Genomic DNA, 71,835 nt, shown 5'->3' on the forward strand with positions numbered 1-71,835 from the left:
GATGAATGGAAGACGGCTTTCAATACCCGTGATGGGCATTATGAGTACCTCGTGATGCCCTTCGGCCTCTGCAACGCTCCAGCCGTCTTTCAGGAGTTCGTTAACGATATTTTTCGGGACCTCCTGGGGAAGTCTGTTGTCGTGTATCTGGATGACATCCTTATCTTCTCTCAAGATTTGGAAACCCATCGCTCCCAAGTCAAAGAAGCTCTTTCTCGCCTTAGAGAAAATTCTCTTTTCGCCAAGTTGGAGAAATGCAGATTCGAAGTACCAAAGATCTCCTTTCTGGGCTACATTATCTCGTCTAGGGGCTTCGAAATGGATCCTGCCAAGGTATCTGCTATCCAGAAGTGGCCACTTCCCCAGAGTACTAAAGCAATCCAGAGGTTTATAGGATTTGCGAACTATTACCGCCAATTCATTAAAGGCTTTTCTTCCAGCATTTCTCCTATCCTTTCCCTCATCCGCAAAGGAGGGAGACCCAATTGTTGGCCTCCTGTGGCCCTTGAAGCCTTCCAGTCCCTGAAGGATGCCTTTATTTCTGCCTCTGTTCTTCGGCACCCCGAGCCTCACCTACCCTTCTTTATTGAAGTCGATGCCTCTGATGTAGGGGCAGGTGCTATCCTTTCCCAGAGACATTCTGCAGATGGTAAGCTCCATCCATGTGCATACTTCTCCAAGAAGTTTTCCTCCGCTGAGCAGAATTACGACATTGGGAATCGGGAACTCCTGGCTGTCAAACTCGCCCTCGCAGAATGGCAACACCTCTTAGAGGGAGCATCTCATCCGGTCACGATCTACACTGATCACAAGAACTTAGAATTTCTACAATCTCTCAAGAGACAAAATCCCCGTCAGGCGAGATGGTCTCTTTTCTTCTCCCGTTTCAATTTTGTCCTGACGTATCGTCCTGGGACCAAGAACCGGAAGGCAGACGCCCTGTCTCGAAGTTTCTCCCCAGAGGATCGTCTGCCTATAGAGCAAGAGCCTATCATTTCCCCTTCCAGGATCATTGCCACTGTATTGCCCCAATTCGCTGAACAAATTTTGCTTTGCCAGTCTGCCGCTCCTCCAGATACTCCCATAGGAATGTCATTTGTACCTCCTGAATTACGCCTTCCCATTCTCCAGCAGACTCATATTTCCAAACAAGCCGGCCACCCTGGTTCTGAAAAAACTCTTGAGCTTCTTCGACGCCTAGTTTGGTGGCCGACCATCCGCAAGGATGTCCGAGACTTTGTCGCAGTTTGTACTGTATGTGCCACCACTAAGGCCAGCCACTCTCGACCCTGCAGTCTTCTGCATCCATTGCCAATACCCTCTTGCCCATGGACACATTTGGGTATGGACTTTATTGTGGAGTTGCCGCCCTCCTGTGGTAACACTGTCATTTGGGTAGTGATAGACCGCTTCAGCAAGATGGCACACTTCATACCCTTGAGGAAACTCCCCTCGGCTGTAGAACTGGCTCATCTCTTCGTACAGCATATCTTTCGTTTACATGGTTTTCCTGTGGAAATTGTCTCCGATAGAGGGTCCCAGTTTGTTTCCAGATTTTGGCGCTCCTTGTGCAAGTCTCTGGGAGTATCTCTTCAGTTCTCCTCGGCCTATCACCCTCAGACCAATGGGGCAGCAGAGCGTGTAAACCAAGCTCTTGAACAATTCCTGCGAAACCATGTTTCCCTTTGCCAAGACGACTGGTCGGATTTACTCCCGTGGACGGAATTCGCTCACAACAATGCCAGTCACTCCTCCACTGGAAGATCTCCTTTCTTATCGGTGTATGGTAAACATCCTTTGGCCTTCCCTCAAGATGTTCTCCTCTCCGAAGTTCCCGCTGCCGATGACCTGGCGGCTCACATGTCTGTTATCTGGGCTGCCACCAAGTCTAATTTGGAGAAGAGTTCCCTGGTACACAAGACCTTCGCTGATCGTCTGAAGTGATCAATCCAGTGGCTGTCCGTCTACAACTTCCCCCAGAGATGCGGATTCCTAACGTGTTCCACGTTTCCTTGTTGAAGCCAGTAGTGTTCAATCACTTCTCCTCTGCTCAGTCCCCTCCTTCTGCCGTCCTCGTGGATGGTCAGCAAGAGTACGAAGTTGAGAAAATTCTAGATTCTAGGCTCTCCAGGGGATCACTCCAATACCTCGTCCAATGGAAGGGATTCGGCCCTGAGGAATGCTCCTGGGAGAAAGATTCTGATGTACATGCTCCTCGTCTTGTGAAGGCGTTCCATGGTCAATTTCCTCAGAAGCCTCGGCCTGGTGGTCCAGTGGCCCCCCGTGGGGGGGGGGGTACTGTCATGAATCGCCGCTTCCTACCTGCTCCTGGTGTGCGGCGGCGTCTTCCTTCTCAGCGTGGCGAATCCAAGATGGCGGTGCCCAGGGCTCCACGTGGGCGCAAGGACGCCAGCGCGATGACGTCACGCGCTATGGCGCCAAATTCAAACTTAAAAGGACGCCAGAGACCCAGGTTCAATGCCCGAGTATAGCTCAATATTCCTATTGTGTTTCTGGGTCTCTAATTGTCTGCTCTGCTTTTCCTGTTGCTGTTCCATTGCCTGTTCCTGACCTTGAACCTTGCTGCCTGCCTCAAGTGACCTTTGCCTGAAACCTGACCTCTCTATTGGATTACCCCGCATCTGTACTTCGCTCGGACTCGCTGGAAGCGGCCTTCCTCCTTGATCCTGACTACACCCGGAGGCCCCCGCTGACAATGCACCTCAAAATAGTTGAATAAAAAAGGCTGAAGGAAGAGGAAAATGTAGGAACTGACAGTGTGAGGACAGAGGGGTTTGAGGAAAGTGCAGTGAAAAGGTGGAATAATCTAGGCATAAGAATAGGGGTTGGCTGGTAAAAAAAAAGGGGGTGCATATTACACTATGTAATTCACCTTTTTTCCCAGCTCCTCCCTCAGTTCCTGTCAGCTCTATAGGCACAAGCATTTCCAAGTAAATTGTGGATTCACGAACAAGCTAAAAGGGTTGAGGAGACCGCCTCATACGTATGCAAATAAGGATCCTGGGAAGAAATTCCTTAAGGCTCCTAGAAAAGTCCCATTTACATGGGCTTGTCCCATTTACATGGGTTTATCCTATAGGCTAAAGCTCACCCATTGGGTTTAACTAAATTGTGCAAACAGGAGGAAGGCTTCTGTTCTGCAGGGTATAAAACCTGTTGAGCAGCACAGACAAACTACTCTCACAGAAATAGATGCAAAGAACAATTCTCTGATTCAGTCTGAGTACATACAGTAACAGGTATCTATACTTTATCATCCCATTCTAGATATTAACTGCTTCTCTGGGTTGACACTGATTAGATTTCCTTTAAATCAGAAAGAACAATGGAAGCCATCCCAATGAGTACTGATTTCTTCAAAGGCACTTTTAGGGAACATGCGGAGGACTGGTACACGGGCTGCACATACAGTATGAAGGTAAATGTCATTATGCTATTATATATGTGTTTAAGTAAATTTAACCAGATATTCTTGCAACATGGAAAAATGGAACATTTGACAAAAGAGCAACCTCCCCACTGTAGATGAAGTGGACTACAGCACCCAGCACCCTCTGAAGGGGCCCATGGTTAAGTGTTATGGGATACTGCTGTCAGTACAGGCTTTTTTTCTCACCTTAAAACATTCTAGTACATAGCTTAGAGTAAAATAATTTGCAGAACTCCTACATTGGCATTTTCATGTAAGGGAGCAGGGATTGGAGGTGATTTGGAACACTTCAATGTGCCATCACTGTATAGCAGGGGTCCCCAACTTTTCTTACTCGTGAGCCACAGTCAAATGTAAAAAGACTTGGAGAGCAAAACAAGAACCATAAAAGTTCATAGAGAAGCCAAATAAGGGCTAAGATTGGCTATTAGGGGCCTCTATGCACACTATCAGCTTACAGGGGCTTTATTTGGTAGTAAATCTTGTTTTTATTCAACCAAAACTTGCCCCCAAGCCAGGAATTCAAAAATAACTCCCCGGTTTGGGGGCACTGAGAGCAACATCCAAGGGGTTGGTGAGCAACATGTTGATCACGAGCCACTGGTTGGGGATCACTGCTGTATAGGATACTGAGGGGCTGATTTACTAACCCACGAATCCGACCCGAATTGGAAAAGTTCCGACTTGAAAACGAACATTTTGCGACTTTTTCGTATGTTTTGCGATTTTTTCGGCGTCTTTACGAATTTTTCGTTACCAATACGATTTTTGCGTAAAAACGCGAGTTTTTCGTAGCCATTACGAAAGTTGCGTAAAATCTTGCGATTTTTTGTAGCGTTAAAACTTGCGCACAAAGTTGCGCTTTTTTCGTAGCGTTAAAACTTACGCGAAACTTCGCACCTTTTAAGTTTTAACGCTACGAAAAAGGCGCAACTTTTCGCGTAAGTTTTAACGCTACAAAAAATCGCAAGATTTTACGCAACTTTCGTAATGGCTACGAAAAACTCGCGTTTTTATGCAAAAATCGTATTGGTAACGAAAAATTCGTAAAGACGCCGAAAAAATACGAAAAAATCGCAAAATACCGATCTTTACGAAAAAAACGCAAAATACCGATCTTTACGAAAAAAACGCAATCGGACTCATTTCGACCCGTTCGTGGGTTAGTAAATCAGCCCCTAAATATGAATTGTTTTTTTTTATGCACCAGGATCTCCCCCCTGCAGCTTTGATTTCAAACAGGAATAGAACTCTGTGGAAGAAACCCTTCAGGAAGCAAGTGGCTCTTAATCTGACAGCAGCAAGAAACATAAAGAGTAAGCTATACCATTTTATCATAAACACCAATTAACAGTTAGGCTGGTTAAGCTTGATGGCCACATGTCTTTTTTTTTTACCTCATTACTGTGTAATATGTATTAAATGGCAAGGAAGCGCAGTCAGTTGGAAAAAGTTAAGTAAAGTGCATTAATTATCAAGTCACATCTGAAAGTCAAGTCAAGACCCTTAAAGGAGAAGGAAAAGCTAAGTCACTTGGGGGTGCCAAAATGTTAGGCACCCCCAAGTGACTTTAATCGCTTACCTTTTACCCCGGGCTGGTGCCCCTGTACGGAGAGAACAGCACCAGTCCGGGGTACCTGCAGCGCTTCTTCCTTCCTTCTTCACTGTGCGCGCATGCGCAATAGAGTGAAAAGCCAAACTTTAACAGAGAAGTCGGCCTTTTCACTCTACTGCGCATGCGCCGGACTCACAGTAAAGGCTTAACGAAGCTGGAAGGAGGAAGCGCATCGCCCCAGGTGCCCCGGGCTGGTGCAGTTTTCTCCTAATAGGGGCACCAGCCCGGGGTACCTGCAGCGCTTCTTCCTTCCTTCTTCGCCGCGTGCGCATGCGCAGTAGAGTGAAAAGCCGAACGTTAACAGAGAAGTCGGCCTTTTCACTCAACTGCGCATGCGCCGGACTCACAGTCAAGGTTTAACGAAGCCGGAAGGAGGAAGCGCATCACCCCAGGTACCCCGGGCTGGTGCAGTTTTCTCCTAATAGGGGCACCAGCCGGGGGTACGAGGTAAGCGATTCAAGTCACTTGGGGATGCCTAACATTTTAGCACCCCCAAGTGACTTAGCCTTTCCTTCCTCTTTAAGGTGTGAAAATAATAGAAATATCAAATTTTTGCGCATTGTTTTAAGATTAACAAAATATTTTTCATTTAGTAGCTATATATATATAATTGGCCAGGCTTTTCTCTATTGTTTAGACCAGTGCTGTCAAACTGGTGGCCCACGGCCCCCCTCTGTGCGGTCCCCCACCTGTCTGGTTGCTGTGACTGCTTACCTTTGTGTTAGTTTTAAATAGTATCAGTACTGAGATTAACTGGCCCCCTAAGGCGATTAATCACAGCCACTTTTTAAAAAACTGGCACATGCGCAATTGGCCATGGCAATGCATATATTAACCTACCCCCATTAAATCCCTGCGATTAGTAACCGCAACAGAATTTTGTTGGGGTGACTAATCACCCTGTGTGTCTTCACCCTTATGCCTCAGATTCAGGCTGTAAATGCTTGCATTGTTTACACCTGTAAGCCCCTGTTTTGTTTACACCTCAGATCTATCCTGCCTGTGTGTGCCATACTCTGCCTGCCCTATGCTGCCTGTGCGTGCCATACTCTGCTTGTCCTATCCTGCCTGTGCGTGCCATACTCTGCTTGTCCTATCCTGCCTGTGTGTGCCATACTCTGCCTGCCCTATGCTGCCTGTGTGTGCCATACTCTGCCTGCCCTAAGCTTCCTGTATGTGCCATATTCTGCCTGCCCTATGCTGCCTGTGTGTGCCATACTCTGCCTGCCCTATGCTGCCTGTGTGTGACATACAGTGCCTGCCCAACCCTGCCTGTGTGTGCCATACTCTGCCTGCCCTATGCTGCCTGTGCGTGTCATACTCTGCCTGCCCTATGCTGCTTGTGTGTGCCATACTCTGCCTTCCCTATGCTGCCTGTATGTGCCATACTCTGCCTGCCCTACCCTGCCTATGTGTGCCATATTCTGCCTGCCCTATGCTGCCTGTGGGAGGTGAACCTGGCAGGGGTTTTGTTAGAATTTGGAAATATGCTATTATATGGTCCCTAAGGTGTATTAATATTTGCTGGGGGTTGATAAACTATCAACACTAAAGGAGATAGTATATGGATTTAGGGGAAATGGCTTAATATGACTTAATTAACTTTTTCACATATGAGTGATGGGTGAAATCCTTTCTACCACTATTAATGTGGATATGTTCTTAAAAATGTTTGCGCCGATATGGGTGTGGTTTAAAGTGCATGTGGCCCGTGTGCCATTGTGCCCTTTGCCAATATATTCTAACTCTGCTAATTTATTCTAGTCTCAAATGACCTTACCTTCAGCACATCCAAAATCTGCTGCACGGCTACAACAGCATACACATACGGCAGGTTCCCTGAATTCAGAACTGTGAATGATACAGAGGACAATGTAGAGAGTGTCAGGACGACAGGTAAAGAACATATTACTATTATTTCAACTTTGACAAAGGCTGATGTTGCAGCCGAAACATCAGTTGTCTGTTCACTCCAATAAACAAAAGTCCTCTAAGTCCTGTGTGAGCGGTACCTGCATATTGGATTTTATTCATCTTATTGCACCCAGGCAAAGTATTCCAAAGTAGTGTGAGTGCTGGCTCCCTATGTTTGTTATATATTATTTATACGGGTGATTCTATCTTAAACGCCGCCTGAGACAGCTTTCCCAATTCCGCCCCCCTCAGCTCCACCACATTAGTGCCAGTGGGGGTCTAGGGGGGGCCACATTGGTAGTACAGGGAACACAATTGCGCTCCATGTACTAGAAAAGTCAAATTTCCAGTTTAAAATAGAGATTCCTAAAGGTTACTAGGGGGAGCTTTTTTTTGCCTCCTCGGTTACGAAAACTCACCTAATGGCAGCAGTGCCATTTGCCTCCTCGGTTACGAAAACTCACCTAATGGCAGCAGTGCCCCTGCTTTTTCATTAGAAATGGTGGGCTGTTCAAGTATAACAGGGTAGAAAGCAATTGCCTGCAACTGGGGTGGAAGTTGGGGGCTATGCGTGTGTGTGGAAGTAGAAGATGGAATATTCTAAAAAATGGATAAAGAACAGAAATATTTGAAAAGGTGAGGAAGGTAGAGAATGGGAGACTATAGCCTGCCTTTGGGCTAGTGTGCATGCCAAATACAAGGTGTTAATGGTGATGTTTTCATTATTAAACCATATTGCAAAATATTATTTTGCTGCTTTATCTGACCCCAGTCCCTGGGTAAATGACCTCCTTCCTTTAAGTTGCTATACAAATAAACTGCCTGTTAAATATGCTAAAAAAAATGGTGGGCTGTTGCACTGCAGCCTTTAGGGTGCCAGAGGCCACAAATATTGTGGGCCAATATTAGTTGCTGATGTGGCCACTCCAGTCCAAGTGTACGGGATCGAATGGCAACATATTTGGGATTTATTTTAGCAGTGAGATGATGCAGTCCTTTGCAGATGGGTTTGCTTGAGCTACTATTATGATCTGATTACATGGCCTGAGGGCCAGACAATCGAATCAGCCCAACATCTAGATGGCAAAACTGAGCAGAGATCCACTTGTCTGGCAACCTTACCACAGATCATTACAGTGCATGTCTAGCTTATTTTATAGTTCAATGACCAAAGTATCACAGGGAGGACAGTTTTTCTACTTCACTACCTAAAACTCCTTTGTAAAAGTTAACTGCTGTGTCTTTGCTTTTGTTGTGTTTTAAATGCTTATGAGCAAAAAGGCCCTTTTCAGTCTAATATCTACAGTATATATGTTAAATTTACCAATTCTTTAAAAAAAATAATTCCTGTTATGTTTTTCTCACCTCAGAAGCCACGCTTACTGATGAACCAACGTTTCACCTTATAAATTCCGTTACATACAGCATAAAGGACACAGACAACAAGCATTTTGTGTTACAAAGATCTGGTGACAATGTACAACTCATAGGCAAGCAATTACAGGGGGATAACATTAAGTTAGCAGGTAAGTACCTTATTAAGCCTTTTTATTGTTTTTTGTTTGGAGAAGTAAGCTACAGCACCACAGATGCTTTTAAGTAGGTATAAATAGCAGGTAACTGCCCAGGCAGAACCCAGTGCTCACTACCCCAATAACTACCAACAAAATGAGCAGCTGACTGGGCAGGCACCACTTCGGGTGTGATGGGAAGGCTGAGACCCTACAGTTGTTGTTAATTACACTACATTACACTGGGGGTAGCCCTTAAAGCTCAGATGTAAGAAACACCTATATACACAAGGAATTAACTAACAAAATATTTTTTTTTTTGTTTTTTTCACAAAGTCCCTTGTTTACTTTACCAAACAGCCAAGTTTTAAGTTAACTTTTAGTTTGTTATAGAATGAACAATTCTAAGCAACTTTTCAACTGGTCTTTATTATTTATTTGTTATAGTTTTTTAATTATTTGCCTTCTTCTTCTTTAAGCTCTTGTTAGCTTTCAAATGGGGATCACTGACCCCGGCAGCCAAAAAAACTATTGCTCTGTGAGGCTACAATTGTTTCTATTCATGCCTCTCCTACTCATATATCAGTCTTTCATTCAAACCACACGCTGGTTGCTAAGGCTATTTGGATCCAAGTAACCAAATAGCTGCTGAAACTGAAACTGAAGCTGGAGAGCTGCAGAACAAAAGTTGAAATAATTAAAAAACTACAAATAATAAAACATGCAAACCAATTAAATCTGTCTCAGAATATTACTATCTACATCATACTAAAAGTTAACTCAAAGGTGAACAATCTCTTTACGTAGAAAAAGCCTCCAATTAACATTTGACCATAACTGCCCTTATGTCCTTAGCCACTTGTAAGTAAAACTGTAAAATCTCTGGTGCCCGCTGTTGGTAGTTAAATTAAAAAAATCAACTTTGGCCCTAATTAAATCTAATTAAACCTGTAAATGTCTAGAAAATACATATGATTTTCAAGCGGGCCACATTGTTTTGCTTTGTTTTTCCAGAGAAGATAGAAATAGATCAATTCATTTCAAGACCAGTTCCAGCCAACAAGATTCCTGTCGCTTTAAGCCTGTTGGGGAGGAACCTGTACCTGTGTTGTAAAGAAAAAGAACTACATTTGAAGGTTTGTATGAACATGACCATTTCTAAATGTATACAGCACCATGTTCTATGCCACATTTACCAATGATTATACTTACACACACTTTTCTTGGGTTCCCGGCTCTTAGGAAGTCAGCAACATCAAAGACCTCAACCAGAAGGATTTGAAACCTTTTATTTTCCTAAAAGCCCAAAATTCTGCAGAGTCCACAGTTACTTTTGAATCTGCTGATGCTCCTGGGTATTACATCAGCACTGCGACTAAAGAGGAAACAGTCAAGCTGTCTGAAAGTGAATCAAGAATAAAACATTTTCAACTCTTCGGCATCTAGGTTCCTGTTTTCCAGCCCTTTTATTGCTGAACTGCAATTCTTAGATTCATATAAGTACTGCTAGATGTTTTAGTTTAGTAGTACTAATGGGTAACAAATACATATGTTTTTTCCACTATCTTTTCCAGGCTGAAAACAAGTTTCCTTTGGCTAGCTGGCCAATAGACTCCCTGCACTGTTATGATCTCCTAAAATAAACAGGCAATGAGGGCAAGGCCTAGTGGCCAAAGGCACATAGTACAGTTCAGTTGGTAGCATGGCCAGGGAAAACCAGTCGAAAAGGAAATTATACATGCACAGATGCAGCAAAAATAGTTCTCTAAATTTGCTCATAGCTCTGCATTTGGCTGGTAGATATGGTGGGACAGTGTTGTTCTCATCAGTTGCTTTTGTGCAGTTTGGAAGAACCAGGGGAGAGCTGTACAGGGGTCCCACTGTTTTAAAGTGATAAGCAGGTTTATTTATCGTTGAAATTTTAACCTGGATTTGTGTAATTATAATGTAGTATATATCATTTCTATTTGCATTTTTTATATGTTATTTATAATTTTATGTTATAAATATTTATGTCTGAACAAAACAAAAAATATTTTTATGAAATATTAGCTTACATTAGCTTGGATTACATATGAATGATATCCAAATTTATCAACCCCTCCATTAACTGAGACTCAGTTCCCTACTGCCTCCTTGCAATCTGCAACTGGATGACCCAACGGTGCCTCAAACTGAACCTAACAAAAAATGAACTGATCATCTTGTCACCTAAGCTTGGTCATACTTCCACCTTTACTATCTCGATTGATGGCATGCTCATTAACCCTGTCAACCTTGTTGTCTGGCGGTGATCTTTGACTCCTCTCTCTTCTCTGACCATATTAAAACCACTGTAAAAACATTAAATGCTGGTGCCAGAATTCTCCTCCTCTCATTCAAGAGGGTACAGGCCCCTTCACTGCCCTTCATTTCTCTGCTCCTCACTACATCTCTCGTGCCTCCATAGGTTCCTGGCCGACTCCTCTGCTCTTCTCAGAACAACTTCTTGGTTGCACCCCCCACCACTACTGCTATTTCCCATCTTAATCCCTTCTGCCTTGCTGCTCCTTACGTTTGCAATGCCATCCCTGAATTCCTCCATCAGTCTCTTCAGAACTAAATTCAAGGACTACCTATTGGAGCACTCGTATAGCACCTGAACTGGGAACTGGCACTTATATTTTAGTGTCACCCACTGTAACCTGCAGCACTAAATACCCTTCTATGAGTGTCTGTAAGTTACCCTCCCACTTAGATTGTAAGCTTGACTGTACTTTGTATTTATTAATTTGTATTTATAATTGTACTGTGTATTTATTGATCTATTATTGTACTGACCCCCTATTTATTTATTTATTTATTGTTGTGTTGTACAGAGCTGTGTACATAAATAACGCTATTTAAATAAAATTATATATACATACATATAGTATCTTTGATTACTTGAATGTGTACTATTGGTAAATAAAATGTAATTCATATTTTGACAATATTATGAGGTCATTCTATTGGACAATCACATTTTCATATAGTCATTTAACCCTCTCACTGAGTTTGGATGTCGGGTTTTGCAGCCAGCATAGGTTAACAACCTGTGTTGTCTGTGCCAATCAGGGAAGGTGGGAAACTTTCCCCAAGCAGCAATGAGAATGTTAGTGCTGACACCCTACCAACAAACCTTTCCAGCACTCTCCAGCCAGCTAGGGCTGTTGGGTCCAACCACATCTAGTTTTACTGAGAGCTTCATGCAGAAGGGCCCACATTTGGTTGGGGCAGTGACATGACCAGGCGGAAATACGAGGCTCAAACCATTCCTTTCTATCAACAGAGGCATTTACATTTCTCCCATTACCTTGCATAACATCAGGGGGCTAACTTTAGAGGCTAGGGAACCTGCGACTTCTATGGGGACAGAAGGCATCATGTGAGGGGCATAGTGGGGCACTAACTGACTACTAAATGTCATTAAAGGGGACATATAGGATAAATGGGTAAACCCTAATTTTGTAGGCAATTATGAATAATATAAGGTGCTGGTTTCACTTTGGGCTAAAAATGAATCCTATCTGTAACAATGGCCCCTTTATTGGGGCTCCCTATAGATCCTATCAGTTCTCTGTCCGAGTTTGAAATGGAGAGTGGGCGTGTCCTAACAGTCCCTGCCAGAAGCACAGTAGGAGGGGGAGAGCCAATCACAGCCCTGCACTCACACAAGCACAGACTGGCTTCAGTTCCCTATCAGGTCAGCCTAGCTGCCGATTGGTTCCTATCCTACAGTGCAGTGTACGGAGGGTCGCCGGCTCCCCAGCACATCCAGAGTATTCAGCCAGCAGGAAGTGGAACAGATGGGCAGGACTAGTGGGGTTATAGTGGAATTTCTCAATAAATCAGTCTGAAATACAACTTTTTTAAGCACATTTCTTCTATATCTAGAGGAGTATAATTCTCTGGTACATTCTTAATTTTTATAGGATATGTCTCCTTTAAAAACGGTCTCCCCAGTTTATTGGCGTTACTAAGCCCGATCTAGGCCAAGGCATATCACTACCCATTAGTTTCAAATAAACAGTATTCTACCAATATCACCTCATGCACCGACCCACCGCGTCCGTACTTCATTATTTGTCATGTAATAACCTTCACTATATTATCACATAAAAAAAATTTAACCTGCTTGCCAATTCCTATACCACAGACTACTAATCTGACTAACTAACTGACCGCAACAACTGCCCTCCCTTCTTTACTAAGGCAAAAGAAAACTGAAATCAGAGTTGCCAGATATATTTTTCCAAACCAGCCAAAGTCAGTTCTAACACAAGCCCACAACCAGCCAAAAGCCACTTTAAAAATAGCCCAAAATAGCCTAATATGCTCAATGAAAAAAAGTGTTCTAAAAAAAAACATGCCATTTTAAAGCATATAATAACTATCCATGCCCTGCGCCCCCCAGTTAATGGGACAACTGTTTCCTTGCCGCACAGTCCATGCAGGTTATAGTAGTTTTGCTGCCTCAGGTTCAGTACAGAGGAATAAAAAAGGGAGCTTCTGTCTATAATTGCATGCTGGGTATTGTAGTTTCATATTAATCTTAGTTGTAGGCTAATAGTAAGATACAAACTACATTACCCAGCATGCGCTGGGATAGGCATGTCAGAAGAAAAAAACTTTGGCTTGTTTCAAAACTACAAACCCGGCAAGGCTCCAAAGACCAGCCCAAATGTGTACCTTGGCGGGTTTATACTTTGGAAACCAGCCTGGCCTTTAAATTAGTAGCCCAATTTGGCGGAAAACCCACCAACCCTGACTGAATTAAATCTTTCCCCAAGCGATTGATCTGTTTCTTTAAGACGCCACACCTGTTACAGCCCGGTGTCCAATCATACACATCGAGAGTTGCTAAAACATCCAAACATATCTCTGAAGACAAAACTAGTTTGACGGCTGTAAACCAATCATTGCGCAGCTCTTACCGGTGATGACAATGAGGGGAAGCGAGAACGCTGATTGGTTAGTTCGAAAAGGGCGCCTATCACTGCGAGCAAAGCAGGGAGCTGGTGGAACTGACATGGAAAAGCAAAAATCTTTAAACGCAGTAGGTGAGTTAACGCAGTAGGACTTTGCTGTCAGGGGCGGAACTAGGTGTAGTCAGGCGCAGGACTTCGCTGCTATCGGCAGGACACACGGGTTAAATCCATGTATGCATTCGGTATAAACTTGTTGCGACACCAGAGCATTCCCGAATTGTATAAAGGGGGAAGAATGCGACAGAGTGCGAATGGAGGAGGGGGGGGGGGATACATGGGGAGAGGATAAAAGACCCGAAACTCTCCATTAAACCACCTTGGCTTAGATGATTTCTAACCTATCATATCCTTCGTTTTTGAAACGATTGAGCCGATTGGTTAGGAATACCATAACATTCAATGTACAGGGTGGGCCATTTATATGGATACACCTTAACATATTGGGAATGGATTCCCATTATGTTAAGGTGTGTCCATATAAATGGCCCACCCTGTACAATTCAGAGGTATCCCGGTATAATAGCGTTCCCTTCTCCCTTCCTTCCCTGATCCTGCCTGGGCACACCTGTTTAGATGGGATATCCCTCCTGTCATCTGGGGCTTCCACAATTATTATATATAACTTTGAGGGTAATGAACCTGTTCTCCTGTATAGCTACACAGTCCTATACCTTTAAGGTTCACACAAGTAAAGCTGGCCATACACGCACCAATATCGTATGAAACCTCGTTTCGTACAATGTGTGTGTATGGCAAGTCGGCGAGTCGACCGATATCGCAGGAACCTGCTGATATTGGTTGACTCACCGATCGGGCGCCATAGAAGGCGCCTGACCAAAATCTGCCTTCAGCGCTGAATCGGCAGAAGGCGGTAGAAATCCTATTGTTTCTGCCTCCTTATCTGCCGTTTTGGCCCTGAACGGTTTGTGGCTGATTGTACAATCTTTCGTGCGACCAATGGTCGCAAGATCGCAAATCGCCACGTGTGTGGCCACCTTTAGCCAAGACTGGGGGGCCATAGCCAGGCTGTGCACATTTTGGACAGAGCAGACAAATGGTTTGAAAGAGGTGTAAAGGTGGCCGCTTATGATATCCTTACACAACAATTCAGATATCCAGTCATGTACATTGAAAAATGAACCCCACCAGCCCAATAAATAGTGTCTGTCTATGCCTATGGCACCTTACAGTAGCCCCTGTGGCATTTGCCAGAACCCACAGATTGCCAACACCTAACTGAATAAGATAAAGGGGTTGTTCACCTTTAAATTCATTTTTAGTATGATGTAGAGACTGCTACTCTGAGATAATTTGCAATTGCTCTTCATCTTTTATTTGTTTTTATTTCACTTTTTAATTATTTTACTTTTTGTTCTGCAGCTCTCCAGTCTGGAATTTCAACTGTTGCTAAGGTCCAGTTTACCTTAGTAACCAGGGAGTGATTTGAGAGTGACTAATATAAATAGTAGAGGGGCTGAATAGAAAGATAAGTAATAAAAAGTAACAATACATTTGTAGCCTCACCGAACAATAGTTTTTTGGCAGCTGGGGTCAGTGACCCCTATTTTAAAGCTGCAAAGAGTTTGAAGAAGAAGGCAAATAATAATAATAATAAAAAAAACTATTAGAAATAAACAATGAAGACCAATTGAAAAGTTGATTAGAATTGGCCATTCTATAACTTACTAAAAGTCAACGTAATGGTGAACCACCCCTTTAAATGGAACCACTGTGATTGGATTTACATTTCTTACCACTTAGTTGAACTGAAGAAGCTGCTGAGAAGAGCAGACGTTTTCATGAATAACTCTACTAGGTATTGTAAATTTCTATAGGTTTTTATGTTATGTTACTTTGCCTCCTACAGATGAACGGCGGAGACAGTTGCAGGAGTATCTGGCAGCCAAAGGAAAACTGAAACCTCTAACGAACACAAAGTGAGTTTCTTTTATTGATGACCAATGGGATGTGCCTTAGTCAAAAAATTAACTGAAATGTCTGGATTCCCTCAGGCATATTGGCCTATTTGTTGTAGCAGCCAAAATAGGGGGTAGCCAAATCCTTCAGTAGGCTTGGAATACCTAGCATGACCTATGGAGGTGGCCCTTCTCTGCCTCAGTATTGGTTGGGTTAAGTAGGGATTGGGCGGTGGATTGATTTGAGCGTGTGCGGGAGGTGTGGGCCGGTGGGGGAGTACTGGAGTTGTAGGACGAGACAATGCTAGGCAGGGATAGTGCGAGCAAACGAACCGGAACCTACATATTGATCTACAGTCCTCTGACACCGTCCTACACGCTGAGCAAACCACGAGATCTGCTTACACCGTTCTTAACCCTGTGTAGATTAAGTGAGCCTTTGGGGTATATTTGTTTGAATTTTTAAGTAGATCGGGTTGGTTTTATTATAAAAAAATTTTGTGCTACATGTCTAGTAATACTGACACATTCATTATAGTTATTGGAACTTTTTTTTTTTTTTACATAGGCCCTACCTGAAAGACTGTACAAACAGTCAGAAACCATCCTGTCGCCCTAAGCTACCAGTGGTAAGCACATGGGAAACACTTTCACTTATAATTGTCTGCTTTTGTATATATTCTATAGTTTTGTCTCTGTTTTTATGCAACTGAAAGTTTCCAGAATAAGTTCTGTATAAACCTGCCCTGTCCGTCATTGCCCAATGCTGTTGAGTAAAAAGCCAACTACTGGATGAATGTGGAGCAATGGCAGGCAAACCTTGGTGCTGAAGCTCTATGTATGTCAGAGATGGTACTTTCTATTACTAGTATTAGGAGCAATGACTAGTGGAAAGGGCATGTTTAAAGGAGAAGGAAAGGCTAAGTCACTTGGGGGTGCCAAAATGTTAGGCACCCCCAAGTGACTTAGATCGCTTACCCCTGTTAGGAGAAAAAAGCACCAGCCCAGGGTACTTGTAGTGAGCGCTTCCTTTTTCTTCTGCTGGCGAAATCCGTGGGCCGACGCATGCGCAGTAGAGTAAAAAGCCGACTTTCTTGTTTAAGTTCCACTATTCACTCTACTGCGCATGTGCGCGCATGCGAATAGGAAGTAGGAAGCGTTCGCTGCTACCCCGGGCTGGTGCTGTTCTCTTCGTACAGGGGCACCAGCCCGGGGTAAAAGGTAAGCGATCTAAGTCACTTGGGGGTGCCTAACATTTTGGTACCCCCAAGTGACTTAGCGTTTCCTTCTCCTTTAAAGAGACAGTAACACTGCAAATTTATGTCTATGAAGATTTTCATTCATCCAGGTCATGGTATATCTAGTATAAATAAATTTAAAGCAACTGGACTTGTTTGGTAATCATTGAAGACGTTTCACTACTCATCCGAGCAGCTTCTTCAGTTGAACAAACAAGTCCAGTTGCTTTAAATTTATTTATGCTAGATACTGCAAATTTAGTTGCAATAACAGTACAGCATATTTCTTTAATTTGTGCTTTTATGTCGGGTATGACATTTTAAATGATAGATGTGTATATCTGGCATTATCTTCTACATCTAGGTGTGCAAGCGAGGGAAGAATGTTACAAATGCTAAAGCAGTTTCCCAAGAAAACAAGCCCAGGGCCCCAAGCCATTTCTTTGTACAGCAGAGATCCAGCAGCGCACAACCAAGAGTGCACAACAGGGCGACTGTGTCTGTTACTGCCAAACCCAGGAATGCTTCAGGGATTAACAACAACCCACTGCAAGAGAGAGAGCCTGACACACAGACTGACAATATAAATGTATCTTGCTTTGGCCCAAATCAAACAACCCAGGAAACTGGTCAGGAAAAAGCTGCTTCTTGTGCTCAGGGTTGCGTGAATAATGGAGCCGAGCCAAATGGCAGAAGAGACCTAGGAAGTGAAGCAGAAGGCCAAGAGAATGGTATTGACTGTGAGAAGATAAAGGAGGATGTATTTCATGAGGGAGAGGTGGCTGGAGATAAACAGATAGAAACACAGCAGCTACAAGGGGTTATTAATAATACTGATGTGGGACCTACAGCTGGCAACAAAGAGAGATGGAGAACTCAAGCAGGAACTTGCGACATGTCTGTAAAATTACAAGAAAGCACAACTCGGATACATCATCCTACAGTTATCCATAAAACTGCCCCTTGTGGATCAGTTACGCAAAGGCCATTGGGAAAAACTCTTTATTGTACTAGGAAAACACATTTGTATTCTAAGGCAAAGCAGCCAGTGTCTCACTGCAGAAATTCTGCAGTGCAACATGGACTAAGGAGGTCCTTAACCTCGAGGGCTAGTGTTTCCCAAAATAGCGCTATTTGCCTAAAGCAAAAACAAGATGTCAAAAGCCAAAACATGCCAACTGCTTCTGTTGTAACTAAGAATGAAAAACCCATGCATAGTGGGCTTAAACAAGCCACATGTAAGTATGGAGCGTCATCTGCAATGCCAAACGGGCAACAGCAGCCTAAGCACGTGAAGGATATTGTATCCAGTACAGCATTTAGCAGAGTACAGTCATCAGGACATCAGACTGCAGAGTTTTCTGCCTGTAGCACAAAGCCACCACAGCACCAGGACAGAGACATTGCAACTTCCAATAACCCTAATGTAAAACAACAGAATAGGGCAATGGCAGATACTTCCACAGAGTACAGGAAGCCAGTAGAAAAAACAAAGGAACTAACTGCTGCCAGTTCTATGAATGCACAGTTGGGTGTAAACAGCAATGGCATAAACGGGCAGCATGGAACACCACACATGGCTACTGAGGATCGCAAGTAAGTTGTTTTTTTCTCTATTATCTTATCTAACTGTATTGAACTTTAACACCTAAGAAATTAAGGTGAATTAAAGACAAGGCCCACAGGGCTGCTCCATGTGAATTGGGAGGGGAGGTTATTTTAAAAATAAAAAAGGGGGGGTGGCATATTTATGATTTCAGTATTTATGTGGCGCTGTCCCCAGTATTGAATCCACTATTATTGATCTATTCATTCAGTGCTGTCAGATTTTTTTTTTTGTGTTGTGGTTTGTCATCTACCAGGCCCATGTCTGAAACCTTAATTCCATCAAAATGTTTTAAACAGTGGTTAATGGAGCCCATAGACAGGGAGGGGCCGAAAAAAAAATTCCTTGGAGAGTTAAACGTGACTCGGGGGGGGGCGTCTAGACTTTTTAGGACTTTAACGTCACTGTGACACAATAGGATTATTTTCCCATCCTTGCACCAAAATTGCAAAGATGTTTCCTTTCAACTTATTAGGAAAAAGCTGGAAGAGTGGCTAAGCTCCAAGGGGAAGACCTACAAGCGCCCACCAATGATTTTGCCAACAAAAAAGCCAATGAAAAGAAAAACAACTGCAACTTGTTCCCAGTGGGATGGAATAGAGGAAGAGGAGGACATAATTTTTCTGTCCAAGAAAATCAATGGCACGCTTAATGAGTGCCTGGAGCTCATTGATAAGGTATGAGTCCCGGCTATGAGGGTACAAACATGGCATTTATGGTTGGTACAGAATTACCAGTGAGCACAGATGATACTTTTGGGTTTTTGATACAGGGTATGGAGCCTAGATCTCTAAACTACAGTTTTTTTTTCACCTATTAAAGGGGGCTGCATCAGAAGCAGTTAATGCTATTCTTTCCATGGTGCCCAAGGCAGAGAAGTTTGCCAAATTCTGGGTGTGTAAAGCCAAGCTGTTGGAACGGGAGGGTACCTTTGATGTTGTTGGACTGTATGAGCAAGCTGTACAATCCGGAGCTAAGGTGAGTCTAACATCATTTTTAGTTTGTAAGCTCTTTTTTGAAGGCCCACTTCACCAGTTGTTTTTTTTTTTTTTTTTTTTTTTTAAATGAAATCTGCAGACGGTTATTTATTGTACAAAGCTACAGAATTTATTGGCACTTTGTAAATTCATGCTAATAGTAACTGGAATAGTGAGCTTGGTCTTGGACATGATTTATGGATTAGTAGCATTTACTTATTAGTGCAGGGGTCAGGAACTATTTTGGCTGAGAGAGCCATAAACACCACATATTTTAAAATATAATTCCGTGAGAGCCATACAATATGCTTGGCTGTGGATGCTATGGGGCAAGGTAGGGTGGGTCCCAAGGATGTCGGATGCGATGCAGAGGAGGGTGTGGCCTGCGCTTGGCGGATAGAAGCAGTGTTCTAAGATTGTAAGCTCTTTTGGGCAGGGCCCTATTCACCTCTTGTATCGGTTATTGATTGCTTTATATGTTACTCTGTATGTCCAATGTATGAAACCCACTTATTGTACAGCGCTGCGGGATATGTTGGCGCTTTATAAATAAATGTTAATAAAGGCTTAGTACACGTCTTTTATCCGCCAAGCGCAGAGGCAAGGTAGGGTGGGGGCCAAGGATGCCTGATGTGGAGGAGGGCGTGGCCTGCGCTCAGTGGATAGAAGACGTGTTCTAAGGCTTAGAACACTGCTTCTATCCACCGAGCTCCAGCCACACCCCCGTTAATTTTTTTTATTAAAATTTGGCAGCAAGCCAGATGCAGCCATCAAAAGAGCCACATCTGGCTCCCGAGCCATAGGTTCCCTACCCCTGTATAAGTGGATGCTCATGAGGTCCTTGTCAGATTGCTGAAACCCAGGGTGGGGTACATTATATTTTTGTCTGTTTTCTTGCACATGATTGTTCCAATCAAAAAAATGCATTTATGTAATATAACAAGTTGTTTTGCAGCCAATTGCAGAGCTGAGAGAGCTTATATTTGAACTTATGAGGAACACATCGAAGAAAAGAAAAGGTACTTTGAGAAGTTTTGGTACATTGGGATGTTTAAAGGAGAAGGAAAGGCAAAGTCACATGGGGGTGCCAAAATGTTAGGCACCCCCAAGTGACTTTAATCGCTTACCTCGTGCCCCTGTGCGGAGAAAACAGCACCTACCTGGAGTGCATCGCTTCCTTCTTCCTGCTTCCCTTTCCGAAAATGCCAGCGGTCGGTGCATGCGCAGTATAGTGAAAAGCCGACTTTTCTGTTAAATTTTAGCTTTTCACTCTACTGCACATGAACGCCGCAGGGAACCAGGAAGGAGGAAGCGCTGCAGGAACCCCGGGCTGGTGCTGTTCTCTCTGTACAGGGGCACCAGCCGGGGTAAAAGGTAGGCAATTAAAATCACTTTGGGGGTGCCTAACATTTTGGCACCCCCAAGTGACTTTGTCTTTCCTTCTCCTTTAAAACAATCCTGCTTTTTAATTCATTTTGCACTGTGCCTAAAATGTATTATTTTTCATATATAGACGAGCCCTTGCAGAGCCAGAACCCTGTTTCTGGTTACCTGAGTAGCCCAGCCAGTCCAGTATGGAATGCAGTGAAATCTCTGAGGATGCCCTGTGCAGAGCGGTGCAGAAGTTGCCAAGGTTCTGCAGTCAAGTTCCAGGTTGCAACTCTATCCAGGTAATGCTAATGTGCCAACCTTGACATTCTCTGTATGTTTAGGAGGTACTTTTTGTAAGTGGATTTTTTAAGGCTTTAAGAAAGCTTATAGTTTCTGTAGCAATACACTTTGTAAGAACAAACAATATGCAGTTATAAAATCTTTATATTAGTTTGACTTCCTGTTTGGTTGCACAGCAAAAAGGAAGGAGGACCAGAGTGGAAAACTTTAACTCCAGTAAGAAGGTCATTGAGGATCAACCAGGCTACATCTCGCCGCTCTTTTGTCCTGCAGGAGCACAATACAGTGGTGGCATCTTTAGGGGAACTTTTGGAAATGGCGGACACAGAGTGCTTCCTCTATGCTGGAAATGAAGCCTTCCCAGAGAAGACACATATGGACATTCTGGACATGATAAAACAAAGTACCACAAATAAACCTGAAGGTGGTCCTTCATAGCCAGTAGCACATTAATTATCATGCAGAAAAGCTGTGTCACTGCTTAGTATTGGTACCCTGCATTCCTCACAGCAAGCCTATGTGCACATCAATGCAAGAACCTGTACAAACAGACATAGGGATGCATGTTGTAATATAAGTGCTTTGCTAAGAGAGAGGTCAGTAGCCACGTTTTACTAGTACCTTTTCCAGGTGATTTTATCCTTGCACCATTTGCTTGCATACCTTAATGAAAAGCAGCAGGTCTATGTGACATGATCTAAAAGTGCCATATTTCTTTAATATCAAAGGAAATATGAGGTTATTGGCTACCTCAAGGAACCTTTGGAATCAGAAAGCCTATTCCCATATCAGCCTGAAGGAACTTTGCAAGTTTGGATGGGTGTCTGACCTATTGGTCTATCCTTATTGGACTATCTATTAGTCTTTATTAGGGTATATAGGTGCCCCATTGGGTCACTGGGAAGCCCAAGCATGAGAAAAGTCTGTTTCCAACCAGGGCTATCCCTTTTCTTCTAGAGGACAATTGTAACCTCTTAAGGTGTTTTGCACGTTTACAGCCATGTTAACTCTACAGTGTTTATAGTGGAATCATTTAGATTTCATGAAGTGGAAATATGTACAGGGCACAATTATGATATTTTAAACTAGAAATAAAGTATGATCAACACAAAGACCAGCAGGCTCCCAAAATGGCCCCAACATAACTTCCCCCCATACCAGCAGGGCTGGCCACCATGTAGAACTTCCATTGCTATGATTGCCAACCAGGATCATGCATACCAAAAGATAAAATCAGTTTGACTTTCATTGTACATGTTCTTACTCTAGCCAGTACTGCAGGGAAGCTCTGACTGGATGTGGCCCTGCCAAATATGGCCTTTCTATACAAACTTGGAAAAAGGGTTTGCTTCCCTAACCTTGGTAGCAATGGAAAAATGCCTTCACACGAGCTAATCATCATGTTGTTTCTGGATATCATTTTCTGATGAAGAACTAATGGAAACAAGTAAAATTTTACTCATTTCCTTGTTTGTAAATCTGTTTCCTTAATTTTAGTTCTAACAAACCGTTTATTCTCCGCTTTGCTGTAGGCCCATTTTTTATTTAGGGCTGGATATATAGAGGCCATTTGATGTTTTACTATATACATTACAGTCTTTAAATATATGTATAGTTTCTAATATATATAATATTTTTAATGAAAATATTTAAATAAAATACTTTTTGTTTAAAATGGTTTTATTTTTTGTTTAAAATGACAGAGTTTTTCAAAAGCTCTAAGAATGTAAATATACACAGGCTTAAAAAAAATACAAGGTAATTGCAGTAAATGAAGAGTATGAATAATGGACAACAACATTGGATCCTTTCAAGTAAATCAGGTATTGACTGAACAACTGCAGGGGTTACATTTTCTCATAGCATCAAGCAACATTATATATTAGAGCAGAAGACACTATGTAGGGGATGCTGTGGGAAGTATGCTTGGGTTGGTTGGGTTAGCCTACTAACTGTAGATATCTACTTTAACAGGTAGTTCACTCTTCAATATCCTTATAGTATGTAGATTGACCTATTTTGGTGCTGTCTTTTTTTTTTTACAATCTTATTATTCATCTTCCTTCCTGATTGGGCTTAAAGTGTTTCCGACTGATTTATTGAGAAATTCCCCCAAAACCGCACTAGTCCCGCCTATCTGTTCCACTTCCTGTTGGCTGAATTTTCTGGATGTGCAGGGGGGCCGGCAGTTCTCAGTACACTGCACTGTAGGATGGGAACCAATCTGCAGCTAGCCTGACCTGATAGGGAACTGAAGCCCTCCTACTGTACTTCTGGCAGGGACTGTTAGGACACGCCCACCCTTCATTTGAAACATGGACAGAGAACTGATAGGATCTATAGGGAGCTATTTTTTTACAGATAGGATTAATGTTTAGCTCAAAGTGAAACCAGCACCATATATTATTCATTATTGCCTACAAAATTAGGGTTTTTTCCATGTATCTAAAATGTCTCCTTTAAATTGAAGACAAATACAGAATGTCTTTAAAATACCAACATCTATATCATGCAAAAAGTAAACTTGAAGGTGAACTATACCTTTTAAATCCATTGCAGAATCATCTGCAAGTAATAAGAGGTATCAGCGGATTTGTTGGTGCTGCAGGTTTATTTATTGTGCCTTTGTAGAAAAGCTTTAAGCGGCGATGGCGCATGCAGTTGGTGCAGTTAAGAGTTAGGTATTATTGCTAAAGAAAGCAAAACCTGTGGTTGCTGTACTTGGGATTTGATCCTAAAGATGGTACAGCCTGTGTACTGCCTTATGAGAATTAAAAAGCTTGGGTGGTATGCAATTCTTGGGTGGAAAAAGTACAAGCTGAAGATGTTATTGGGATTGTTGCTGGAAAAAGGTACAAGCTAGGGAGGTGCATTTAGAATGGTTGCTAGAGATACAAGCTTGGGAGGCACACTTGTAATTGCTGTTAAGGAAGGTAAAGGCTTAAGAAATGCGCTTGAATTTGTTACAAATACAAGCCCTGAAGATGCACTTGGGATTGTTTAGTGGTAAAGGTCCAAGCTTGGCAAGTGATATAGGAATTCTTGCTGAAGAAGGTAAAAGGCATAGAGGTGCACTTGAGTGGGAGAAGAGAACTGCAATATATCATTGAATATTTTATTTTTGAACAAAATGTTTCCAATTTCCTGTTATAAACTATGAATGGGATATATATTTTGCCCATTTCACTGGCGTAGAAGGAACTATCTGTGGGTATAGAATTCTAGAAGCACAAACCTTTACCAACTTCAAATATATTTCATCAAGTTGAACTAAAATGAATTCTTTAAGATAGCCTGCTTTATATTTATTGTGCCTTATGGCTTTTAGTTTATATAAGTTGGAGGCAGAAATTTACCAAACATGGTACGTAAGCAGATAAGGCACTCCATGTAGATGGAGAATTTGCAAAAATGCTACAGCTATTTTATTACAGGGAACTGAAGCTACAGTTCCCTAGGGGGAAAACTCACCAAGCTTTTTACAACTAATAAAATTACTAAAACTATTCTAAATTACACATTAAACTTTCCAATGTGCCTGATTGACTAAGCAGCCAATATCCATACTACGCAGAAATCAGGCAGGATGTTGGAATACTTTGTTTCATACAATTCTATCTGTACCTTGGCCACTGTATCCTGATACAGACCATTATTCTTGTGCTCATGGTGGCTACGTGTGCACAATGGTTTTGCACTCTGACTATGGCGCAGGAAAATTGGCAGACAGATACCACACTGCAACTAATGTACACCCAGCTGGAACAACTTTCTCAGTCCTATATTATTTTGGCTGCATATCTGGAATGATAAATGAAAAACTCTCTCCACCTGTCAAAAACCAGCACATGTAATTTAACATAAATTAAACTTTGTCTATTGGTGCATTTCAAAGACAAGCTGCATCACATGACAATATTAACCTTAAGGGTGTAACCTTAATAATAATACTTCTATGTATAAAATGTAGATGGCGTTGGGCACCTGACTTGATCATAATCCGAGTACCTGCTATGAAAAGTTAGTCCTTACTGCCCATATACCCAGTGGGAGCTCCAAAGCTGGGAAATCTGAGAGGCCTGTACCATTGGAATACAATGCAGAATAATATAAATGCCAGAGGCTCCGTAAAGGCAGTTGGTGATGAGAAACATAAATACCCTTTGTCTTCCTATTGAGAGAAAAAAAAGAAACGGAATAGGTTCATAGACCCTGTAATCTACTTGGTCTGGCCCATCTTGCAGGCGTCAACCCAGGGTGCTGAGTAAATAGAGTTCTGGCATTTCTGGAAAATATGCGGCTTCAGTTGTCCTCTTCACTCGAGTCGTGTGTCAGTTGTTTTAGCCTCTATTAAAATAAGTACAAAGTTTAGTTTTTTGCACTTTTGATGATTAAACTGTGCCACAGTAGAGAAAATAGGGGGTTTATATTGTGTGTAGTGGCCTAAAATGTGAGCCCTTGTCCTATAGTTTAGGGTTCCCCCAAAATTAAACTTCTTTTCAACAACAACAAAAATATATAATTTCTTTAAAGGGGCAGTATATACCTTTGTTCAATGTCGACCAAATAAAATGTGATGTGAAAAAAAATCAGTATTTCCTTAACTTTAACTTAATGCAAAGCACAGATCAGTATTTTGTTTTAACTTATTTAACTTTACTTCTAACCCTTCCTCCTCTGTAATCAGGAGACATTGTTTAAAGGGGAACTCCAGCTTCCAAACCAAAGAGCCCCACACAACACAGAAACCCCTAATATACCTATAAAAGTAATTTGTGCCTTCAAAAAGTTTAAATAAATTCAGCTGCAAAACGCTTTTCTCTCTGCATCATTTAAAATCCTGGTAGGGGAGGAGGGACTAAAACACTGATGTTACAAATTGTAACAAAGGCTCAACAGTTTACAGACAGCATGCAGGAACTACATAACCCATAATGCATTGCACTGTTATTCCTTATCTTGTTGACATCACATGTGCAGGGATTTGGAGGAAGCAGGCTGAGGGCAGTCGACTAGTGTTATTTTTTTTTTATTTTTGAGTCTCTTAAGTAGTCCGCCAGATCAGCAGGAGAACAGGGGGCGGGGCGGGGCTGGGCTTAGGGAACTGTTTCCAAATCATATTATTATATGAAAAATCATGAAAAGGCTGCATATTTATAACTGAAAGTTGCTTTAATTTTCAAAAAGCTCAAGTTGTTTCAGTGAATTTCCCCTTTAAATAGATAACAAGCTCTGCATAAACTCTCCGCACAGATGCAAGTTTTTAGATAAGGAGGAGGTCATGACACCTTATTTACTCTAACGAACCCAAGTGTGAGAATATGAAAGTCATTTCAGTTTGCCCGGCTAAAAGCACAAGTCTGCTCAGCACATTCCCTTCCTTCAATGACCGTTAAACATCCAGCGCTGCTCACCTGTTTCCCATAGAAGTAAAGCTGTTCTTTGCTTTCACCTTCTCCATCTGCGCTCACTTGTTCCACTGTGGACTCATGTGGCATCTTGAAACAGTAAATATAAAAGGCAACAGTTTTTGATGTTGAATAAAACTCAAGTCTTCCCGCACATAAATATATTAGAAATGATCTAAAGATAATAAAATCTGGCTATAGCATTGCTCAGTTTGCCTCCTGGGGGTGAAAAGGTTTTACGTATTTGCTAAAATGGCTTCTGAACATTTGCAGTTATACACGATTGGTTTAGTGGGCAAGAAACCATTTGAAAAATAAATGAAATGATTGATCACTCACGGTGATCATTAAAGGTATCGTAAAGTTCGGCCATGCTGTCTTCCGTTTTGCAGTGGAAGCACATTGGAACATTGGCTCTCACTGCAGAGAGGAGACAGCTTGGCTGGCATTGGAGGTCAGAATGCTTGATAGGGTCTCTGGAGGCTATAACAAGGCATAGTAAGTGTGCCTTTAGCAGGAAGCACATCCCTTCCACAAAGAGATGTGGGGTGGGGTTGGGGAAGGTCACAGCATTATCACCTGAAAACATTTGCAAGAAAAGTTACATATAAAGTTGCTATTAAGCTGGAGGTACAGAGAGAACATACCAGTACAGGGTGTGCCTGGAACAAGTAGCTAAAGGGGTAGTACATTAGGTTCACAAAGGAGGCGGCGTAGATATCAGCGTATCGTATCAGCTGACTGGAGAAGAGTGTCTGCCTGGAGCCACAGCGGAACAGACTGCCCATCTTCCCATGGCACATATCCATCTCGTGCGTTACCCTCTGCACATGCAAAGCATTGGTTATATATCATCAAGTCAACATGGCAGGCCCCAAAATTGCTCTGGGATACACTTTCCTCAATACACAGACCACCTGATTCTGGGATTTCTCATTCTTTAACAGCAATTGTTTCCAAACCACCACTAAATACATAATATTGGATTTGGCCAAATACCAAATCTTGCGACCTTAATTGATTGGATTTGTTTAGGCTAAGCACTACGGGTTGGCTTTGAAGGCGCTGGGATTGATCTGAATCCTGGATTCGGTGTATTTATAGGGAATATCCATTGGCCTAATCCAAAAGCTGTTTAGGGCATAAAGAGTGCTAAATACCATGGCTGCTAGTCACCATCCATCCACTATCAAATTATTTTAGAGAAATCTGCTGATTCCCAGAAGCAGAGGACACAGGAGGTGGAATATTTGTATGTGTCTTTGCCTCGTCTTGACTTTGAGAAACCCAGACTGTGAGGGCATGTCTGTGATTAGGCACCCCTTATATGAGGGAAGTGATTAGAAAGATCCGCTCGCTGTACTATGTTAAATGGCTATTTCTGGTTCTGTATCCACTCTCAATAATGGCAATGGAATCTGATGGTACCTACCTGGATCTGCTTCTGAATGGCGCTAATATCAGGAGGCTTGTTGCTGCTGCTGTCCATGTGCCTGGGTGGAAAATACATGAGACGCTCTGGTCACAAGGGTGACTTTACAAGGAACAAGATGTTACCTACATGGGATGGGCAGCCTGTGGTCCCAGATGTTACAACTTGCAACATTCCAGGCAAAGGCCTTTGGTAGGTGCTTGATATGCCTCAGCCAATACATTTCATATTTTACTGAATAGGCTGTGCAAGCTGGGAAGGATGCAAACTTGCATAACCCATATAACTGCCATGTACAATTTCAAATAGTTAATGTAATTGAGGGCAGATTTAATTATCCCATCATTCTTCAAAATAGGAGCAGAGGAGGCTGGGCTATAAATATTACTGGTAAGGATAAGGACACATTTCTACCAGTGAGCCTTAGCTCACATGTTTTCTAGGCCCAGCAGGAATAGGAAATCCTTTAGTTGCAGAACATCAACTTCCAACATGGCTCAAATCACCCACGTGATGCTGGGAGCTGCACTTCTGAACTGCTAAATGTGGCATATCTCATCAATAAGAACAGAAACTTACTGGTACGAGTGAGCCAAAACCACATCCAGGTTTTTCAGTTCATCAAAAAGTTCTGGTGATAACAAAAAAAAGTTTAAATGCCATGTATTTCCATAACACACACTTACCTGTGTTTCTGACACAAGAATGATCTGAAATCTACAACACAGGGCAAATAGGAAAGGGCAAAGTAACAGGGAGGAGCTTTTGTGAGCACATTGTGGTATCTCTGTAAACTCATGTGGGTACCCCTATTTGTTCCTTTTGGTTGTGCTCACAATAACCTGTGCCCAGGCTGGTGCCTGAGTGTGAAGGTCAGCACAGATGCTCTGCTTGGCTTAAAAAAAGATGGTGGAGATGGCTCAATTTTGTTCAAGTATATTATGATGCCAGATGGCATCTTTACTTGCTAGATCAGGGCTGTCCAACTGAAGGCCCATGGGCTGGATGTGGCTCTCTAAAGGATTTTTATGGCCCCAGTTTGCTCTAGAGCTCCATAGACTTCATTGTATGACATAATTTTAATATAATCTGGCCCTCAACATGCTGTATGGGAAGTAATCAGCCCAATACATGTAAAAAGTTGGACAACACTGTGCTAGATCATCTTACCAGCTGCAAGTTCTTGCGCTTGGCTTGGCCTATGCCTGAATTTTTGCTTGTCTTCTGCCAGCTTTTACCCTTATTTACCGCTTATGAACCCTTGCTGCTGACCTACCCCCAGATCTGTTATTCTCTACCCCACGTCATTTCAGGCAATCATGTTTTTAAACATACAGAGACATTGGAAGAAAGACAGCATTTTGCATAATTTGTATTATCACATTATACACATAGTTACTCACCACTTTTGTGAGCCCAGACAGTGAGTTCCTTGGCAAGTTCAGGTACCACCAGAAAGGTCCGCCATCCTTGCTTTTTCTTAGACTTCAGGATGTCCCCAAATATGTGATCCCCCACGTACAGGATTTCTTTCCCTTTCACCCCAAGTAGATCGCACACAATGTCAGAGGAGCCTAAAGCAGTCAAACAGACATGAAATATCTTCAGGTGCCACAAAACACTGAAAGTAGGCAAGACACCTAGCTGAAGTGCATGAACATAACATTTTAAATTCAAAGATAAAAAATAGAACTGGGTGGGAAATAGCTGTGATTTGTATCTGCCTTACAGAGTCACAGTGAAACTTCTAGGCCAGAGGTTCCCAAAAAGTTCCTGGGGGTGTCAAATATGAGCTGTGATTGGCTGTTTGGTAGCCCTTATGTGAACTGGCAGCCTACAGTAGGATCTGTTGGGCAGTACACTAAACAGATGGCTTTGAGGCCACTGGGAGCAACATCCAAGGGATTGGTGCAGAGAAGAGCCCACAGCTGGGGGGGGGGGGCGGATTTACCTCCTGAGTACACTGCACAGTGCTGGTGTGGGCCGGTATATGTTCCAATCCTCAGCTTTCCATTGTCCTGCAATACAGTCAAAATGTATCTTAGGAAAGATAAAAACTAAGTAAGCTTTATCAGAAAGGTCTATGTAAATACAGCCATAAGCACTCACAGAAAAGCTGCACTGAGTCCTCTATCAAAAGAAAACCGGATTTCTTGTCTCCTTTTTTGTAAACATGTTCTTCAGTATCAATCCAAATAACCTGGAGAGTACACATGTTCCTCAGTGCAACAGTGTAATTTATTGAGATATCACTGCACCGCTGTTACACTGTTGCACTGAAGAACATGTGTACTCTCCAGGTTATTTGGATTGAATTTGAAAGTTGTACAGCCAGCACAGGGCCTGTTACCTGTTGATGAGTACTTTCTTTGAATACTGGAACCTACGGTAGGACTCTGAATTTTCTTCAGTATCACACTTCCACTCTCAGAAAAATCCTTTATTCCTGGGGCCAGAGTCTGCGCAGCTCTCTCCCTCCCTCTCTCCTGCTCCCCCCTCCCATAAGAATGCTAAGAACTCCCTCCCCCCTCCCTTAGGAATGTGTGATCTGAGCTACCAAGGCTACAGCTGCAGCAGGAAGCTACTTAAAATGGCAGCTGCAATTTTAAACAAACAGAGAAAGCTTCTAGGAAATGACTTTCCTTCTCCTTTAAGAAGCGTTTTTTTGTCCATGTAGGAGAGCTTTATTCTGAAGTATTCAGCTGAACTAGAGTTGCCAATAAACACTTTTAATATGCCCCTAGCTCCACCTGTCTTGCACCTAGACATAGGTTTCATCATAGCCAGATGGCAGCTGATACACTGGCATAACCACCTACTTACCTTGGCATGACAATTGCCTTACCTGTGTTCCCTCACTTGTCAAAGGAAAGCAAAAAATGATTGTAATTTAATTATTCGGTAATTAAATGTTTCAGTGCTTATCTGAATCCTCCATACTATATGCAGATTACTATTTGTTTTTTTGGAAAAATAATCCCAAAAGCAATTGGGGAGACCATTTTGCTCCTGAGACCAAGAGGAGTATTGCAATGGAGAAACAGCTTTGAAATATATAATATGATACAGGAGACCGTAGTCCTGAGGGTCAGGGTAGATACTCACGGTGTTGACTTGCCGTAGAACAGTTCCTTCTGCAAAAAAGAGTGGCTTCCTGGTATCCACGACAATTAAGTCAAAATAAGAGCGCCAGGATTTCTTGGGGGTGTCCATGTCCTGCAACGGAACAAGCAAATTTCCATTAAATCATTTACCCCTGGCTGGGGCCTAATACAATCCCCAAGGGAAAAAGGTGAAGCCGGATACATGGAATCTATGATGCTATCAGCAACTGTAGATCATCTGTGATTTATGTCAGGTAAGCAAATAACACAAGCAATATATTGTACTATTTGAATTATAGTTTTTCTGTTCTGGAGCTGGAAATCATTTTTATGAAGGTTTGCTGGATCCATGCCCCTGGTTGGCTGGTTACCAACTGGCAGTTCTTAATTGACAAATAGCACCCTAACAGCCCACACTAACAGAGACTTGCCGAGACAGGGCCTAGAGGTAAGAATTCCAGGAAAGGTGTCAGCGGGTTCACAAGAAGACATATCCAATAACAGGCCAAGGTCAGGGCAAGGAGTAGTAGGTTTAAAGTCAAAGAACATGCCATTGGTCACAAAAGGCAGCAGAAAGGAGGTGAACCCAGGTCAATGTCAGCAATTGTAGTTCCACAGGAACAAGGCTCTGTGTCTAAAATAACCTTTAGTATTTGAAGCCAGGGCTCAGCATCTTTACCCAATGTATATGGGCAGTGATGCAAAATTAACGGCTTTATTCACTGGAAAACACAGGGCATTGCACTTTGAATAAATCAAACAAAATGAATCTTCTGTTTATTAATACATCATGGAACTACATGTATGGCACCACTAGGGTTTCTTCATCACTGTTTAAAGAGCCTGAACACTTCTTTTCACTTGGAATAGTTACTATACAGGACTTGATCTGAATAGATTGCAGGCTTGCAGAAGACCAGCTTTAGGGGATGGCACATTTGAACCACATAACAGCCCCAAAGTGCCTTCTCCTGCATTTTGCTGTTTTCACACAATCAGATAGACTAAAAGGGGACATACCATGTCTAAAACAAATACCAGTGCATTATAAATATAGAAGGAATGTGCTGATTTATTGACAATTTCTTCAAAAACCCCATTTGTCCCCCATCTGTTTCACTCCCCTATGCCTCCTTTCCCAGGCTGTGCAGCACACTGCATTGTAGAACAGTAACCAATCAGCAGCTAGGCTGACCTGATAGGGGACTAAAGTCTGTCTTTGCTTGTGTGACTGCACGGCTGTGATTGGCTATCCTACTATGGCAGGGACTATGGAGAGCTCCAATAAAGGGGCTATTTTTAAAAGTTAATGATAATTTTTGACCCAGAGTAAAACCAGAACCATATATTATTCATTATTGCCTACAAAACTGGGAATTCAGTGGCATAACTATTAAAGTGATACTGACACGAAAAAACGACTTTTCAAATTATGAATCTGCATAAAAAGTTGCCTATAGGCCATGTTGATCTTTTTTCACTGTTAGGGCTGATTTTGTATGTAATTGTTGCTTTAAGTTCCTATACCTGACTGTTTTGCCAACCTGACTGTCCCTTCTCAGCCTGTCAGTTATAGCTTCTAATGCTAACGGCCTACTGCTGTACAAATATGGCCGCCCCCTCATAGAAGAACATGGGGGATCAGATAAGGAATGAAAAAGCATCAGTAAATACTTTTATGGCAAAATTATAAAGCTCATGCAAAGACAATGTTATGAAAGATGTAAAGATTTCTGGTGTCAGTATCTCTTTAAGGGTGTGGAGGATGCTATTGCACCATGGCCCGTACCCACTCAGGGCTCACTGGGCACTTGCACCGGTGCAATTACGCCACAAAAATGTGTCGGAGCCGGGGGGGGGGGGGGGGGGGGGGGGCTGCTGCATGCCCAGGCCCGGGGATGTCTAGTTACGCGACTGGGGAATTTCATTTATGTTATGTATCTCTTTTAAAGAAGTCCTGCTAAAAAGAAATATCAAATCTACTATCCCTAATCACATAATCACAAGATCAAATTACAGGGAAGGTTAGAATAGAATTGTTGAGGACTGACCTTACATCTAATAACCAAGCTGGGATAGTGATTTAAAAAGGATTACAAAGGAATATACAATAAAGTGCAGCTGCTTTCCCCTGCACTCCCTGGGTATTGTACAAGCCTCTCCTAATTTGCCACTAAGGAGAAAAAATTCCTTCCTGACTCCAAGATGGCAATTGAACCAGTCCCTGGATCAACTTGTACTGAGAGCTGTCTCCCATACCCCTGTATTCCCTCACTTGTACTGAGAGCTATCTCCCCTACCCCTGTATTCCCTCACTTGTACTGAGAGCTATCCCCCCTACCCCTGTATTCCCTCACTTGTACTGAGAGCTATCTCCCATACCCCTGTATTCCCTCACTTGTACTGAGAGCTATCTCCCATACCCCTGTATTCCCTCACTTGTACTGAGAGCTATCTCCCATACCCCTGTATTCCCTCACTTGTACTGAGAGCTATCTCCCATACCCCTGTATTCCCTCACTTGTACTAAGAGCTATCTTCCCTACCCCTGTATTCCCTCACTTGTACTGAGAGCTATCTCCCATACCCCTGTATTCCCTCACTTGTACTGAGAGCTATCTCCCCTACCCCTGTATTCCCTCACTTGTACTGAGAGCTGTCTCCCATACCCCTGTATTCCCTCACTTGTACTGAGAGCTATCTCCCCTACCCCTGTATTCCCTCACTTGTACTGAGAGCTATCTCCCCTACCCTTGTATTCCCTCACTTGTACTGAGAGCTATCTCCCCTACCCCTGTATTCCCTCACTTGTACTGAGAGCTATCTCCCCTACCCCTGTATTCCCTCACTTGTACTGAGAGCTATCTCCCCTACCCCTGTATTCCCTCACTTGTACTGAGAGCTATCTCCCCTACCCCTGTATTCCCTCACTTGTACTGAGAGCTATCCCCCATACCCCTGTATTCCCTCACTTGTACTGAGAGCTATCTCCCCTACCCCTGTATTCCCTCACTTGTACTGAGAGCTATCTCCCCTACCCCTGTATTCCCTCACTTGTACTGAGAGCTATCCCCCATACCCCTGTATTCCCTCACTTGTACTGAGAGCTATCCCCCATACCCCTGTATTCCCTCACTTGTACTGAGAGCTATCTCCCCTACCCCTGTATTCCCTCACTTGTACTGAGAGCTATCCCCCATAACCCTGTATTCCCTCACTTGTACTGAGAGCTATCCCCCCTACCCCTGTATTCCCTCACTTGTACTGAGAGCTATCCCCCCTACCCCTGTATTCCCTCACTTGTACTGAGAGCTATCTCCCCTACCCCTGTATTCCCTCACTTGTACTGAGAGCTATCTCCCATACCCCTGTATTCCCTCACTTGTACTGAGAGCTATCCCCCATACCCCTGTATTCCCTCACTTGTACTGAGAGCTATCTCCCATACCCCTGTATTCCCTCACTTGTACTGAGAGCTATCTCCCATAACCCTGTATTCCCTCACTTGTACTGAGAGCTATCTCCCCTACCCCTGTATTCCCTCACTTGTACTGAGAGCTATCTCCCCTACCCCTGTATTCCCTCACTTGTACTGAGAGCTATCTCCCCTACCCCTGTATTCCCTCACTTGTACTGAGAGCTATCTCCCATAACCCTGTATTCCCTCACTTGTACTGAGAGCTATCCCCCCTACCCCTGTATTCCCTCACTTGTACTGAGAGCTATCTCCCATAACCCTGTATTCCCTCACTTGTACTGAGAGCTATCTCCCATACCCCTGTATTCCCTCACTTGTACTGAGAGCTATCTCCCTACCCCTGTATTCCCTCACTTGTACTGAGAGCTATCTCCCCTACCCCTGTATTCCCTCACTTGTACTGAGAGCTATCTCCCCTACCCCTGTATTCCCTCACTTGTACTGAGAGCTATCTCCCATACCCCTGTATTCCCTCACTTGTACTGAGAGCTATCTCCCCTACCCCTGTATTCCCTCACTTGTACTGAGAGCTATCTCCCCTACCCCTGTATTCCCTCACTTGTACTGAGAGCTATCTCCCATACCCCTGTATTCCCTCACTTGTACTGAGAGCTATCCCCCATAACCCTGTATTCCCTCACTTGTACTGAGAGCTATCTCCCCTACCCCTGTATTCCCTCACTTGTACTGAGAGCTATCTCCCATACCCCTGTATTCCCTCACTTGTACTGAGAGCTATCTCCCATAACCCCTGTATTCCCTCACTTGTACTGAGAGCTATCTCCCATAACCCCTGTATTCCCTCACTTGTACTGAGAGCTATCTCCCATAACCCCTGTATTCCCTCACTTGTACTGAGAGCTATCTCCCATAACCCTGTATTCCCTCACTTGTACTGAGAGCTATCTCCCCTACCCCTGTATTCCCTCACTTGTACTGAGAGCTATCTCCCCTACCCCTGTATTCCCTCACTTGTACTGAGAGCTATCCCCCCTACCCCTGTATTCCCTCACTTGTACTGAGAGCTATCTCCCCTACCCCTGTATTCCCTCACTTGTACTGAGAGCTATCCCCCCTACCCCTGTATTCCCTCACTTGTACTGAGAGCTATCTCCCCTACCCCTGTATTCCCTCACTTGTACTGAGAGCTATCTCCCCTACCCCTGTATTCCCTCACTTGTACTGAGAGCTATCTCCCATACCCCTGTATTCCCTCACTTGTACTGAGAGCTATCTCCCATAACCCTGTATTCCCTCACTTGTACTGAGAGCTATCCCCCCTACCCCTGTATTCCCTCACTTGTACTGAGAGCTATCTCCCATAACCCTGTATTCCCTCACTTGTACTGAGAGCTATCTCCCATACCCCTGTATTCCCTCACTTGTACTGAGAGCTATCTCCCTACCCCTGTATTCCCTCACTTGTACTGAGAGCTATCTCCCCTACCCCTGTATTCCCTCACTTGTACTGAGAGCTATCTCCCATACCCCTGTATTCCCTCACTTGTACTGAGAGCTATCTCCCTACCCCTGTATTCCCTCACTTGTACTGAGAGCTATCTCCCCTACCCCTGTATTCCCTCACTTGTACTGAGAGCTATCTCCCCTACCCCTGTATTCCCTCACTTGTACTGAGAGCTATCTCCCATACCCCTGTATTCCCTCACTTGTACTGAGAGCTATCCCCCTACCCCTGTATTCCCTCACTTGTACTGAGAGCTATCTCCCCTACCCCTGTATTCCCTCACTTGTACTGAGAGCTATCTCCCCTACCCCTGTATTCCCTCACTTGTACTGAGAGCTATCTCCCCTACCCCTGTATTCCCTCACTTGTACTGAGAGCTATCTCCCCTACCCCTGTATTCCCTCACTTGTACTGAGAGCTATCTCCCCTACCCCTGTATTCCCTCACTTGTACTGAGAGCTATCTCCCCTACCCCTGTATTCCCTCACTTGTACTGAGAGCTATCTCCCATACCCCTGTATTCCCTCACTTGTACTGAGAGCTATCCCCCTACCCCTGTATTCCCTCACTTGTACTGAGAGCTATCTCCCCTACCCCTGTATTCCCTCACTTGTACTGAGAGCTATCTCCCCTACCCCTGTATTCCCTCACTTGTACTGAGAGCTATCTCCCCTACCCCTGTATTCCCTCACTTGTACTGAGAGCTATCTCCCCTACCCCTGTATTCCCTCACTTGTACTGAGAGCTATCTCCCCTACCCCTGTATTCCCTCACTTGTACTGAGAGCTATCTCCCCTACCCCTGTATTCCCTCACTTGTACTGAGAGCTATCTCCCCTACCCCTGTATTCCCTCACTTGTACTGAGAGCTATCTCCCATACCCCTGTATTCCCTCACTTGTACTAAGAGCTATCTCCCATACCCCTGTATTCCCTCACTTGTACTGAGAGCTATCTCCCCTACCCCTGTATTCCCTCACTTGTACTGAGAGCTATCTCCCCTACCCCTGTATTCCCTCACTTGTACTGAGAGCTATCTCCCCTACCCCTGTATTCCCTCACTTGTACTGAGAGCTATCTCCCATACCCCTGTATTCCCTCACTTGTACTGAGAGCTATCTCCCATACCCCTGTATTCCCTCACTTGTACTGAGAGCTATCTCCCCTACCCCTGTATTCCCTCACTTGTACTGAGAGCTATCTCCCATACCCCTGTATTCCCTCACTTGTACTGAGAGCTATCTCCCCTACCCCTGTATTCCCTCACTTGTACTGAGAGCTATCTCCCCTACCCCTGTATTCCCTCACTTGTACTGAGAGCTATCTCCCCTACCCCTGTATTCCCTCACTTGTACTGAGAGCTATCTCCCATACCCCTGTATTCCCTCACTTGTACTGAGAGCTATCTCCCATACCCCTGTATTCCCTCACTTGTACTGAGAGCTATCTCCCCTACCCCTGTATTCCCTCACTTGTACTGAGAGCTATCTCCCCTACCCCTGTATTCCCTCACTTGTACTGAGAGCTATCTCCCCTACCCCTGTATTCCCTCACTTGTACTGAGAGCTATCTCCCATACCCCTGTATTCCCTCACTTGTACTAAGAGCTATCTCCCATACCCCTGTATTCCCTCACTTGTACTGAGAGCTATCTCCCCTACCCCTGTATTCCCTCACTTGTACTGAGAGCTATCTCCCATAACCCTGTATTCCCTCACTTGTACTGAGAGCTATCTCCCATACTCCTGTATTCCCTCACTTGTACTGAGAGCTATCTCCCCTACCCCTGTATTCCCTCACTTGTACTGAGAGCTATCTCCCATACCCCTGTATTCCCTCACTTGTACTGAGAGCTATCTCCCATACCCCTGTATTCCCTCACTTGTACTGAGAGCTATCTCCCATACCCCTGTATTCCCTCACTTGTACTAAGAGCTATCTCCCATACCCCTGTATTCCCTCACTTGTACTGAGAGCTATCTCCCATACCTCTGTATTCCCTCACTTGTACTGAGAGCTATCTCCCATAACCCTGTATTCCCTCACTTGTACTGAGAGCTATCTCCCCTACCCCTGTATTCCCTCACTTGTACTGAGAGCTATCCCCCCTACCCCTGTATTCCCTCACTTGTACTGAGAGCTATCTCCCCTACCCCTGTATTCCCTCACTTGTACTGAGAGCTATCTCCCCTACCCCTGTATTCCCTCACTTGTACTGAGAGCTATCTCCCATACCCCTGTATTCCCTCACTTGTACTGAGAGCTATCCCCCATAACCCTGTATTCCCTCACTTGTACTGAGAGCTATCTCCCCTACCCCTGTATTCCCTCACTTGTACTGAGAGCTATCTCCCATACCCCTGTATTCCCTCACTTGTACTGAGAGCTATCTCCCATAACCCCTGTATTCCCTCACTTGTACTGAGAGCTATCTCCCATAACCCCTGTATTCCCTCACTTGTACTGAGAGCTATCTCCCATAACCCTGTATTCCCTCACTTGTACTGAGAGCTATCTCCCCTACCCCTGTATTCCCTCACTTGTACTGAGAGCTATCTCCCCTACCCCTGTATTCCCTCACTTGTACTGAGAGCTATCCCCCCTACCCCTGTATTCCCTCACTTGTACTGAGAGCTATCTCCCCTACCCCTGTATTCCCTCACTTGTACTGAGAGCTATCCCCCCTACCCCTGTATTCCCTCACTTGTACTGAGAGCTATCTCCCCTACCCCTGTATTCCCTCACTTGTACTGAGAGCTATCTCCCCTACCCCTGTATTCCCTCACTTGTACTGAGAGCTATCTCCCATACCCCTGTATTCCCTCACTTGTACTGAGAGCTATCTCCCATAACCCTGTATTCCCTCACTTGTACTGAGAGCTATCCCCCCTACCCCTGTATTCCCTCACTTGTACTGAGAGCTATCTCCCATAACCCTGTATTCCCTCACTTGTACTGAGAGCTATCTCCCATACCCCTGTATTCCCTCACTTGTACTGAGAGCTATCTCCCTACCCCTGTATTCCCTCACTTGTACTGAGAGCTATCTCCCCTACCCCTGTATTCCCTCACTTGTACTGAGAGCTATCTCCCATACCCCTGTATTCCCTCACTTGTACTGAGAGCTATCTCCCTACCCCTGTATTCCCTCACTTGTACTGAGAGCTATCTCCCCTACCCCTGTATTCCCTCACTTGTACTGAGAGCTATCTCCCCTACCCCTGTATTCCCTCACTTGTACTGAGAGCTATCTCCCATACCCCTGTATTCCCTCACTTGTACTGAGAGCTATCTCCCCTACCCCTGTATTCCCTCACTTGTACTGAGAGCTATCTCCCCTACCCCTGTATTCCCTCACTTGTACTGAGAGCTATCTCCCCTACCCCTGTATTCCCTCACTTGTACTGAGAGCTATCTCCCATACCCCTGTATTCCCTCACTTGTACTGAGAGCTATCTCCCATACCCCTGTATTCCCTCACTTGTACTGAGAGCTATCTCCCCTACCCCTGTATTCCCTCACTTGTACTGAGAGCTATCTCCCATACCCCTGTATTCCCTCACTTGTACTGAGAGCTATCTCCCCTACCCCTGTATTCCCTCACTTGTACTGAGAGCTATCTCCCCTACCCCTGTATTCCCTCACTTGTACTGAGAGCTATCTCCCCTACCCCTGTATTCCCTCACTTGTACTGAGAGCTATCTCCCATACCCCTGTATTCCCTCACTTGTACTGAGAGCTATCTCCCATACCCCTGTATTCCCTCACTTGTACTGAGAGCTATCTCCCCTACCCCTGTATTCCCTCACTTGTACTGAGAGCTATCTCCCCTACCCCTGTATTCCCTCACTTGTACTGAGAGCTATCTCCCCTACCCCTGTATTCCCTCACTTGTACTGAGAGCTATCTCCCCTACCCCTGTATTCCCTCACTTGTACTGAGAGCTATCTCCCCTACCCCTGTATTCCCTCACTTGTACTGAGAGCTATCTCCCATAACCCTGTATTCCCTCACTTGTACTGAGAGCTATCTCCCATACCCCTGTATTCCCTCACTTGTACTGAGAGCTATCTCCCCTACCCCTGTATTCCCTCACTTGTACTGAGAGCTATCTCCCCTACCCCTGTATTCCCTCACTTGTACTGAGAGCTATCTCCCCTACCCCTGTATTCCCTCACTTGTACTGAGAGCTATCTCCCATAACCCTGTATTCCCTCACTTGTACTGAGAGCTATCTCCCATACCCCTGTATTCCCTCACTTGTACTGAGAGCTATCTCCCCTACCCCTGTATTCCCTCACTTGTACTGAGAGCTATCTCCCCTACCCCTGTATTCCCTCACTTGTACTGAGAGCTATCTCCCCTACCCCTGTATTCCCTCACTTGTACTGAGAGCTATCTCCCATACCCCTGTATTCCCTCACTTGTACTAAGAGCTATCTCCCATACCCCTGTATTCCCTCACTTGTACTGAGAGCTATCTCCCCTACCCCTGTATTCCCTCACTTGTACTGAGAGCTATCTCCCATAACCCTGTATTCCCTCACTTGTACTGAGAGCTATCTCCCATACTCCTGTATTCCCTCACTTGTACTGAGAGCTATCTCCCCTACCCCTGTATTCCCTCACTTGTACTGAGAGCTATCTCCCATACCCCTGTATTCCCTCACTTGTACTGAGAGCTATCTCCCATACCCCTGTATTCCCTCACTTGTACTGAGAGCTATCTCCCATACCCCTGTATTCCCTCACTTGTACTAAGAGCTATCTCCCATACCCCTGTATTCCCTCACTTGTACTGAGAGCTATCTCCCCTACCCCTGTATTCCCTCACTTGTACTGAGAGCTATCTCCCATACCCCTGTATTCCCTCACTTGTACTGAGAGCTATCTCCCATACCTCTGTATTCCCTCACTTGTACTGAGAGCTATCTCCCATAACCCTGTATTCCCTCACTTGTACTGAGAGCTATCTCCCCTACCCCTGTATTCCCTCACTTGTACTGAGAGCTATCCCCCCTACCCCTGTATTCCCTCACTTGTACTGAGAGCTATCTCCCCTACCCCTGTATTCCCTCACTTGTACTGAGAGCTATCTCCCATACTCCTGTATTCCCTCACTTGCTAAAAAGCCATCCAACCCTTCTTAAAGCTATATAATGTATCAAATGAGTCAGGGAGGGAAATCAACAACTTCACAGCATTCACTGTGAAAATACCTTTCTGAATTTTTTTGTTTCTTATTGGAGTGGGTGCCCTTGTGTCTGCTAGAAGAACTTACTGGTAAATAAAACATTAGAGAGATTATTATATGACCCCATTATATATTTATACATAGTTATTATATCACCATATTGTGATTGTGGGAATCTATTCCCATCTAAGCTTCACTGAAATGCATACTTTAAAGTCCTATAGAATCTCCATTGTTTGAATGAGGAGTCACTTGGACACTGTGAGCCATATCAAGCACTATGTCCCTAGTAGCCAGTGCCCCTGTGTTTCAGTAGGTTAATGGCATTTTGGAACTGTTTAGAGTAGGTTCTTCACATTCCGCACCCATTCAGCTATTTTTGTACTAACACATCTCATAATTTGTCTTTACAAGCCCAGAGCACTTTAATCCACTGCTTCTAGGGGGGATTTCCTGCCTTTCTAAAAAAAGGTGAGAAAAGGCCATTACTGAACATTAGTAGGTTCTGAAGTCACATCCACCTGTTGTTTTTGTTGTAATATCCCTGTGCATTTATTTTATCCCTGAGCTATTATTGTACCCATGCTGTAACAACAAAAGCCCTGCTGCCACTGTGGGTCACTGGGAGTATAATACTATGGCATTTTATTTCACTGTCAGCAAGTGTGTGTAACAGAAAAGTACAGGGAGTCATAACTGATCACTAGATCACTGAATGATATTATTAGTGCGCATGATATAGAAAATAGTGTCCTAAGTTAATTGGTCTTTAGGCTTATTGTTAACTTTGATATGATTATTCACCAAACGAAGGCAGGAAATGTATACCCTATCTCAGGGGTCCCCAACCTTTCTTACTCATGAGCCACACTTAGATGTAAAAAGTGTTGGTAGCAACACAAGCATGTAAGAGGGCCTAGCAACCACCAGATAGGGCAGTGATCCACCAGTGGCTCGTGAGCAATATGTTACTCACCACCCCCCTGTGATGTTGCTCCCAGTGGCCTCAATGTAGGTGCCCGATTTTAAATCTCTGGCTTAGAGACAAGTTTAGGAAGCACAGAGACACAGTTTTACGCCAAGTAGAGCCTCCTGTAGGCCAGCAGTCCCCATGGGGCTATCAAATAACTAATAACATCCCTTATTTGGCACCCCCAAAGATCTTTTTTCCTTGGCTCTAAAAGATGTGGGAGCAGGATCTGGGCAAAATAAGTCAATAAGATAGGATACAAGCCACAGCTTTTCTGCTAATTTAGCCATTTAAAGTCTTTCCTATAAATCTATTTGTACATGCCTCCTTCAAGGAAAACTAAACCTTTTTGCCCTTAATTTTAGAGGGTGTAGCCCTTCTGGGGAGAACGTAATAATCTTTTGGCAGAACACCCTTCAAACTGCTCCCCAAAACCCCCAAGAACCATTGCTTCACCTCTCTATCAAGTGACTTGGAAAGTACTCTAGGAAGCAGGTAAGACAAATTTTATGAGCTGCCAAATGGTCAGTAGCCTTTAATAGGCCTCCTCCTTTCATACCCTAGTAACACACCTTGCACTAGATTCAGACAATATATGACATAATGTGACTCTCCACTGCTCCACATTATCCACATCCACATCTCACCTTTATAGTCTCATTATTATGCTTATATGCTTTTCACTTTCTCATTTTCCCTCTTCCCTTCACTACTCTCTATTCATTTTCTTACTTAATTATATAACTGTTGTGTTCTATATTCTGCTTTATTAAATCCAATACAAAAGACAGATGGGTAGGTAGGTATTTGTATGCACACTTACTTTGTCTGGATCCTGGCCATCATCAAACAGGTAAGTCATAATAGCCTATCAGAAGGAGACCAAAAATCATTCATACGCCGGCCAGAGATATGAGTGAATGCTGTCAGTATTGGAGGTGAGTACATACTCACATCTGTGTAGTTATAATCACTGTTTGTGGCCAGAAAGACTTTTCCCACTTCCCTCATTCGGGTGAGCAAAACTGGTGTGCGTGGCTGGAAGAAAAGCAGATTATTATATCTAGAACCGTAGTCAGGTAAACAGAACGTTCAGCTGATAGACAAGAACTTACATCTTTTATTACATATTTCTCCAAATCTTTTAGAGTTTTCTCCTTTAAGCAGCCCTAAGAATGCAAAAATAAAATGTGTAAATAAGGCGGTCGTAACGAATGTAACATTTCAACTACAGGAATTAATTAATACTATAAAAAACACTGTTTTGAGGTCCTTTATAGCAGGGATCCCCAACCTTCTTTTTTTTACCTGTGAGCCACATTCAAACGCAATAAGAGTTGGGGAGCAACACAAGCATGAAAAATGTTCCCGGGGTTACAAACAGGGGCTCTGATTGGCGATTTGGCAGCCCCTATATAGACTGGCAGCCTACAGGAGGCTCTGTTTGGCAGTTCACATGGTTTTTATGCAACTAAAAATTCAGGAATTCAAAAATAAGCCCCTGCTTTGAGGCCACTGGGAGCAACATCCAAGGGGTTGGGGAGCAACATGTTGCTCACGAGCCACTGGTTGGGGATCACTGCTTTATAGCAATGATGCCCAGCCAGTAGTTTGTGAGCACTTACTAACCCCTTGCTGATGTTGCTTCCAAAGCCGGTGCTTTTTTTAAGTTCCTGCATTGGAGACAAGGTTCTTGCCTTGACTCGTAGCAGGAGCAGCCCTGGCGCATTAATAATTAGTAAAAGTTGACCATTGGTACCACTGTAGCGCCCCCAACCTCATACCCTCCATCCCCGCTGCAGTATCCCCTGTTAGCCCCATGGGGAGCCCTTGTGCAATCGCACCCCTCTGCCCCCAAGGCAGTTCCACCACAGCAGGCAAGTCTAGGGATGCAGAGGGTGCAACTCAGCACTACAAGAACATCTGTATTTTGGATGCACCTGATTGGAAAGACTAATAACAGGTCTCTCTGGAAATCTTTAAAAATAGCTTCGGGGCTGTAGATATTATCCCAAATAGTTGACCCCCAAAAAAACCTCATAGCTTTTTTAGTTGCAGCTTGGAAAAAGGAAGAATGGTAACGCTACTCATTCAAAAACAACAGGGGAAAATATGAGGACCAATAAAAAAGTTGTGTAGGATGAGTCCATCTTTAACATAATAAAAGTGAATTGAAAAGGTGGACTCCCCCTTTAACCACACATATGGCTGTTATTGCTAGTCCAATCACAGTGGAAGGGTGAAATACATGCTTATCCCACTCTAAAGCAGATAATTGTTGTTCCTATAAAGAAATGAATATGATAAGCTAGGATTGGTGCTTTCCTCAGATAATGAAGGGAAAGCTTGAGAGCAACAAGTGCAGCTTATCTGCCCTGCCCCAGTGAGTGACTCTGTGCAACTATAACACAGCAGCTTCCAAGCCCAACACGCACTGTCACGCTAGCCCCATGCAGGAACGTGGCTCTTTGCCACTCTTTATCTTTATAAGTGTCTGAGCTTATCTGTTCCATATTCTGCTTTTCTTACGTATGTTTAGCAGACATAAGAGTAAGATAATGTGAGCCCCCCCCCCACTCCTTGGGCCATTACCGAGTCATGCATGAAGTCCATTGCGTCCCTCACATCTTGGTGAATGCTCCTAAAGGACATAAATAAGTTGCCATGTCGGTAGCCAGTGTCACAGCTGCAAAGCAAAGGGAGACAGCGGGTTGGTAACACTGAACTGAAAATATTTTAATGACCCTTCCCAAAAGGTCTTTGTCAGGATAAAGCAGATAGATATGCCTCCTACTGTTCCATGTACCCTGTCTCCATTATTCCCCTTTCTACGTCATATACCTCTCACTCATAATCCACCTACTGCTCCATATAATCCCCTTATTGAGCCACATATCCCCCCATTACTCCCCCTACTGCTCTATATATATCCCCCTATTGCTCTATATACTCTCCCTACTGATACAAATATTCCCTCCCTATAACTTCCCATACTGCTCTATATATTCCCCCTACTGATCCATATAATTCTCACAGTGATTCATATTCATATTCCTTCCTATAACTCTGCCTATTGCTCCCCAGGCTCCCCCTCCTTATACTTCCCCTATTGATCCATATATTGCCTCCCCATAACTCCCCCTACTGCTCTATATATCCCCCTATTGCTATATACTCCCCCTACTGATACAAATATCCCCTCCCTATAACTTCCCCTACTGCTACTGCTATATACTGTATCTACTGATACATATAATTCTAATACTGATTTATATATTTCCTCCCTATAACTCTGCCTACTGCTCCATATACACCCCTACTGCTCCTTATACTCCCCTTATTGATCTATATATTGTCTCCCTATAACTCCCCTACTGCTCTATACATTCCCCCGACTGATCCATATATCCATTCCCAATAATTCCCCCTACTGCCTTATATGCCACTTCTCTTACTCCCCCTACTGTACTATAACCCCTCTCTGAAACAATAATAAGTGGTACCACCAGGGCCGCCATCACGGGTGCACAGGGGGGATAATTGTTCTGGGCCTGGATGATTCTTGCTTTAAAGGGGGCCCAGCCATGATACCGTTTTTTAGCACAAGCCCCCTTTAAAGAATTATGGGCCCTGTCATTGGTGGTCAGCGGGTAAATTGATTGGTTGCGTGCATGTGTGACGGCAGTATGCACGGGGCGCAACTTTATAAAAATGTGGATGCAGCGGGGAGCTGGGGACATAGCAAGAGGACACAGCCAGAGGATGGAGGGGGGCTGGAGGACGCTGGGGGGGAGCCGCAGAAAACAGGAGGATGCTGGGGGGGAGCCGCAGGAAGCAGGTGTATGCTGGGGGGGGAGCTGGAGGACACTGGGGGGAGCTGAAGGATGCTGGGGGGAAGCTGAAGGATGCTGGGGGGAGATGGAGGATGCTGGGGGGGAGCTGGAAGCAGCCGGGAGTGAGCCATAGTATGAGGACACCGGGGGAGGACCAGCTCTGGGCTGGCTAGCAATATTTTAGGGGGTCCCTTCCCAGACACCAATGCAAAACGTAACCCCTGGCTACCAATGTTTTAGGGGGCTCTGGCTACCAATGTCTGTGTGTCCTTTGTACTGATGGGAGGGGTCACTGGGGGCGGGGCCATTGGGGGTAGGGGGCCAAGATAATTTTGTTGTGAGGGGCCCGTGATTTCTGATGGAGTACCACACAATGCCCCATGTTCCATCACTTACAAAACAGTAGTTACTTATTTCAGTATTTTTTAAACTAAATCCTAATATTTTTTTTTTACTGTACAGCATCCTTCAGTAATTATAGGGAAAAATGTACAAGTTCCTGACCTACCTCTGTTCTAGAGAGCACTTACGTTAAGTATCGCGAGCAGTTGGTGAAAAAATCCACTAGGCAGGCATAAAGATATGTTTCTGCAAATAGAAAACACAATGGCCCTCAGCTGTTGGTAAACGGTATCTCTCAGCACACACTGATACCCCTGTGGGGGATGTACAACAACAAGTGTGGCCTTTTTATTACATTTTTTCAAGGCCCCCAGTAGTTTATAAGAAGGTCATAAAAACATTGCCTTCACTTTCCAAATCTAACTGCAACTGATGTTCATGCTGGACCCTCCCTATCCACTAACCTATAGTTTTAGGACCCCTGGTCTCGACTCAGAATATGAAGCCAATCATGGTTGTGAACAGACAATACTTACCGGAAAGGTTAAAGAGTGTGTTGAGAACATGGAATCTCCTGGTATCATCCCTTTGGATCATTTTATTAGGATAAAATTTCCAGATTTCTGGCCTAAGAAAGAAACAAGTGAGATGTAATGAGGAAGAATTGCAACTGCTCTAGAGGTTAGACCGTAAAGGGTATATTTGTAGATAAAAGAGTAAGCAATAGGGCACAATGCCAGAAAGCTGCTGTGAAAGCCTTACATGGAATTTCTAGCAAATATACATGAATATATATTTATAGGATAAGTAATGTTGTCACTAAAGATATTTCCAGTCAGACCCACGCAAAATATGGGTTATTTTAAATTATAGAACTAAAGCGGCAGTTAGAAGAATTAGGGTTGTTTTCTGCAGAGGAGTTTCATTTATGGGGGTCTCTAAAATTGCTTCCAAAACAAGCCTTAAAGTGATCCGGACACGAAAAAACAACTTTTTCAAATATGAATCTACATAAAAAGTTGCCTATAGGTCGTGTTGATCATTTTTTGCTGATATGGTCGCTTTTGTAATCTCAAAACCTGACTGTTTTGCCAACCTGACTGTCCCTTCTCAGCCTGTCAGTTATAGCTTCTAATGCTAATGGATTCCTGCTGGACAAATATGGCCGCCTCCTCATAAAGGAACATGGGGGATCAGATAGGGAATGTAAAAGCTTGGACAAATACTTTTATGGCAAAATTATAAATAGCATGCAAAGACAATGTTATGACAGATGTAAAAAAAGGTTTCATTTCTGGTGTCAGTATCTCTTTAAGGCCCCCATACACGGGCCGATAGAAGCTGCCGATATCGGTCCCTTGGACCGACTCGGCAGCTTATCTGCCCGTGTAGGGGCAGAAACAAGCGGGCTGGCCGATATCGATTGGCCAGGTTAAAAGATTCAGTCGGATCGGGGGCTGCATCGGCTCGTTGATGCGGTCCCCGAACCGACTGCCCCATTGCCGCCTACATAATCCGGTCGTTTGGCCCCAGGGCCAAACGATTGGATTATTTTTTTTTTTAACTTCAAGCTCCCTGATATCGCCCACCCGTAGGTGGGGATATCGGGGGAAGATCCGCTCGTTTGGTGATCTCACCAAGCGAGCGGATCTTACCGTGTATGGGGACCTATAGAGTCAACCCACCCTGACTAAAGGCCCCCATACACGGGCCGATAGAAGCTGCCGATATCGGTCCCTTGGACCGACTCGGCAGCTTATCGGCCCGTGTAGGGGCAGAAACAAGGGGCCTGGCCGACCGATATCTGGCCTGAAATCGATCGGCCAGGTTAGAAAATCCAGTCGGATCGGGGACCGCATCGGCTCGTTGATGCGGTCCCCGAACCGACTGCCCCATTGTCGCGTGCAGAATTCGATCGTTTGGCCCCAGGGCCAAACGATCGAATTCGCCTACATGCCTCCCCGTAGGTGGGGATATAGGGTGAAGATCCGCTCGCTTGGCGACATCGCCAAGCGAGCGGATCTGCCCATGTATGGCCAGCTTAAGTTACCTTAGTCAAGTCAGAAGGATTCTATATGTTCTTGGGCAGGACTCGCCCTGGCACTGCATTATGCTGCATACAGTCCTTGTGTGGCTATATCTGCATGGCTACTGTCTACCTGAGGTGCTCCAACTATGATCTACCTCAGTACTCCTCACTTGCCTTCACTTTGTGATAGGGCAGATGATTTAGATGATTTAAGGCATTTTACCAACAAAAATATTGACTATTGGCACCTCGAGTTAAATTAAACTCCAGTAACCTAAAGGCACTGACACTGGTACCTGTTGCAGTTGCAGCCAGAAAATCAATAGGGGATGGTTTTTAGAAGGTTTAAGGTGGTTATCTGCTTCAAAGCACCATAGCTGCAGGTGATTGGCATTTAGCCCCGTTGAAAGTGGTAGGGATTGATTTTTGAGCGTTTTTATGTTATATGAGAGGTTTAGTATCCAGTACATAGTCATCCGTCAGTCATCTTTATCACAGCTCCAGATATTTGTCCCAAAAGTCTAAGCAATGAGAATACCCGTTCCAATATTTCCCCATAGTTTCTCCATTGCCTCTGCTCCTGCCAGTGGAAGTGCAATGGGCATCATAATCAGACCAATAACTGTGTACATGGTAAGAGTGGGTCTTTGTTATAAAGATAATTATAGCTTGCCTGACCTCACCAGTGGAGAGCGAGATCTAATATCACTGCTAGCGAGCATCACATTGCTTCTTTAATTAAAGGCCTGTGTTATTGTAGCGGCACTGGGTTAATTTCATAGAATAGACACATGAGACATTATTATAAGGGAGCAAACTATTTACACCATCTCAGTCATCAGGGAAAGGAAAATGGAGATGACACAGAATTGACTGGAAGGAATTCTGGCCACTGGACATTGGTTTTATATATTTAGATATTTTCAAACCCTCAGATATGTAAGAGCAAAGACTGTAGATTTAACTGAATGACAGCATCCCATAGTCATCCCACTGTGTTGCCAGGCCCTGTTATCTCTAAGCATTAAGGCTGAGTCCAGTTTAAAAAAGAACAGCCATTTGACCAATTAGGCATGAACCCCCACACCACTTACCCTTTTAAGAAGTGAAAGCCATGAGTGCAGACAAGAATATTCCCATTAGAGTCAACTTTTAGCAGGTTCCCAAAGAGGTTGTCAAACACCAGACCCCTGGCAGAGACACAGTACAAAACAGCACTTTATCATCTGCAAAGACAGATACAAGACAAGATACAGGACAGCAAAATAATTCCAATTGCTATGGGAAGTATTTATACATCTTGGGTCAACGTCTGCTCTGCAGGTAGGATTTTCATTGAAAAATGTTTTTCATGTGATTAAATCCAAAGAACAGAATATAAATGTATCCTAGGCACCTAGACCAGCATGGAACCGTATCCTACACACAATGAAGGGGCCGTACCTGACCCTCTGGACAGAGAACAGATTATCCTTGTACCCTGCGTACTCAGAGTAATAGTGTATCCTATGCACATGGAACATACAATTCTGTATCCTAGGCACACAAAACAGACTAGCATTGTATCCCAAGCACAGTACAGAATTATTTGATGCCGCAGGAAACAGAGGTGCACTGTACCCTATTCACACGAAGCAGAGGAAGGTGATATCCTGTGCAGGGACCAAAGCAATACTATAGACAGAAGGACAAAGTGATCCTGAATGAAGTATACACAGCACAATTACAGTCTCTGCTGTGCAACACAAATTGTATGGAACACTGTCCAATGGCATTTAACAGTGCATTTTTCTTCTAAAAATCATAAAGAATGTTAGGGGGGGGGGGCTATTTATAAACATGCAATATTAATGCGCAAAAATATAATTCAATGACATCGTAAATTTTCCCTTGGCCTGTTCATATAAGTTATTAATTCAGGGATAAGTATGTTTGGATTTCTTTTTGCACCTCGATGCTCCAATGACTGAAGCCCCATTTGGGATTTTCTTATTAACTTTCCATTGTACATCTACAGCCTTTTTTAAGGTTAAACTTTATGGGCTTTTGACTTTTTTCATCTTTACCTACTATATTTTTTCCTAAGGGGAAAACAAAGCGCTGACAGAACAATGTGATGAAAATCACCTTGAAACAGTGTTTTCCCTGGTTACAGAATAGTAGACCTGTACAATGAGACACCTGTCTACACAGCACATGATAACATGGTACCTACAGCAAACAGAGCAATGTAGGTATTTTCTATATAAGATCATTTGAACAGGATAACCCTTATTTATACAAAGCAAAGATGTGTATTTATCTGTTAAATCCACAAATAAATAACAATAAACCCAGTGCAACAGATGAGTCATTTATAAACAGAGGGGCAAAGAGCAAACAACAGGTGCAAAGTTCTTGTATTTTAGTACCTTGCATCACCACTAACCCATTAGAATGACTTTCTGTATGTGACGGCTACTCTTTTGGCAGAACTGGATATTGGCAGTACCAGCTATTATATATATAAATCATATTTGGGTCAGCTACTTTGGAGAGGTAGGGGTGCAAGGGGGAGTTTCATGGATGGTTTATGTAATAAGGAGTTGAATACATTTACAGAAACCCTTTTGCACAGGTTTGGAACTTCTAGGTATATCAGATAAAGGAAACCTTCTCCCAAACTCAACCCAGCACCTCATCTGTGCTCTGGGTATACATGGGGCCATGTAGGTGCCCATAGCTTATGCATGAGCCCATGGCATTATGTACATCGTTAGGTGCATACAGCTGAACTGTAATAAGTTGTGATACATTTTTACTGGATTTTAGCTGCCTCTTTAGGGACAAGGTTTCTTACAGTTGGCAGCTTATAGGTTCCCTCTGTTACCGAACTAAAATACTAATTCAGTAAATTAAGAAACATGAGCATTTTCATACATTTTCCATGTTTAATCCTGTTTTTATATCTGCTGTTAATGTTACTTCTGTGTATTGGATCCATGGTCCACTTTTCAGGTCCAGGAAAGGAAGGACCCAACAACCATTGTGATCACTAACCTGGTGGGGAAGGAGGGATCATATTTATACTCCAGGATCTCGTGTGGGTATCCAATGCTGACAAGTCGATCCAGCAATAGCTCAAACCCCAGTTCTTCATGGGCAGGGGAAGAATACACTGCAAGTGAGAAGAACAATTTCCCAGAGGGAAAAGGAAATAGAAATGTACATATGTCAGTAGCTGGAGGAAGGCAAGCAGACAGAAAAAAAAGCGAGAGAGCCATTTTTAGCAGCATAACCATTTAGACTAGGGTGCAAGGGGTCCTCTAGAAAATCACAGCCCCCCTGTCCTCTCTTCAATCCCTTAGTCCCTTGTATTTATGTACTCTCATTTATTCTTTTATCACTTTCATCTCTCTGTTTCAGAAATGGAGCATGCCCATGGGATAGGCATAGAAAGCCAAATAACTGGGTGAGCAGCAGGGCCTACTGACAGTATTCCTAGTGGCCAGTACAACACTGATCATAGCCAACTGTTTGCCAGTCAAAAGGCCATTGACTGTCCTATAATAAAATGATATATGGGGGGGTTTAGCTAAAAAATACTCATCTAATTAAACTGACCCTGGTGAAGACACACGGAGCTACTTGTCATGGCTACTAAACCCCAGAAATCCCCTGCTGTTAGGGTTATACCGATTATTAGGACCCCGGGGTTAACCCTTCACCTGCCATAGACAATACTGAGAATTGACTCTGCTAAAACACACATAGAGACAGTTATCAGTAAATGATCTGCATTTCTGTAGCCGTGACAAGTAGCTGCTACTAGTAGCCCTGTGTGTCTTCAACCTTAAAGTCTTGTGCAGTTTTCCACTTTCTATTTGAGTTCAAACAAACCAATTAGTTACGTGAAACAATCAGACTGACAGCTTGCCGTGCAGCCACTGGTCTTTTCTGACTTCTACTGAGCATAACATGGTGGGACAGAGGGAGTGCTTTCACATATAATGGAACAATGAACTTTACATGATTTTAACAACAATACCCTCCTTTGGTAAAAGAGACAAAACGCTTTCGGTTTGGTGCTAGTGATGAAATGACATAGTTTGTATGAACTCACTTGCCAGAGTATAGTCCATATCGAAGCCATAACATTTGATTTTCTCCAAGGCCAGGCTACGGTTCACAAACACCCTGTAAGGAGAAACCTGATGTTACTTACGGTTAATCATTGTGTCAGCTCTTTGGGAAATATGCTCCAATGGTTGACTTTGGTTCTGCTAGTGTCAGACTATAACTCCCAAATACGTTGCAAATAGTGAAGGTGATGTGAATTGAACCACAGCAACCATTGGAGGAACAATACTTTTCAGCTAAGGAATGGGAGCTGTGGTACAACAATGAGTGATAGTACTGACTGATACATTAAATAGGTTTGAAAAAAAGGTGTATGGCTTTTTAGCAACCAAGTAAAAATAACATTACTGAATTTCAGTCAACCCAGGGGCTGGCCTGATGGTAGGCAAACGGGGAATGGTTTCTGGGAGTATTTTCCATCTTGGATAAAAATTTGCACTTGATGGAAATGTTTTTTAACCTCAATTACTAAGTAACTATTTAAAGGAGCTAAACATGACTGAGCGGCACAATGGACAGTTAGTAACAGCGCACCCTAATTGTACAGCAGTGACCAAGGGACAACATAGAGAGAGAGCATCAGGGATGTGCTACAAGGGCCATAAGCCAGCTCTGTTCCTATTACCTGGGGCATCATATTAAGGGAAGGGGATAAACCCAATGTAAAATGTCTGCCTTCTTGGGGTATTGGCATGCAGGTCAATTTTGAGCATGTTATAGCTCAGTGATCCCCAACCAGTGGTTCGTGAGCAACACGTTGCTCCCCAACCCCTTGGATGTTGCTCCCAGGGGCCTCAAAGCAGGTGTTTATTTTTGAATTCCTGGCTTGGAGGCAAGTTTTGGTTGCATAAAACCCAGTGTAATTGCCAAAGAAAGCCTTCTATAGGCTGCCAGTCCACATAGGGCCTACCAAATAGCCTATTATAGCTCTTATTTGCACCCCCAGAACCTTTTTTCATGCTTGTGTTGCTCTCCAAATCCTTTTCCATTTGAATGTGGCTCACGGGTATAAAAGGTTGGGGATCCCTGTTATAGCTTAATGGACAGGGGACAAAATGTTCTATATGACCAGCCCCATACACTTTTAATGGTAATCACCTGTAATCATGAAAATGTTTGTAGGCAATTTCCATTCAAAATCAGTATGGGGGCCAATTCGGAATATTTTGTCTCCAAGACTCTTGGGGTCAAAGACTCTTTAAAATGTCCTGTGTGGCAAATTTGGGCAGAGACGCTTTAAGAGAAGCAAAGATCTCATTGGTGAATCCTGCCAAATTTGTCACCCCACCCCATTAATCTGTGGCAATACTACACCACCCTACTTACTTTTCACACATACTGTGTTTAGGAGTAATGCTGGATTGAGATTGGAACTTTGACAATGACAATGTCAATAGGTGATAGGTAGATGGTTCGATGAACTGGATGGAGGTAATGATTCTGAGATTCATAATGACCAACAGACTAATGATCCTACTAGGTAGGAGATACAGTAAAAACTTCCTGGAGCTGTATGTATAAACTCTATGTCCCAATGGCCATTTACTTCATTCCTGCCCTATCAATCAAACATTATTAATCTAGTTATCTTACCTATGGTCATAATCCCTCTTCACTGCTTTGAAGTCATTGGAAGTTGTATTCTTGAGGCTTAAGCGGCGATCATGCAGCTGGCGACCATCTGTGCCAATACTGTGCTCCTTGCTGATACTGCCCATGGCAACTGCACCTCCTAGTGCCAGCTGTGTGCTCTGTGCCCTTCTCAGCCTGCACTGAGCCTCATATCCCTGCAGTTTGCTCTTCACAAGCCCAAAGGTCTCTCTTATTCGGCTGATTAGGTTATCAGAAAGGGACAGCCGCTGCCCCATCCCTCCCTCCTAAACATCACCCCCCTTCACTATCTCCTCTTGCTAAATCTTTTTCCAGTGTCAGTGGGTTAGGGGATTTGTATCTGCCCCGTACACACATTATCTCACATGTACACAAACACACATAGGATTTCTAATAAACATTGTCTCTCACAAACACAATTCCTTATAAATATTCTCTCACATAAACACCCACATAAACAGGATTCCTTAGAAAAACATTCTTATACATATACACAAACAAACACACACACACAGAGGATTCCTTATCAACATTCTCTACTGTATATGCTAAGGCCATTGCTGGTCTCTACTACATTATTTCAGGAGTCAGAACCAATAGTGCAGAAACCATGACCAACCAAACATATAAAGGTTCATTTACAGGCATTTGTAGATATCTTGCACTTTCCCCAGCAATCAGTTTGCACATAAAACAGGGGACCTGGTTTGACTCCACTGGCACAGAATAAATCTCTGTAAATCAGGGCTGGGCCAAGCGACCAGGCAACCCGGCCAGCCACCTTACCCTGGGCCCATCCACTGAGGATGTGCGTCTGCGTCTGTGGTATTGCCGTGCTCTGTAACTTGCACTGGTGCAGAACACTGGTGCTTTCAGATAAAGGGGAGCCATGTACGTAACGCTTGCCATAGACAGGCAGTAAGTGCAATTCTCCCTAGCACCTTGCACCAAACTGTACTCCCTATCTTGTATACCTGAAAGACACACCAGCTAGTGAGGTGCCAAGGGGATGTGCATCCCTTAGATAGCCTCTTAGCATTGCTTTATGCAGGGAGCGCTGTAGTAATGGAAAGGCACAAGTCTTTGCACTCTAAGGGCACAACACACAGGGCAAGGTGCAAAGTGGAGCTTAGCACCTGTCTTAGCACTTTGCACTGTTCCCTACCAATAGTAAATGAGCTCTTATATCTTATAAATGGTACCTAAAATAAAATATGCATATTGAATAGTTGCTTTTTTTTAAAGGGAATCTAACATAATCCCTAAACTTTCTAGGAAACTTTTACTTCCCCTTCAAAAACTCTTTCTGTCCCTCAAAAACCAGCTTAGTAAAAAATAAAGGTAAAGCACATACAGTATAAGTACAAAACTGTAGGTAAGTAAGGAAATTACCTCCTGTCATTCTAACATGGAAATGATACAGAATTCCATGGCAAACACAATTTCGGTATATTCTGTAAGCCCAATAAACCAAAGCAAGGGGATAAAGTAACACAAGCACAGGCTGCCCGACCCTGACATTGAAAACCTGTACCAGACACACTCCCTGGAAACCCCCTCAAGGTTTTTAAGTGTAATTCTGTATAACAGCATGCGCAGGGTACATACCAAGATATAACTTGATTATCGCTGTGGAGACAATGCATTCAGATCTGGTTCCCCAGGACATAGACTTCTATGGAGGATAGAGGAAAAAAAAAGGAAATATACAGTGCCCTGCAAAAGTATTCAGACACTGTACTGATTCTCTCATATTACTGAATACAAAAGATATTGTAGATATGCAATATGATAGTGTGCAATATGCATACTATAATATGTCTGGTGCTGGGGTTCCAGAGCAAATAGCTCTCTGCCCTAACCTGAAACCAGTTATCAATATATTGGTTTTTAATGTACCCTACTGTATATGCTAAGGCCATTGCTGGCCTCTACTACATTATTTCAGAAGTCAGAACCAAAAGTGCAAAAAACATGAACAACCAAACAAAGGCTCATTAACATCTGCAAATGCTGTAGGCAACTTGCACTTTCCCCTGCAGTCAGTTTGCATATAAACCCACTAGTGTTCAAAAATGTGTTCCTTGCTCGTCCCAACACACTCGGCACCGCTCAGTGCTTCCTGCCTTCTGTTCCGAATCGTGCACCGCTGTGCCTATTGATGCAGGGGAACCCTGGAGCTACTGACAGGCGATACCTCCAGGGTTCTCTCAGCACCCCTGCAGTTCAGTTGTGCTGAAATAATAGGGCACACACATCACTCCGTTGCCGAACACTAGAAATGGTGCCAGCAAACACCTGAAATGATACCAAGCAGACAAAGAAAATATTCGGTACAATTGCACTCATTTTTGTCCACAAAGATGCTGAAATTTTGGGGGAAAAAACGCTGGACTGCAGAGAAAAAAACATGAATAATTTTGAAAACACTGAAGATGTTTATTGGAAAGTTGCCCAGAATTACATTTTCTTTCTTTATGAACTGTTTTTGGGTGGAGTTCAACTGAGTCACAGTTAAAAGATGCTGAGTCACAGGTTCTAGTTACTACAATATTGATTGTAAATACAACAGGCATTCCCTGAATATCATACAGACGCACATAAGTGCCTGAGTTTGTACCTAGCAGTGCCCACGTATAGTGATGAGTGAATCTGTCCCATTTCGCTTTGCGGAAAAATTTGCGAATCTTTCAAAAAAATTGCGAAACGGCGAAAATGTCAAAAAAAACTGTGCGGCTATTCTTTTGTCACCCGGCACATTTTTCCGCAGCAAATTTTTTCATCCGTTTTGCGAAACAATCCGCCAATAGCGAAACGCGGAAATTCGCCACGAATCAATGCCTGCCGAAACATTTCACCAATCACTACCAACGTATAGTACAGGACCACTTATCTCTTCTAACACAGTAGCAGTAGTTGGATGATTTTACACAAGGAAACTCATGGTCTTTGTATCCTTCATACTGGTTAAAGATTGTAGATAATTCTAACTAGATTTTAGTGCACAGATAATCCCCCTGCATAATGTTCTCCTGCTAACAAAACAGTCACAACAAAGGGTGAAGGGAAAGGGTTGTACACTGGTAATGTAACGATCTACCTCACAAGGACTAAACATGGAGGAGCTTCAGTGCCCCTGTTTGCCAATTTAAGTTCAGGAAGAACAGAAGGGTTTAGTTCTCCTTTAAATCAATTATTTGTTTCTTTCTGTGCCATTTTAGTTTTTGTGGTCTCTCAGGGTTTTTGTTTTGTTCTAAAAAACATTATCCAATACTCAACCCTTTTCTTCCCATGTTGGCCATAGTAGCAGTGCCCCTGATGCACACTATCCTAAACAGGCGCAGTAAGCTGGCCATACACAGGCATATTCAAGCTGCTGAATCAGGTCTGATCGGAATAGATTTGGCAGCTTATCTGCCTGTGTACTCCAATGGGCCCAATATTGTCCAGATGTCACTTGTGCAGGCTTGATTTTCTCATGGGATTGAGGAATTCTTTGGCCAAATTATCAAATTAGCCGGATATTGCCCACCTTAACACCTTCATGGAAACTTGGGCTGGGGAGCCAAGAAAAAAAATCTTTCACCTCCTAATATTTAAATTGGATAAACAGAGAGAAAACTAAAAAATAACTGTACAGTGATAAACGTGCAAACATATGTTCCACTGCCATCTACTGGTGATAAGAATAGCAGGAATGGATTTTTCTTTTTTAAAGGCAGAAGATGTAACCACCTTTGCAATTTACTTTTGTTATCTTTTTAAAGACATTTGCAATATATTAACAGTTTTATATTGCTATTGTAAGTGGCACTATTAGCTCAACAGCTCTCTCAGGGCTTCGGCCGCCAACTGCAGCTAATTATACTGTTTTGCACGTTGCTCTTGTTTGGTCCCTTGGTGATGTTCTATCAATCAAAGGAAAGAAGCTGCAACCCTTCTGCCTGGTATGGATGCCCCAATGGTTCTATATAGGGTTCTGTCAATAATGTGATGGATCTGACACTGTCATGTACTTGGAAAATACATTTTAGGATAGGGACAAGGAAAAACCTGGTTGGCCCTGACCCTTGTGGGCCCCGCCGACCCAGACCTGATCTCCACTGCTGCCGTTCCCTGCTGCCATCGCTTCCCCACTTGCTCTCCCTCCCATAATTGCAACAAAGTATAAGGTATGCACGCAGTAGGGGGGAGGGGCTGTGGTGGGTGAGCAGGTGGGATTGGGTGAGTGGGTGGCCCCTGAGGGGGTGTGGAGGCCCCTGGTGTAGTAGCCCTGGTGAACCTCTTACACCCCCCAGTCTGACCCTGTAGATCAGCCATTGGTCCCATTTAGCAATATAAAGCTCTGTGCATCTCTTAGAGATGGCATACGCGGAGCAGCAATTTGCCGAAATCGCCGAAGTTGCCTTGAGAGGAAACTAAGGGGATTTCAGCGCCATCCCACCTGTGATTTACATTCTCACTGGTGGGCTGGCATTTCGGGGAGATTAGTTGCCCGCGACAAGGGAGATTTGTCGCATGGCAACTAAACTCCCCGTCTGTCACAGCCCTTAATTGGCTAAAAATGAAAACTAACACAAATTGTAAAAGGGCAATCTCACAAAACCTCACATAAAGTTAATGATAATGTTGAGGAATATTGGCCTGGAACATAATATTTGTACTTGTATAGAGAACTGGCTGAAGGATAGATTACAGAGAGTGATGGTAAATGGAACATTTTCTAATTGGGCCAGTGTTATCAGTAGAGTACCGCAGGGGTCAGTCCTTGGTCCTTTGCTTTTTAACTTGGTTATTAATGACCTGGAGGTGGGCATAGACAGTACTGTTTCTATTTTTGCTGATGACACAAAGTTGTGCAAAACTATAAGTTCCATGCAGGATGCTGCCGCTTTGCAGAGCGATTTGACAAAACTGGAAAACTGGGCAGCAAACTGGAAAATGAGGTTCAATGTTGATAAGTGCAAAGTTATGCACTTTGGTAGAAATAATATAAATGTACGTTATACACTAAATGGTAGTGTGTTGGGGGGATCCTTAATAGAGAAGGATCTGGGGGTTTTGTAGATAAGAAGTTGTCTAATTCCAGGCAGTGTCATTCTGTGGCTACTAAAGCAAATAAAGTGCTCTCTTAAAAAGGGCATTGACTCAAGGGATGAGAACATCATTATGCCTCTTTATAGGTCCCTGGTAAGGCCTCACCTTGAGTATGCAGTGCAGTTTTGGGCTCCAGTCCTTAAAAAATGAGCTGAAGAGAATGTAGAGACTGCAACTAAACTGGTAAAGGGGATGGAAGGGTTAAAATATGAGGTTAGACTGTCAGGGTTGGGGTTGTTTTCTCTGGAAAAGAGGCGCTTGCGAGGGGACATGATTACTCTGTACAAGTACATTAGAGGGGATTATAGGCAGATAGGGGGGTTCTTTTTTTCCATAAAAAAGGATCAGTGCACCAGAGCCCCCCCTTTTGTGTGTGCTGGGTTCACTTGGAAGTGTTGAACTTGATGGGCTCTGGTGTTTTTTCAACCCTTTGTAACTGTGTTACTATGTAACTATACACGCGGCATTAGGGACAGGACTGGGCTTTGATGCCAGATGCTGCTTTCTGCACAGGGCATACTTTACTTAAAACTTCTAAGTAAAAGATTGATGGAAACTTTAATATTTTAAAGTCAACTGTAGAATGCTTATTATTCTGGCCATTAAACAAGTAGAATTTAAGCTTCCTGACTGAAGGGTTAGTAATTTGTCTGGGGTTTGTGCTAGGCTAATTCCACCATGGAAGCTTAAGTGAATTTCCACCTTATGCCCAGGTCTGTTGTATATAGATCCCAACATCCTTCACTGTTTTTGTTAATTAAGCCAGGTTTCCTTGGCAACAAGTAAACTCCCGAGCCCTATGGATAATCTGCTTTCTGCAAATTCTAGGAAGCAATCTCATGTTTGAAGCAGAAATGTCACACAAACCTCAAAATATCATCCAATAATGTAACCAGCACAGAGAGGCATGGCTGTCACATGGGAGACAGAGGTATGAGACTAAATCCTATATATATATATACAGTGGTGTGAAAAACTATTTGCCCCCTTCCTGATTTCTTATTCTTTTGCATGTTTGTCACACAAAATGTTTCTGATCATCAAACACATGTAACTATTAGTCAAAGATAACACAAGTAAACACAAAATGCAGTTTTTAAATGAGGGTTTTTATTATTTAGGGAGAAAAAAAATCCAAACCTACATGGCCCTGTGTGAAAAAGTAATTGCCCCCTGAACCTAATAACTGGTTGGGCCACCCTTAGCAGCAATAACTGCAATCAAGCGTTTGCGATAACTTGCAACGAGTCTTTTACAGCGCTCTGGAGGAATTTTGGCCCACTCATCTTTGCAGAATTGTTGTAATTCAGCTTTATTTGAGGGTTTTCTAGCATGAACCGCCTTTTTAAGGTCATGCCACAACATCTCAATAGGATTCAGGTCAGGACTTTGACTAGGCCACTCCAAAGTCTTCATTTTGTTTTTCTTCAGCCATTCAGAGGTGGATTTGCTGGTGTGTTTTGGGTCATTGTCCTGCTGCAGCACCCAAGATCGCTTCAGCTTGAGTTGACGAACAGATGGCCGGACATTCTCCTTCAGGATTTTTTGGTAGACAGTAGAATTCATGGTTCCATCTATCACAGCAAGCCTTCCAGGTCCTGAAGCAGCAAAACAACCCCAGACCATCACACTACCACCACCATATTTTACTGTTGGTATGATGTTTTTTTTCTGAAATGCTGTGTTACTTTTACGCCAGATGTAACGGGACACGCACCTTCCAAAAAGTTCAACTTTTGTCTCGTCGGTCCACAAGGTATTTTCCCAAAAGTCTTGGCAATCATTGAGATGTTTTTTAGCAAAATTGAGACGAGCCATAATGTTCTTTTTGCTTAAAAGTGGTTTGCGCCTTGGAAATCTGCCATGCAGGCCGTTTTGCCCAGTCTCTTTCTTATGGTGGAGTCGTGAACACTGACCTTAATTGAGGCAAGTGAGGCCTGCAGTTCTTTAGATGTTGTCCTGGGGTCTTTTGTGGCCTCTCGGATGAGTTGTCTCTGCGCTCTTGGGGTAATTTTGGTCGGCCGGCCACTCCTGGGAAGGTTCACCACTGTTCCATGTTTTTGCCATTTGTGGATAATGGCTCTCACTGTGGTTCGCTGGAGTCCCAAAGCTTTAGAAATGGCTTTATAACCTTTACCAGACTGATAGATCTCAATTACTTTTGTTCTCATTTGTTCCTGAATTTCTTTGGATCTTGGCATGATGTCTAGCTTTTGAGGTGCTTTTGGGCTACTTCTCTGTGTCAGGTAGCTCCTATTTAAGTGATTTCTTGATTGAAACAGGTGTGGCAGTAATCAGGCCTGGGGGTGACTACAGAAATTGAACTCAGGTGTGATAAACCACAGTTAAGTTATTTTTTAACAAGGGGGGCAATCACTTTCACACAGGGCCATGTAGATTTGGAGTTTTTTTTCTCCCTTAATAACGTAAACCTTCATTTAAAAACTGCATTTTGTGTTCAATTATGTTATCTTTGACTAATAGTTAACGGTTTTTGATGAGCAGAAACATTTAAGTGTGACAAACATGCAAAAGAATAAGAAATCAGGAAGGGGGCAAATAGTTTTTCACACCACTGTATATATATATATATATAGATTGTAAGCTCTACAGGGCAGGGACCTCCATCCTCTTGTGTTTTTGACTTATTGCAACTGTATCTTTTATTTATTTGTCTTTATTGTAATACTTTGTATTTATCTATTATCTTATTAACACCCTGTTTATATTAATGTATTCTACTGTACAGCGCTGCGTACATAAGTAGCGCTTTATAAGATATAAAGATATATTTTATATATATATAAAATATGCAATGAATTTACATTTTCCAAATTTCATAATTAATTCTTTCACTGATCTGGTGTATTACTGATGAAAAAAAGCTGAAACTGGGTATGTGGGTGTTCCTGGGTTCCTTGCTGCCTTTAAGATGCTGCCCCCCTGCACCCAGCACTTACCTTTCCAGGGATTGCAGAGGCACTGGGGGCCGCATTGCTAGTACAGAGGCGATATAAATAAGTATAATTCCCCAGCTTCCTACTATATATCTGTGTTTTTCAGTCTTCTTAACTGCAATCCCTGCTCTAGTCAGACATCATCTTCTGTTGTCCCTCAAGTTGTTTTTTCTATCCTCTTTGCAGAAACTTGTCAGTAGATCTGAGAGCTTGTACATCTTATCTCATGTGAGCCTTTTTTGCCTTATAAACTCATTTTTGGGTAGTCCCTTAGCGACACCTAGTGGATCAAAAATGTCTTGATTTAACACCTTTTACCTATCCAACGTTTATCCAGAATGATCTGTACATCCAGACGTTGGCAGCTTGGACCTGAAAATAAAACTCAGAACCAAATCAAAAGAAAATTCAAAAGAATCCCAGAAAGCTATGCAATAAGCCTATATCATGCACTGGTGAGTGATATTTCATGAACATATTCAAAGACACATTCAGTAATCAATGTGTACAAGAGGAGTGCTTCACCTTTAAGTTTAACTTTATCTTTTAGTATGTTAGAGAAGGGTCAGTTCTTAGCTTCTTTTCAAATGTTCTGCATTTTTTGTTTGTTGTAGTTTTAAATATTTTGCTTTCCTCTTCTGACTCTTTGCAGCTTTCCAATGGGGGTCACTGACCCCAGCAGCCAAAAAACTATTGCTCTGTGAGGCTACAATTTTATTGTTATTGTTACTTTTTATTACTTATCTTTATATTTTGACCATCTCCTATTCATATTCCAGTGTCTCATTCTAAGCACTGCCTGGTTACTAGGATAATTTGGACCCTAGCAACCAGATGGCTGCAGAAATTCCAAATTGGTAAGCTGGTGAACAGAAACCTAAATAGTCCAAAAACCGCAAGGAATAAAAAATGAAGACCCAATGCAAATTGTCTCAGAAAAGAACTCTCTAAATCATACTAAAAGGTTGAACAACCCATTTAATACTGATTCTGCAAAGTGTGAGTCAGTAATACCAGGTGCTTGACATTCCCAATATTCCTGTGTAATTCCTTACCTGCTAAGACCATATCCTATTATTCTAGTCTATACCACAGCTCATCCATCTCCTGGCTCCAGCACACCAATTCTAATGCCTCATGTTGGGGCAGCCCAGACTAAACAGGGACATTTGGGAGGCATTGGACTGTATGGATAACCCCTTTGATGCAGTCTAATCTCTAATTGTATTTTTTTTAATTGTAGCTGAAAGTGTGATGAACATATTATGGAAAATATCTACCCTCACTGCACATATTTTACACTCTATGGAAACGTTTACATGAGCAGACGTCAATGTGACGTTTAATACAGTAACAAGTTGTATTTTTAGCTTAGAGTTTATTTAGCCCCGTTTAATCACCAGCCTTTTTCCAAGTACATTTTGTCATTGTAATAAACACACAAGTGGCCAGCGGGGGTGCTTTATGGGACTAGGGCACCCAGGGCAAGATTCCTATTTGTGGGGCCTTCAGATCATTGTTTATAATCCAAACTGCAGCTCTCCAGCTTAGCTTTTGAAGGAAACTGAATGAAAACATAATCGACAGATGCTTTGTATCCCATTAATGGGGACCTGTCACCTAGATATAAAAAGCTGTACGATTTAAGTCCTTCGCAAATGAAACATGAAATTTAAATTCTTTTATTCAATAAATTGTCCATTCCTGTTATAAATGCATTTAAAAATCTCAGCTGTCAATTATATATTGCCTGTATGCCTCAGGCACAGCAATCAGTTTACTCCTGCACTTCCTAGTCCAGTGATCCCCAACCAGTGGCTCAGGGCAACATGTTGCTCCCCAACCCCTTGGATGTTGCTCTCAGTGCCCCCAAACCAGGTAGTTATTTTTGAATTCCTGGCTTGGGGGCAAGTTTCGGTTGAATAAAAACAAGATTTTCTACCAAATAAAGCCCCCTGTAAGCTGATAGTGTGCATAGAGGCCCCTAATAGCCAATCTTAGCCCTTATTTGGCACCTCCATGAACTTTTATGATGCTTGTGTTGCTCTCCAAGTCTTTTTACATTTGACTGTGGCTCACGAGTAACAAAGATTGGGGACCCCTGTCCTAGATGAAATTTCTCTTCTCACATTCTCTACTATCTCCCCCTTGTCTATAATTTTGTAGCCTGTACATGGGAACATGTGTCAGGTCTTTCTTTTGACGCATAGTTTTGGTTATGTTGCAAACAGCTTCCTCAAAATGGCTGCTGCCTGCTTGCTTGTTAATTCAAAAATAAGAATAGAAACAATATTTAAATAATTTATTTAGTGTAAATAAAGCTTATATTGACTAACTATCAAAATAGGTCCTCTTTAAGTGACCTACCCAAGAACTGTGTCAAGTCAGCATATACATATCAGTTACTATTGCCCCTTTGCATTTTTTTACATTGAGTCACCATTTTATTATGTTCTGTGTGTCAATCACTGATCCCATGACAGGAAATAATGCAGATCTGACTGTAACTGTGTGACAGTAGAAGTCATGGCACTGTCAATTCATTGGCTGATGTAGCCAGTATGAATGTGTGTACTTGGTTTGTGTGTGAGCACAGGGCCTCATACATGCCAGAAGGACACAATTTAATGGCAGTATTTCAGAAAGGGATTATCTAATGGTACATCCTATTAAAAAAATCTATTTTATATTTCTTTTTTTTCAATAGGAAACAATGTTTTAAATAAGGATTTGTTTTTGTGCTCTTTGCAATCGATCAGGGGTATAGCTCCTCTTTAAACTACAACTCTCACCATCCCAGCTATTAGTGGATGCTGGAAATTGGTTCAGTAAAAAGCTGCAGGTGAGTGAGACAGAAATGCGCTTGTGTTTGTAAAAGAAGCCCAGAAAAGCGATACAGTATATGAAATGAAATGTTGCACGTGGGAAAGAGGCCTTGGGCTGCAGCCAACAGCTCACTGAAAACGTGACAGATTTCTAGGCGCTTGCATTATGGCTCCAAGTCGCCCTGACACGTGAATCCTTGCCCTACGTCTCTATTGTGTGTGTTTGTAACAAGAAAGAATGCTTTGTTGTAATAATTCAGTTAATATTTGACCAAAAATGGCCTTGGATTGTGTACGTAAGCGTCTGTGGGAACAGCTACATTTTAAAGTGAGGTTTAGAAGTATGCCATTTTTGCTTAAACGCAGAACTAGTGTTTTCCATGGAATAGTTTGGCCGGCTGACATATACTAGTATGGTTAGGCAGTTTGGTTGATCGTCTGGTCTTTATGTGCTTGTGAGTGTGACCCAATTCTGACCATCCTGTGACATTTCAAATTCCAGCCGGTCTGTGATGCCCTGACATTGGCATGTGTACCAGCAGATCTGCATCTGATAGAGGGTTCACCTCCCTTACTTGGGCCACTGAACAAATGAGCAGAGCAGAACTAATTAGCCAGCCACAAGTACATATAATTGTACTGTATAAAACCAGTGTTGGACTGTTGTATCTCACCCCAAGGCCCGATCTCGCCAACTGTGGAGTCCCCCACTCCCTCACACACACCCTCCCCCACATATCTTCTCTTGTTGCTTCTGCCCGGTGCAGCAAACTTTTGGCTACCAGCAAACTGCTCCCCTGGCAGATGGATGTAGTCAGCAGGCCTGCAGCAGGCCCATGAGGCTCACGGCCCACCAGTCAAACCTTATAAAAAATCATTCAGCCCGAGAACCTGTCATATAAACTGATATACAAGCCAGGTCTGGACTGGGATACAGTAATAGGCCCCCTAGCATTTCCAGTACACAGCCTTCCTCCAGCCCACTAAATTTTCCACAGATTGCTAGTCCAGGCTTGTATAGAGCACTGTTAGCATTTTTTCACTGCTTGCCTTATCTCTAGTTCATCTCCACTCATGTTTCAGTGCTGTAGTCATTGTTGTTAATACAATAAAAGTTTGCGCCAGCTCTAGGTGCGTACTGCAGTCAATCAGGTTTTTGCATTCCATTGTCTCTATAAAATAGAACAGTTTTATGTAAGTTAGTACAGCTGACTAAGGGTGGCTGGTAGTTTAAGTGCTGTCCATCAGATGGCCCGTGCCCCCCCCCCCTTGTGTGGCTCCCCACCTGTCTGGCTGCTCAGATTCAGGCTCTAAGCCTCTGTATTGTTCACACATTCTTACTGCCCTATGCTGCCTGTGTGTGCCATTCTCTGCCTGCCCTATGCTGCCTGTGTGTGCCATACTCTGCCTGCCCTATGCTGCCTGTGTGTGCCATACTCTGCCTGCCCTATGCTGCCTGTGTGTGCCATACTCTGCCTGCCCTATGCTGCCTGTGTGTGCCATACTCTGCCTGCCCTATGCTGCCTGTGTGTGCCATACTCTGCCTGCCCTATGCTGCCTGTGTGTGCCATACTCTGCCTGTCCTATGCTGCCTGTTTGTGCCATACTCTGCCTACCCTATGCTGCCTGTGTGTGCCATACTCTGCCTACCCTATGTTGCCTGTTTGTGCCATACTCTGCCTACACTATGCTGCCTGTGTGTGCCATACTCTGCCTGGCCTATGTTGCCTGTGTGTGCCATACTCTGCCTGGCCTATTCTGCCTGTGTGTGCCATACTCTTTGAAGTGGATGTGGTTTAAAAAACGGCCAAAAAAAATTCAGCCCTTGGTACTACTGCACTGATCTAAAAGATTACTAATTCCCATTGATGTGATCTCAGGGCCTTGACCTAATCATAGTCCTTGCCGTCCCAAGCTATGCTACCCTGTGTACCAGACAGATATGAAAAAATGTGGATGTACTTTAATAACTATTAGTGGTTCAAGAGGAATAACACTGACCTGTAAGTTAAGAAGGAAGGGTGTGGAAACCCTAGCCTTAACCTTAATGTTTCTTTAGGGATATAGTAACATAGTAACATAGTAAGTTGGGTTGAAAAAAGACATACGTCCATCAAGTTCAACCATAATGCCTATACCTAACCTGCCTAACTACAAGTTGATCCAGAGGAAGGCAAAAAACCCCATCTGAAACCTCTCTAATTTGCCTCAGAGGGGAAAAAATTCCTTCCTGACTCCAAGATGGCAATCGGACCAGTCCCTGTATCAACTTGTACTAAGAGCTATCTCCCATAACCGTGAATTCCCTCACTTGCTAAGAATCCATCCAGCCCCTTCTTAAAGCTATATAATGTATCAGCCAGCACGACTGATTCGGGGAGGGAATTCCACAACTTCACAGCTCTCACTGTAAAAAATCCTTTCCGAATATTTAAATGGAACCTCCCTTCTTCTAAACGGAGTGGGTGCCCTCGTGTCCGTTGGAAGGACCTACTGGTAAATAAAACATTAGAAAGGTTATTATATGATCCCCTTATATATTTATACATAGTTATCATGTCACCTCTTAAGCGCCTCTTCTCCAGTGTAAACAGACCCAACTTGGCCAGTCTTTCTTCATAACTGAGACTTTCCATACCCTTTACCAGCTTAGTTGCCCTTCTCTGGACCCTCTCTAACTCAATAATGTCCCGTTTGAGCACTGGAGACCAAAACTGAACAGCATATTCTAGATGGGGCCTTACCAGCGCTCTGTAAAGGGGAAGAATAACCCCCTCCTCCCGTGAATCTATACCCCTTTTAATACAGCTCAGAACCTTGTTTGCCCTTGCAGCTGCTGCCTGGCATTGCTTGCTACAGCCAAGTTTATTATCTACAAGGACTCCAAGGTCCTTCTCCATTATGGATTTGCCTAGTGCAGTCCCATTAAGGTTATACGGGGCTTGCATATTTTTACATCCCAGGTGCATGACCTTACATTTATCCACATTAAATCTCATCTGCCACTTAGCTGCCCAGATTGCCAGTTGGTCAAGATCCTGCTGCAGGGATGTCACATCCTGGATAGAATTGACTGGTCTGCAGAGTTTTGTGTCATCTGCAAACACTGATACATTACTCATAATACCCTCCCCTAAGTCATTAATGAACAAATTAAACAAAAGTGGACCCAGTACAGAACCCTGAGGGACCCCACTGAGGACCTTATTCCAAGTAGAGAATGTGCCATTAACAACCACCCTCTGTACCCGATCCTGTAGCCAGTTTTCTATCCATGTGCAAACGACTTCACTAAGACCAATAGACCTTAGCTTAGAAAGCAGTCGTTTGTGGGGAACGGTATCAAATGCTTTGGCAAAATCCAAATAGATTATATCTACTGCATCCCCACTGTCCAGCTTCTTACTTACCTCATCATAAAAAGCAATTAAATTGGTCTGACATGACCTGTCCTTCATAAAGCCATGCTGATTACTGCTCATAATGCCATTCTCCACTACATAATTTTGAATGTGATCCCTTAACAAGCCTTCAAATAACTTGCCCACCACAGATGTCAAACTTACAGGCCTATAATTGCCAGGCTGAGATCTTATTCCCTTTTTAAATATGGGAGTGACATTCGCTTTCTTCCAATCACTAGGTACCATACCTGATGAAAGCGAGTCTGAGAATATCAGAAACAAGGGCCACTGCAATTCTGCCCCTAGCTCTCTCAGTACCCGAGGGTGTATTCCATCTGGCCCAGGTGCCTTGTTTACATTTATCGTGTGTAACCCTTTAAGCACCATATCCTGTGCCAACCACTGTGTAGTTGGAGCTGAGGCAACAGTGAAGCTATTGGGTGAGACTTGGCCCACTGGCTCCTCTACTGTATACACAGAAGAAAAGAACTGGTTAAGCACATCTGCCTTTTCTGTATCCGCTGTAACCATATTGTTATTATAACTCAATGGGGCCACACCCTCAACCTGCATCTTTTTACTATTAATATACTTAAAAAACTTTTTGGGGTTAGTCTTGGCCTCGGCCGCGATGCGCTCCTCATTTTCTATCTTTGCCTTCCGGATTGCTGTTTTACAACACTTGTTATAGTGTTTATAATCATTAAACGCAGCTACTGTCCCCTCTGACTTATATTTCTTAAAAGCTTTCCTTTTTCTCCCTATTAACTTCTTTACCTCAAAGTTAAGCCACATGGGGTGATTCTTAACACTTCTACTTTTTCTTATTAATGGAATGAATTGAGAACAGTAATGATTTAATATCATTTTAAATGACAACCATTTCTGCTCTGTATTTTTATCAGAAAACATAATGCCCCAATCTATGCCCTGAAGCGCTGCCCTTAAGGAGCTAAAATTTGCCTTCCTAAAATTCAGTGTCTTTGTTGCCCCCGTGTAAATTTGTTTCCTGCACCAAACATCAAATGAAATAACATTATGGTCACTATTACCCAGGGGTTCAACCACTTGCACATTTGCTATACGTTCTGGGTCATTAGAGATCACTAGATCTAGTATAGCATGGTTCCTGGTTGGCTCCTCAACAACCTGTGACATAAAGTTGTCGTGCAGCAAGTTTATAAACTTGTTCCCATTTACTGTCCTGGCAGTACTATTGCCCCAGTCAATATCAGGGTAATTAAAATCCCCCATTATTATCACTTGCCCCAAACTAGCAGCCTTTTCTATTTGCAACAGGAGCTGGGCCTCCTCCTCTTCGCTTACATTAGGGGGTCTATAGCATACCCCTACAATTAGTTTGGTAGATTCTTTACTATCTGTGAGAAGCTCAACCCATAAGGATTCAGCTCCCTCTGTTAACCCCATCACTTCCTCCTTAATATTTGCTTTTAAGTCGTGCTTAATGAACAGACACACTCCTCCTCCTTTTCTATTGCCCCTGTCCCTCCGAAACAATGTATACCCCCCAATATTAACAGCCCAGTCATGAGACTCATTCAACCAAGTTTCAGCAACACCAATCACATCATATTTCCGCTCCAACGCCAGTACCTCCAGCTCTCCCATTTTACCAGTCAGACTCCTTGCATTGGTAAACATACATTTAATACTGGTTCCGGCGTGAGAATGACGTGTAAACAACTTATGGGCCTCCCTGCCATTATCAGTATCCCGAAGCAAGTCTCCTCCCCCAATTTTCCTTACTATGCCCACTACCTCATCTATCCTGTCTACCACAGAATTTCCCGCTGCACCCTCCCCCCCCACTCCTAGTTTAAAATCTCCTCCAACCCTCTAGCCATCTTTTCCCCCAAAGCAGCTGCCCCATCATCATTGAGGTGCAGCCCATCCCTGGCAAAGAGCCTGTAGCCGATTGAGAAATCAGCCCAGTTCTGGAGAAACCCAAAGCCCTCCTCCCTGCACCAATCTCTCAGCCACGCATTAATCTCCCTAAGCTCCCGCTGCCTTCTTAATGTTGCTCGTGGCACAGGTAATATCTCTGAGAAAATTACCTTGGAAGTCCTCGCCCTCAACTTTGCACCTAGCTTTTTAAAATCGTTCTTGAGGACTTCCCCCCCTCCTCTAACTTTGTCATTGGTACCTATGTGTACCAAGACCGCCGGGTCTTCCCCAGCCCCTCCCAACAATCTGTCCACTCGTTCCACCACATGCCGAACCCTAGCACCAGGCAAGCAACACACAGTTCGGCATGTAGGGTCTTTGCGACAAATTACCCTATCCACCTTTCTAATAATTGAATCCCCTACAACTATAACCTGCCTTCCCTTCCTAGCACTATTCCCCCCACCTGTATTAGAGGTGCCGGCTCCCAGGGTGCTCTGAGAGTCAGCCTGCTCCATACACGCCAGCTCAGAGCTGCCTTCCCCAGCATCTTCACCTAACGCGGCAAATCTGTTGGTTTGTACAAGCTTTGAACCAGCCCCCCTACCCTTGTGTCCCCTACTGCCCCTCTTAACTGTTACAAATTTGTCTCCCTCATTAACCTCCACTGTCCCTTCTCCCCCCCCCACTACACCGGCCCCTGCCAGAATAAATTCTTCTAAGTGGGTGGGACACCTTTCCCAATTTACATAAGTAGTCAGAGCCAGTTGAAATCATCGTGGTGCCACGCAACACAGGTTCTGTACTTATCAATTCCTTCGTACATGTGGACCCTGACTATTCAAAAAAGCTGCAAATCATATTTTATGTTTTTGATAGCAAAACATCTTAATAAAAAATAACTAGATAAACCATTTCAGTATCCGCCTTATTATTTTACAATATATACAATCTTGGAACACTCCATAAAATACGTGTAGACAGCAAACAAATGCTCTCTAGTGGCTCCCTTAAAATAGGGTCCAAAACTCAGTATATAGGGGCCACCAGTTGTCCATCACTCCTCTAGCATGTCGGCACTTTATAGCACTGAATGTATTCGTGTGACTGCACCATTGCTTGCTTGTCACTCAGGAAGATCACAGGTTACACTTTGCTTAATTTGGGAAATGCTGCACACTGTCCATGGCAGGGCTGTTTTAATAAATGGGCAAAAGGGGCAATTGGCCAGGGCCCACCAGGGTAGGGGGCCCACTAGCTCCTTTCATCTGGGATAACTTTTTGAAAGCATCCTTCAAATACTGCAGACCCCTCATTTTAACCAAGTGGAAGAGCTCTTTTAACTTCTTTGCCTTTTTTCTTGCGGGATCACCATTTTGTCATTTTCCTGCTCCCAGGGCTGTTGGTTCAGGGTGGCACACTCGGGCATCATGCCTGCTTCAGTAAGCGCAGACCATTTCTTCACTGCCTGCCGTACTATACTGAACTTCATGTGCACAAAGGCTATTCTATTACAAATTTCTTGGGGCGGTAGGGGCACAGCAATTACATTTTGCCCAGGACCCACTGGTACCTTAAAGCATAATGGTGGTGCAAAATCCCTTAGATGGGTGCCACCGGTTCTTAAATATTTGGTTACAGAAATAGCAGAAACAATCAATAGTCACAAATAATGTCTAGGTTTACAGATTTCACACTAAACAATATCCTTTACAAGGTATCTCTTTATAGGACTACTGGGGAACTATTCTCCCT

At 43.4% G+C, this 71,835-nt stretch overlaps 3 protein-coding genes across 4 annotated transcripts; 2 read left to right on the top strand and 1 right to left on the bottom strand.

The window, feature by feature from the left end:
• Positions 1 to 3,188: 3,188 nt before the first annotated feature.
• Positions 3,189 to 11,187, top strand: LOC105946938 (interleukin-1 beta-like). Of its 2 annotated transcripts, XM_031899284.1 has the most exons (7): positions 3,189 to 3,260; positions 3,339 to 3,439; positions 4,662 to 4,767; positions 6,831 to 6,962; positions 8,351 to 8,506; positions 9,506 to 9,627; positions 9,734 to 11,187. In XM_031899284.1, the coding sequence occupies exons 2-7, from the start codon at positions 3,347 to 3,349 to the stop codon at positions 9,935 to 9,937; spliced, it is 813 nt and encodes a 270-aa protein (XP_031755144.1). In that variant the 5' UTR covers positions 3,189 to 3,260; positions 3,339 to 3,346; the 3' UTR covers positions 9,938 to 11,187. The 2 variants fall into 2 exon arrangements, with proteins under 2 accessions (XP_031755144.1, XP_031755145.1); XM_031899285.1 differs by lacking the exon at positions 3,189 to 3,260 and having other exon boundaries at positions 3,293 to 3,439.
• Positions 11,188 to 13,271: 2,084 nt separating this feature from the next.
• Positions 13,272 to 22,583, top strand: ckap2l (cytoskeleton associated protein 2 like). Its single transcript, XM_002932545.5, has 9 exons — positions 13,272 to 13,572; positions 15,368 to 15,437; positions 15,985 to 16,045; positions 17,019 to 18,250; positions 18,736 to 18,937; positions 19,083 to 19,238; positions 20,193 to 20,256; positions 20,751 to 20,907; positions 21,085 to 22,583. Exons 1-9 carry the CDS (start codon positions 13,452 to 13,454, stop codon positions 21,344 to 21,346), a joined length of 2,325 nt encoding a protein of 774 aa, XP_002932591.2. The 5' UTR covers positions 13,272 to 13,451; the 3' UTR covers positions 21,347 to 22,583.
• Positions 22,584 to 23,300: 717 nt separating this feature from the next.
• Positions 23,301 to 54,164, bottom strand: nt5dc4 (5'-nucleotidase domain containing 4). Its single transcript, XM_002932544.5, has 18 exons — positions 53,875 to 54,164; positions 52,265 to 52,338; positions 51,202 to 51,319; positions 49,257 to 49,352; positions 46,670 to 46,761; positions 46,322 to 46,379; positions 44,551 to 44,644; positions 43,074 to 43,127; positions 42,913 to 42,996; positions 42,782 to 42,826; positions 30,854 to 30,964; positions 29,700 to 29,766; positions 29,152 to 29,322; positions 28,328 to 28,379; positions 27,749 to 27,809; positions 26,964 to 27,140; positions 26,323 to 26,406; positions 23,301 to 25,255 (listed from the first exon to the last, which is right to left on the bottom strand). Exons 1-18 carry the CDS (start codon positions 54,147 to 54,149, stop codon positions 25,211 to 25,213), a joined length of 1,758 nt encoding a protein of 585 aa, XP_002932590.2. The 5' UTR covers positions 54,150 to 54,164; the 3' UTR covers positions 23,301 to 25,210.
• Between the last annotated feature and the right edge of the window lie 17,671 nt (positions 54,165 to 71,835).

Source organism: Xenopus tropicalis, chromosome 3 (genome assembly GCF_000004195.4).
Source record: "Xenopus tropicalis strain Nigerian chromosome 3, UCB_Xtro_10.0, whole genome shotgun sequence".
Lineage (NCBI taxonomy): Eukaryota > Metazoa > Chordata > Amphibia > Anura > Pipidae > Xenopus > Xenopus tropicalis.

Coding starts and splice junctions, on each gene's coding strand:
- ckap2l (XM_002932545.5), top strand. CDS start 13,452: ATGACAATGAGGGGAAGCGAGAACGCTGATTGGTTAGTTCGAAAAGGG. Junction 13,573..15,367: donor AAAATCTTTAAACGCAGTAG/GTGAGTTAACGC, acceptor TGCCTCCTACAG/ATGAACGGCGGAGACAGTTG. Junction 18,251..18,735: donor ATGGCTACTGAGGATCGCAA/GTAAGTTGTTTT, acceptor TCAACTTATTAG/GAAAAAGCTGGAAGAGTGGC.
- nt5dc4 (XM_002932544.5), bottom strand. CDS start 54,149: ATGGGGCAGCGGCTGTCCCTTTCTGATAACCTAATCAGCCGAATAAGA. Junction 46,380..46,669: donor CACACTCTTTAACCTTTCCG/GTAAGTATTGTC, acceptor TTCTATTTGCAG/AAACATATCTTTATGCCTGC. Junction 42,827..42,912: donor GTGATTATAACTACACAGAT/GTGAGTATGTAC, acceptor TCCTTCTGATAG/GCTATTATGACTTACCTGTT.
- LOC105946938 (XM_031899284.1), top strand. CDS start 3,347: ATGGAAGCCATCCCAATGAGTACTGATTTCTTCAAAGGCACTTTTAGG. Junction 4,768..6,830: donor AGCAGCAAGAAACATAAAGA/GTAAGCTATACC, acceptor AATTTATTCTAG/TCTCAAATGACCTTACCTTC. Junction 6,963..8,350: donor AGAGAGTGTCAGGACGACAG/GTAAAGAACATA, acceptor TTCTCACCTCAG/AAGCCACGCTTACTGATGAA.